The following is a 64,118-nucleotide window of genomic DNA, read 5'->3' on the forward strand; positions in this document are numbered from 1 at the left end:
CCACGAACCCTTGAGGCTGTTGAACATAAACCTCCTCCTTTAGATTCCCGTGAAGAAATGCAGTTTTCACGTCAAGATGGTGAACCTCCCACCTGTTTGATGCTGCCAAGGCAATGATGAGTCTTATGGTCTCTATCCTTGTGACAGGAGCAAACACTTCATCGTAATCAATCCCGTGTCTCTGTATGTACCCTTTGGCAACTAGTCTTGCCTTGTACTTGTTCACACTTCCGTCTGGGTTACGCTTAACTTTGAAAACCCATTTGAGTCCAATTGCCTTTGCCCCTGCAGGTAAGTCAACTAAGACCCAAGTCTGATTCTTTTCAATAGTAGCAATCATTTTCATGTTCTCGACACTTGGTATCAGAGCCTAGGATTGAGAACACGATGAGGGATCTGACGATTGCTACTATGCATAAGGATAACTCTCTTATTGCTTTTAGGTTAAACTCACTCAAAACCTCTCAATCTCGGTTACATCCATATCATCACTCGATGGGTTTATATATTAAGCTAAATAGAGAATCTAATCATAACAATAAAGATACTGCAAGTGTAGTAGATAACTCCTAAAACAACTCTGATATCTTTATCTTCAAACTCGGATATACTAGAATCTTCTTTAGCTTAAGTCGCAAGTCTTCACTCTTGAACTGTCTTCTTCAAGCTTAGTTCAACACCCAAAGCCTCTCTCCGACTTACACTGTCTTTTACCAAAGAGTTAACCCATGAAACATTTGGCTTGTTTCTATAATCTCTTTCTGCATTGTTATTATTGTTATGGATTCCAGAGGAAACACTTCTTCTCATCTTATTCAGCTTATTTATTCGCATTCTCCATTCCAGCTTCCCGCTCGGTTATCTCAAATCCAAAAGATTCAGTGTGGGAGGGGGGGGGGTGCTGCTTGAAAATCTGAACCTCCATTGTCGCAGTGTGAACAACACGAACTGAACCTTCTCCATGTCCTTAATCGTCCTCCATAAATCCTTCAAGAACCCTAGATTCTCTTTTACAATTGCATAAATCGATGTCGATGAACCCTAGACACTTAATTCAACTCCGTCAGTGGCGATGAGCCATAACCCCCAATTTTGTTTGACCCGAAAAAGAAGAGGCGATCTCGGGTTAAAAATATATCGGAGTATTTGAGTCGGGTTAAGCTTTAATTAGATTAGTTACTGGGCAATCAATTTTTTAATCGCGAATTTGAGTCACTAAACACTATTTGGATAATATGTTTAAAATTGTGAAAATTGATCAATTTATTTGTTTTTTTAATGTTTGGAATTAAAAATGATTTTATAAGACTGCGTCAAAATCGGCTAGTAATAAAAATTCAAAAAAACAACACCAGTAAGCATCATAGGGTAATCCCATACAAACATGGGAAAATACTAATCCAAAGATCAAGAGAGTCATGAGTTTGTGAGACACCAAACAAGAATAATGGAGTTGCTTGTCAACATCTCTTGTGATGAGTTTCACCTACGACTCAGACGGAAATAACTGTCTCAAACAAGTAGGCTCCTTGCTTGCTACATACGACTGATGAACATAGCAAACCAAGATACATCTTCCTACTCGCCAAATGATGAAAATCCACCTCTCTATCACCAAAACTCAGTGCTTCATAATCCGGCAAGCTAAGACCAGTTGATGATCTTCATAAAACTTCCGAATGCGGCGAAGTCGGACAACATGGGACACAACCAATTGACGCCTAGATAGAAAGCACCAAGAAACAGGGAACAAGGTCTAACCCCTCTGACAAGAACCAAACCGTGAGCAAACTGAACACAGATGACAAGTAGACCGGGAAGCGCCACCAGTGAATTGTGAACCAAACTTAAAAAACAAGAAACTGAAATAAACTACCATCAAAAAGGCCTAAACATTGATGAAGGACAACGAAGAAACTAAAGCCGGTTCGTAGAACAAGGTAATAAACTATCCCGTTGCCAAAGAAATTAAGCTACCCAACAAAAAACTGTAAATACCAACAAAACTCAACCATGTCACATATTAAGCCAATCCCATAAGAGGAGTTTGTGCGTTTGGGGGTTTTTTGTTTCATGAGACTGTGTTCTCTTTGGAACGTATAAGCAGTGGCGGAGGTAGGAAATAATTTTAGAGGGGTCAAATTCAAAATTAGCATATGTTATAGGGGTCATTTAGCTAAAGTTTACAAGATTTATCTAATTTTTAAAGAATTATACATGTAAAAAATATTTTTATAAAAAGTTCACATGGGTCAATTGACCCAGGTGCCAATAGTGTAGTTCCGCCACTGCGTATAAGTAGGGAACATATTTGTTTCATTAGACTGTGTTCTCTTTGGAACGTATTTGTTTAGGGAAACAATTGATGAAAAGTCTGGATGGAAAAATTGTTGGTTTAAGTAGTTCAGGGAGCCAATCGACGTCATATACACGACAATATATGTTGAAAATATATATTGACAAAAAAAGTAATACTAAAATTGCTCAGTCAATGTAAGTTTGGTATTTATTAGAATTAGTGAAGAGTTTGTATTTCTTTTGGCAAAAAATGAATAAGTTTGGTATTTAAATGACTGTTTACTCTAATTACTATTGAAATATTTAGTTTTTTTTTTCATTTATAGAAAATAATAACAAGAGAAGTTCTCCTAAGTTGATAATTCACTATACTAGCTGCATTGGACCAGGAACATAGTTCCCAACTTCTCATGCGACGTGAAGTTACATTAATTCATCTTCTGGTGGTGGCTTACTCACTATTTCAATTAGATCTCAAAAGAGTTCCTGAACTGATCAGTGAACCACCAAGTGGGCAGTTTATGTTGGTTCCTTCATACATGTCCAGTACCGGCTATGGGCAGAAAGCTAGGCATGGGCGTTCGGTCGGGTTTGGACCGGTTCTTTTAGGATCCGGATCTTTCGGATCCTACATATTTAGACCCAATAGGTACTTCTAAATTTTTGGTTCGGATTTGGGTCGGTTCTTCTCGGGTCCGGATTGGTTCGGGTCTATAACTAAACTACTTGTAAAATATCCATAATTTTTTGGGTTCATATCGGGTCCGGATCGGGTTCAGGTATTTAGGGTCTAAAAGATAAGAAATACACAAATTCCATCAAATTTAGTCAAAATAAGTCAAGTATATTTAAAATTTTACAAAATAACTTAAGAAATAAAACATTTTTAAATTCTGAATTTTATATTTAAACCTTCATATTACTTGAAAATATTACAAAAATAATAACAAAGATTATTAAGAAAAAAATATTCCAACTAAAACATGAAAAAAATATAGAAAATAGAACACAACAAAATATAATTTTGGATATTCATGTTTTTAAGCCGTATATGAATCTGTTCTTATCTGGTCGGATTTATCCGGATCAGTTTTTTTCGGGTCCAGATCTATTCAGACCGTTTATTTCCGGCTAGAAAAATTTTGGATCCAATATGTAATTATAAATTTTCAGATCAGTTCCGGTTCGGCTATTTTTGTGTCGGTTCCGTTTCGGATTTTTGAATCGAGGTTAAAATGTCCAAGCCTAGCTAGCAGAAGCAATGGAAGCATCCGGCCTCTTATAACATATACATAATTTTCGGCCGTTGTTTACACGTTCTAAGTAGTTCAAATGGTTAAACTAGCTGGTAAATTAACTAAAAGTAGTAGGTTCGAATCTTATTGCCAGTTCTTTTTTCTGTTGAGCTTCCTGCTCTTTTTTTTTGGGTTTTTCACGGCCGGGCCTATACATGTCTAGACCTATACATGTCCCTTGAATACCAGTTTTCTATATGCATCAACCGGAAGGCCAGTGCCGGTCCGTAGCGGAAGCTACCTAAGAGACCGATTGGGGCACAATGATGTATATATATTTTTTTCATTATACACTTAAATGGAATAATTTTTCTTACATGAAACATAACTTTTTTTTTTCATTTTGCCTTAGGGTCATTAATTTTTTTAACAATGTTTGGACCGGTGCTGCGGAGGGCTTTATAAGATCACAGATAAGCTACTACTTCATCACCCATCAACCATAAGGATGCTCTATAAAATCACAAACTAACCAAACTATATCTTGTTAATTCATTTTGAAAAAAATGAAATAAGCTTCCATAAACCCGGTTCAGAGGTAAGACAAATATGTCTTTTTCTGTCTGAGATGATCATTGTAGATTTGGGATTAGAGAGAGAGAGAGAGCGACTGAACATTATAAGTTGCAAGTATGTGCTCGTGTGTGTTTGTGCGCGTGTGTCACAACTACATACTAGCAATGAGTGGATCAAATTCAGTTCAGCAAATGCGATAGAAATTTTTGTTTCGTGGATGGTTTGAATTAGTCAAGTTTGACAGATTGGGACCCTTTACAAAATTAAATCAAACATCTCAAGTTGGTTCAATTCTTTCCCCCTAAATACTCGAAATTTTGAAATGGTTTGTAAGCAAAATGGGAGTTGACCCGAATTTAAATCAGACCAAACCGGAAAAGTCATGTTAAAGGAAAAGTGTACATGGAGAAAAGGACAAAATGAAATCTGTATTTTTCCTATTGGCTATATTTGTCTACGAACTGATTATTTTAGGTTAAAAATATTTCAAATAAAGTATAAATGGATTTGAGTGACCTTTGAAACGATGAGAAGCTAATAAAACTGGATATATAACTTTTTCATCAACGTTATTAGCTTCTGAAGCATAATTTATACTCAGTCTGTTTCAGGAAAAAATGTTATTTTCATATACATACAAATTTTAACAATTGTTAAAATACATTATTTCCTAATAAATTATACTTATTTAGTTAAAATTATTTAAAATAAATAAATTATTTATAAGATAAATATATATATATATATATACATCTTTATATGACAAAATTTTTAAATAACACTCTATAAAAAAAAAATATATATATATATATATATATATATATATATTTGTCTTTCAAAGCACACAAATATAGTTTGAAAATGTTTGCTATATTACTCTAAAGTATTTCATAAAATTATATTTGGGATATGTGTGTTTGAATCAAGATGATAGTTAAGAAGAAAAGTACTTTATTTTTTTTTAATACTAAATAAAAATTCAATGGAGTTATTGTTTATTAAGATTTAGAAATCTAAGATAAATTATGTACATTATTAGAATAATGATTTGACTTTTTATATTAACAAAATTTGATATGATTTTAGTTATATGAATTTATTGATGATTTCACAATAACTTAATAAATTTAGAAAAATCTAAAATATAAAGATATACATTGAAAAGAAATATAAGAATTTATAAAAAAGTAACTAAAATTCAATTGATATGTTATTAAACTTACAATTTTATATAAATTTCTAAATCATACTCTTATACTAGTAAGTAACAAGAATATTATTGAACAAAAAAAAGGATTATAAAGAGGGGAAATTTGGACTCATGTCCATTGTAGGATATAAACTAAAGAAATGCACATAGCAATCTAATGGCTATGATATAATACATATTATGATGAATTTAGACAAAAATGTCCTTTTCTGCGCGTGAAAGATGAACGATGTCTTTTCTTTTTTTTTTTCCCTTTTGTAACCAAAAATTATTTTCACTTCACTTCTTTTTGCATACGATGGAAACGAGAAATTTGGAGAAGAGAGGGCGATTGTGCGTCGGCGGTTGGAAAAGAAAAATGATACACTTCTTTAAAAAGATGAAGAAAAAGAAAAGTCAGGTTAACAGAGGCTCTTGCAATTTCTTTAAGAAGATGAAGAATAATTCGATGGATTGAATTAGGGAAGATGAACAGTATCATGCTTCATATGTTCCATACTATTTTACTTTACAGTATAGTATGATACATTTTTTTTTCTTTTTTTTTTTGCAATTTGTATCTCCTTCTTTACCTTCTAATTCTTCTTACTCACTAATTCATCAGTTACACTGTTTTGTCCTCCAACATCGCCGCAACTCATCATCTCTCTCTGTACATAAATTTTTTTTAGAGAATTTCATATATACAAAGTTTGTGGTGTGTCGAGTATTCCATACCATAATATGTATAGCATAGTCACGTAATAGATAAGAGTTTGGGTTTAGGGTATATGGTTTGGGTTTAGAGTTTGGGTTTATGGTATATGGTTTGGGTTTAGGGTATATGGTTTGGGTTTAGGGTATATTGTTTGGGTTTATGGTTCAAAATTTGGGTTTAGGGTTTGTGTTTAGGGTTTAGGGTATATTGTTTGGGTTTAGGGTTTGTGTTTAGGGTTTAGGGTATATGGTTTGGGTGGAAATTTTAGAGAATTTCATATATACAAAGTTTGTGGTGTGTCGAGTATTCCATACCATAATATATATAGCATAGTCACGTAATAGATAAGAGTTTGGGTTTAGGGTATATGGTTTGGGTTTAGAGTTTGGATTTAGGGTATATGGTTTGGGTTTAGGGTTTAGGGTATATGGTTTGGGTTTAGGGTATATGGTTTGGGTTTAGAGTTTGGGTTTAGGGTATATGCTTTGGGTTTAAGGTATATGGTTTGGGTTTATGGTTCAAAATTTGGGTTTAGGGTTTGTGTTTAGGGTTTAGGGTATATTGTTTAGGGTTTAGGGTATATTGTTTGGGTTTAGGGTTTGTGTTTGGGGTTTAGGGTATATGGTTTGGGTGGAAATTTTAGAGAATTTCATATATACAAAGTTTGTGGTGTGTCGAGTATTCCATACCATGTATAGCATAGTCACGTAATAGATAAGAGTTTGGGTTTAGGGTATATGGTTTGGGTTTAGAGTTTGGGTTTAGGGTATTTTGTTTGGGTTTAGGGCTTAGGGTATATGTTTTGGGTTTAGGCTTAGGGTATATGTTTTGGGTTTAGAGTTTGAGTTTAGGGTATATGGTTTGGGTTTATGGTTCAAAATTTGGGTTTAGGGTTTGTGTTTAGGGTTTAGGGTTCAAAATTAGGGTTTAGGGTTTGTGTTTAGGGTTTAGGGTATATGGTTTGGGTGGAAATTTTAGAGAATTTCATATATACAAAGTTTGTGGTGTGTCGAGTATTCTATACCATAATATGTATAGCATAGTCACGTAACAGGTAAGAGTTTGGGTTTTGGGTTTACAGTTTGGGTTTAGGGTATATGGTTTGGGTTTAGGGTTTAGGGTATATGGTTTGGGTTTAGAGTTTGGGTTTAGGGTATATGGTTTGGGTTTATGGTTCAAAATTTGGGTTTTGGGTTTGTGTCTAGGGTTTAAGGTATATTATTTGGGTTTAGGGTTTAAAATTTGGGTTTAGGGTTTAGGGTATATGGTTTATGGTTTAGGGTTTGGGTTTTAGATTTAGGGTTTAGGGTATATGGTTTTAATTAGGGTTTAGGGTATATAGTTTGGGTTTAAGGTTTAGTGTTTGGGTTTAAGATTTGAGATTTGGGGTAGGATATATGGATTTGTGTTTGTTTGTATTTGCCTCTCTCTCTCTCTCCCTCCCCCTCCCTCTCTCTCTCGTGCTCTCTCCCTCCCCCTCTCTTCCTCTCGTGCTATCTCCTTCGTGCTTGTTCTTTCTCTCTTTTTACAAACACTTAAACATTATATTTCTTGGCAAATGTTGAATGACTGTATAGGTAAGAACAACTATGATACTATAACTTTTATAATATAGTATAGCTTACTAATACTCCTCACAACATTTTGTTTATTGTCGGATCTCTTATAGCACTTTTCTCCATCCATTTCCAAATTGGATCCGCTTCTCTTTTGTTACAAAAACTACTATACACCACTTGAAACTTGTGCAATAAGAGATAGGGAATTTAAATATATTGTAATTAGAAACCATTTGTGACCATTCTACATTGAATATGGTATAGTCTACTGTTCACACAACACCTATGGAACTTTAACGATAAGTACATGGAAATGAGTTCATATTTTTCTTCTAATACCATACTACATATAATATAGTATAGTATAATGTTTACGTTAGAGTTATTCACACGCGCACGCGCCTAGAGGGAGAGAACGGGAAAAAATGAACTTTAATTGTTCCATCCGTTGTCATTTACTGTAGCATGGCCATATTTTCAATTCTTTGTCCACTTATGAATATTCAGCAAAATCACCCTATAAAGAGTTCCAAAATGGGCAAGTGGGACGCGTGCATCGTATCATTAAATGTCCTTTTCAAACTTCTCTCATCAAACCATCGCCATAGACACATAACATACACCTCTCTCTCTCTCTTTCTCTAATTAAAAGAATTAAATAAAAACAACATTGGAGAGAAAGAAAGAAGAGAGGAACAAAATCAAAGGAAGGAAGGAAGGAGAGGAAACCCAAAAGCTTCCTTTCTTCTTCATCATCATCTTAGATTCCAACTTCCATCCACCGATTGATTATTCATGGCTGAGTTGACTCAGGCGGAAGTTGTTTACTCTCGTCGGTCGCTTCAACTGTGGAAGACTCTGGTGAACTGCCTGGCCTTCTTCTACCAGATCTTCCTCCAGATCCTCCGCGCCGTCGGATACCATCCCCTCCTCTCTTCCTCCGCTTCCGATGGTTTCAAACCCTTACGGAACATCGAACTGCTCGAAACGGCGTCGGATTCTCCCACCTCCGTGGAAATCGAGTCCTCCTCAATCCAAGTCCAACACAGCCAGAGACTCAAGGTATGCTTTGAATTCTTCTTCTTCGTCGTTATCAATTGGTCAAACTCATCTCTACAGTTTGTTTGATTTATTGACATTAATAATAGAGTGGTATGTTGTCTTGGACTCTTTAACTGGAAATGAACGTTGGTGGTCTTTTGATTTGGGGTTCGGTTTAGATATTGGTTAAAGGAGTAACCAACAAAGAGTTGATCTAGTAGCTAAAACTCTGAGATTACCTAGTTGGGGGTTTAAGAGATCATATTCATAGTTTCAATTCCCGTTTCCAGATGTCTCATCTTCAAATAACTTTTCTGAGTCTCGTCCTAAAATAGTAGTTTGAGAAGTGAATATGTGTGTGTTTGTAGGTAGTTCTTGACTTGGACGAGACGTTAGTCTGTGCATATGAGACTTCTACTCTACCTCCTGCTTTGCGTAATCAAGCCATTGACGCTGGATTAAACTGGTTCGAGTTGGAGTGTTTCTCATCTGACAAGGTTCTTGCTTCCTTCCACCGACTTGTCTTCTTCTGGTTGACTTACCACCGTTTTATGACCCACTCTTTTTGTCTTGAAGGAAGTTAATGGGAAACCTAAGATCAATTACGTCACTGTCTTTGAACGTCCAGGACTGCACGAGTTCTTAGAGCAACTTAGCCACTTTGCAGATCTTGTTCTCTTTACCGCTGGTCTTGAAGGTCTCTTTTTTGATTTCAAATGCATGCATTACTCAATATATGAGTTGAACAATCATGTTTGTTTCTTGCAGGGTATGCGAGACCACTTGTGGACAGGATTGATACCAGGAAAGTACTCACCAACCGACTTTATCGACCTTCAACTGTCAGCACGTAAGTTAATACTGAACTAAGGTTTACTCTCTCTGTTTTTATGCTTTCGAGAACCGGTTTGTGGTTAGGTTATTTGAGGTTTTTGTATATTGTTTTTCGATTTCTAATCAGGCAATACCGAGATCATGTGAAGGATCTGTTAAGCACATCAAAGAACATGTCAAGGACAGTGATTGTTGACAACAATCCTTTCAGCTTTTTATTGCAACCATCAAATGGGATTCCATGTGTTGCGTTTTCCGCAGGGCAGCCAAATGACACTCAGGTCTTATATTAGTTTTTAATTCTCTCCTCTCATGCATCTATATAACCCTTTAGATTCATTCTCGAGACTAATCGGAAATTTATCAACACATGAAGCTTTTGGATGTTATACTTCCACTTCTCAAGCAACTTTCAGAGGAAGAAGATGTAAGACCGACACTTTATGATCGGTTCCACATGCCTGAATGGTTTGAGAAGCAAGGCATACCACCTTCGTGCTGGAACCCTTAGATACTAGTGGAAATATATATATATATCAGAAACTCTTTGGTCCACAAAAAAAGGCGAAGGACTGGGTTGGATCAGTAAACGTGAGGAGAAGGAAGACACAGAAGCTACCATTCCTATTATTGTTTATATTTTATGGTAGAGATTCCTTTTAAAAGATAAATATCTGTTACACATTCATGGTTTCATGTGATTTTCTGTAGCTTTCTTTGTACCATTGGTTAATAATCAAAGCATTTTTATTTTTTTTTCTTTCTTTTTTTGGTTGTTTTTTTTGCTGAAATTATGGTTGAAACCGACCTAGAAACTAGGTTTACCAAATGAACAATTTCAATTTATTAGGAGTCGAGGGCTACCAAATTAAGGAACTGTTAATGATCCCGTACAGAACAACAAACCACATGATTCATTGGAATAACTAATAGCTAAAATTAAAATCTTAGGAAACGAATCCAGTCAAATTCCATTGCACTTACCTTCCATTAATGATGTAGATACCATCTGCATCAGATTTTGGCCAAAGATTTAATTCTATGACCCTGACACCTTTCTTCAGTACTTCACTGCAGTCACTGCTCAGCTGATTACCAGTTAACTTTTTTTGCAAATTAATACTCCTTTCGTTTCTCAATAAGTGTCGTTTTGACATTTTTCACACAGATTAAAAAAGTTGTTGAAATATACGTAAGTTGTAATTAATTGTACCTCTTTGACCAATAGTATTTAAGATAAATAAAATTATTTATAAAATCAATGCAGTTTGTAATTAATTTTCAGCTGAAAGTTAGTATAATTTGCATTGGAATGGTAAAGTGACACTCTTTGTATAACAAGAAAATTGTGTAACAAGAAAATGAGCTTAGAATGACACTTATTATGAAACAGAGGGAGTACTTAGATAAGTTTGTTTGGCTCTTGCCTTTTGTTTTAATACTTACTGTAATTGATAAGAGAGTATAAGTTCGTTTCTTGCTCTAACAAGCTAGGAAATGGAATCCAATTTGATGGCTACAATGTAAATTGGAAAAGATATAAACAAGACTGAATTTGAAACATAAAAGATCATACATATAAAAATAAAAGATAAGCACCATATAAAAGAAATAACATAAAATTAAATTTACAAAGATAATTGCTTAATAATCCAGTAAACCACCTCCAGATTTATTCAGAAAAATCAAAGATAAAAAGCTCATTTTTTTTACTTTGAAATGCATTAGTTGACAATTTGTGGGGAAATTATACTAACTCTAATGAATAATTTAAGTTGATGTATTATTCTTTTTAACTATGTAATGTAATAATATTTTTTCTTTTTAAACCTTACCGAGTAATTTTATTTATATAATAAAACTTTAATTGTGGTTAATATTATATTTAATAGAATTGTTACAAACTGAAAATGGAGTGCTTTGCAAATAGTATAAATGAAAGGTGATATTACTAATTTTAAATTATACTAGATTATGACCCACTCTTAAAAAGGGGAGTTTCTTTTTTATTTATTTAGAAATTTAATTTTTATATTTGTATTGTTTAACCATATTTGTGTTTTTGTATTATATTTCTTTTAAATAATTAATAAGATGTTTTAATAATTGTATTAAAATAGTTGACCACACCTATATCAATAGGTTATATTCCTGTTTTAATAGTATTGATAAAACATAATATATTAGAAATATTCTATTTTGGAGTAGAAAATAGAATAATATATTGGAGTAAAACTTAACTCCATTTTGGAGTTATTTCATTTTAGAATTGAAGATATAGTAATACATTGGAGATGTTTTTACTTCAAGTAATATATTTTTATTTGTTAATGACTGCATTTTTTACTCTATTGTAAAACTCCATTTTTTCCTATAAAATAGAGTAAAAGTGATTATAGAGTAAAAATGCTCCAAACATACTTTATTTCTTACTCCATAATGGAGTAATAGAACAAACAAAAAATAGATTACTCAATTTATAAAATAAATTTCGTTATGGAATATAGAATATAGTGGAATTGGAGAATTTTTTACTTTATAATCACTTTTACTCAATTTTGAAGAAAAAAATAATAAGGGGTTGGAGATGCCCTAAAACACACACAAAAAAGTTACTCCTCAGGATAGGGCTGGTAGGTATGTTTAAGGTTCTATTGTGTAATGTCATCATGTTTCTGATAGATATTTTCTCGATGTAAATTCGTTAGGTCCAGTTTAAGGTCCTTGACTCTATATTACTGAGGGGACTGACGATGATGGAGGCTTGGACCAGATCTTCGAACCAACTAACTCTGTCTTTATCTTAAAACTATTTGTCCCGGTGAGTTTCATCCACTGGGTCGATTCTAGGTATATGTAAAAGTTTTAGTTCGGCCTAGTAAGCTCGGATGATAGTAATCTGTTTAACAAACGCATTACCTAGAAGTTGCGGATTTTAAAGTATATTTCTTAAATAAAGATCAGATAGATTTTTATTAGCAAATGAGATCATCTTCGACCGCAGTGTACCATATTTTAATTCGAAACTATATTATATACACTCAATAGAAATTAAATAAGTTACGTTTGGAACCGTTGGGCAACATAGTTTGATTTTTTTTGGAACACTTTTTTTAAAACACGGACAACATAGTTTGATAGATTGCATGTTTATCTAAGAAAAAGTCAAGCTCATAAACTCTTGGCCTAGTGGTAATGGAACTCCAGCTGGAGTGTCCGCTTTGGGTTCGAGTCGCCTTGGCCACCTTCCCGCCTATAACCGTACGTGCCCGGATGGAAGGCCTCGTAGGGATTAGTCTGGACTTACCGTCTGGGAACTCCCACGGTTATCAAAAAAAAAAAAAAAAAAAAAGTCAAGCTCATGAAAGGAAGTTCTGGTAGCCTTCCCCTGCTTGCGTTTGAACTGTTTTAGCAGAGATTATCTACAATACTTGAGTTTCTGGCTAAGAGGTGAAAATACATTTTTTATCAAGAAAAAAGCTCATGGAGTAAAAAACACTAATACACATTTTTAACAAGTTTTTGAATTTAACGATCACATACGTAAATGAAGCATTTTAATCGACAAACAAGTCCGCACTTTCAAAGAGTTAAGAGTGGATAGAAAGATCCATACAAACATATCAAATTTACAGACGTGTGTAAATATATTCTTTCCTTTTATTTTATAGTATAAGAGAACAAAGAGAAGTGGAAGAAAGATGCCTTCGGCTTCTTATTTCATTGATGAAAATATGGTTTATTACAAACAAAACAAAAAGACAAAAGTGTAATGGTGGATCATTCATTAAAGTAAGCGTAAACAAGACCTCCTACAATGATTCTCTTTCTGTGTGTGTGTCTACCTAATTTAAAATCTATAGTATAGTAAACAACTGCCAATTCATTGGAGCTGTCTTAGATAGTGTCACATGGAAAAGCATAGTGTTATATTAAGTCACATTCGTTATCTGTTCTTCCCTCCTTTACAGATTATCCTTTGGACCTTTCTGTAACCGAAACATACAATTAACAACATTATCAACACGCATATTCTCAAATTGGTTATACATCCACTATATATGTGACTCACAGACACCGAAAATGATAGAAACCAAAGCAACTTTAGTATTTAACGATCAAGTTATTAGTATATGCAAGTTGGTGGTCCGAATTATATGGAAACAATAGTATATAAAAACGATGAGGTGGGTTTTGTTACCTGATACTTGTGGGGAGAAAACAAAGCCCAGAAGATGTTGCATCTGATGCGCATATTTATATACATATATCTGTGTTGTAAGTACAAGTGTTGATAGTCTTCTAATATTAGCTATTTGGGTCTCTCTTGTAGAAGGATCTTCTGGTATCTGGGAAACACATTTTTACAAGCTGAAACCTGCCATTAGATTACCACAAACCCAAGAATTAAAACCTTAAATTATAGGAGTATTAATTAGTCACAGTTCATTAACCATGAGGCGTGTCTTAAGTTAGGTGTTAGTGACACTGTCATAGCCTAGTAGATTAGTAAAGCAATCCATCATTATTCACCTCACACGGTTCCCACTCGGAAACATATTCATTTAGAAAAATGTGATTTATTCTTTTGAGGGCCCTATTAATCCTACTTATTCGTCACTATCTATTTTTAAGTAAATTATTTTAAACGTAAAATGTTGTTAATCAAAATACAAATTTTTTTTTGGTTGGGAGTGAAAATTCAAACCTTCTAATTGACTAGTCATTTTCCAAACTATAAACGACATATAAACTTCAAACACCCTTAGTGCCCAAAAATGTATAAATTAATATCTAATTTCACATGCCATTTCTGACCAGTCTGAATTTTATAAGTGGTAGAAGAAGAGCATCTCAGATATTTTTTTAAACACAGTACAAAATTTATAACTTAAAACTACTAATGTTTCTGTAAGGGTAAAATTATTTAAATAAAATCGAATGATAAAAGAAAAATCAAAAGTTTAAAGAAACATACGGATTCGATGTCGATCTTGAAGACTAAAAGCTTTCTTCTCTCTCTACAACTCGTTCTATAGGCCACAACGATATGACCGATGGCTAAGACCCACGAACACACAAACAGAGCCGCTTCCTCTATTCTGAACCTTCCTCCGCCTCCGCCGTCTCTGATCACTGGCTCGGCAAACACAACAGCTGCCTTAAAAGACACGTAGAACAATGACAAAATCGAGCAGATCGTAGTTATTGTCAGATATGGACCCTTTGATAGCTTCGGTCCGTCGCAGAGCCCGTAAACACCTGTCATAAAAAAAACATATAAAACACACAAATATTAAGAACAGAGCTATGAATTTTTCATAAAAGAAGCTTGTGGGTTTACTTACAGAGTATTATGACAGATCTAATGATGGAGATGAGTGGAATATCGATGAGGGAGTATCTGAAATCGTAGTTGCTTATATGAGAAGAAACAGTCGCCGGAGAAAGACGAAGGAGAGATGAGAAGGAAGAGAGGATGATAGAGGGGAGGACGGCGTCTGCGACGGAGAGGAAGATAGGAGCAGAGAAGAGGATGAAAGAGAGGAACATAGTGAAGAGAACGAAGATGGTCTTGATGCATCTCCAAAGAGAAGATGAGTATCTTCTTGTTTTGCTGATCTCTTCTTTGCTAATCAGACCCATCTTTTTATTTTCTTCTCTTTTGTGTTTTTTGGTTATTTACAGAGGGTCTGTTTGATGCAAGTGTGATTTTTTCTTGGGAGAGGTTTTTGCAGAGAGGGTTTTTAAAAGGGTCGAAGAAAATAAAAAATTGACAATGCTGACGATAATGCTGATGTGTAATTTGTGTCTTAAATAAATACTTCTGACCATAATAATGACATTTTTGTTGAGACTAAACATATGATATGATATTGGTTTGGACGTCTTTCGCAAGGAGATACTAGATCATGACCCGCTCGACTGAGCGGGAGTCATTTTCTTTTATCTTTGTTTTTACTAAATGTTATACATGATCGCCAATGTGTATTAATATAAAATTTTGATAAATAACAATGTGTGTGTTTAATTACTAAATTTGATTTTTAAAATTTATGATAACGTAAAGTAGATTTTTTGGTATTATTTAAAATATATAGTGCTATATATTTTGTATTTTCAATATTTATCATACAAAATTTACATTGGGGTATTATTTCTATGAAAATATGTGTAACATAATATATTTATATATTATATAAACATATGCACACCCGCACGGGTTTTATTTTTAAAATGTATTCTATATTGTTTAGTTTTATGTAATATCGAGTTTGTATAATTCAATTTTGTGTTTAAAGAACAATATCAAAACTGTCTTTCGTATGTAAAAATAATATTTTGCAAGAGTGAGTTGTGTCTTTTTATTGTAACACAAAATTTTATATAAAACTTATGTTTTTTTGTACATTACGAAATTTAATTTTTTTAAATAATTATTACGTAATTTCAAAGTGAATTTTATCTCTGAGGTCTAATATATTTTGTGTGTAATGGTTCAAAGCATTTTCGATATATATTATATTTCAGTTTGGTTTGTTTTTAGTATTATTGTATAAGTATAATACTATACAATATTACTATATTCTATACAATATATGAAGCTATGTGTTATTTGTTTAGAAAGTAGATTATGCCAAACATAGTTATAAGAATAGTCATATCTTTATGTATGTGTCTATGACCTATCTACCTAATGTTATTCGTACTAATAAAATTAATATGGCCAATGAAAGTATACTGATCAATTTAAAATGAATTATATAGGGTAATTATAGAACGATTAATATTTTTACTATTCTTAGTATATATCTTATTTAAATCGACATGTAATAAATGTAAAAATCATATATGGAATATGGACAAAAAGAAGAACTGTATTTAAGGAAATACATCAATGTAAAGTTAGACTATGGTACGTATTATATATAAAGAATGAGACATTTAATTTAAATATATGAGATCCACCTTTAAAAATCCACCTAGAAGAAGTTGTAATGTTCATGTTTTAATAAGATAGATTATTCTCGAAGAAGATTTTATTTTAATGAAATTATATTAAAAATTACACCAAGATATAACAATCCGAAAACAAACTCTCACACAAAATTACACAATTTAACCTTTTCCTATTTAATTTCTTTCAATCCATATCTCGGGCGCATTTTTCGCTAAACGGAATCTAGTATCTCTGAGTATCAATTACCGTTTTCGACTTTTGACAGTAATCACGGGAAGAAGAGATTGACCTCGTTTCCTCGGATGCAAGGATCTTCCTGTACCATCTCCGGAGTAGCTAGTTCTTGATGAATTCATCTAAGTTTGTATCGTAACCATGCATCCTTGAAGCACAAACTAAAAGCGGAGAAAAGGTTCCGGACATCACCTAAGATCCAAGAACGCAAGCTGTACACAATCACCACCATCACAGTGCACAATACAGAAACGGGTTGAAACCATCGCCACTTCCGAACCTGAATCCTTGAAACCTGCACAATAATCCTAGCTACACCACCACACAAGCTGAACAAATGTGATGTTGGGATGTGAGCTTAGGACAAGCGAGACACCATGACAGTCAAAAACTAAACGAGAACCATCACAACGCTTGATGCCTTTGAGAACCAAAGAAACATAGACTGTGCTGTCAAAGAATGCCACATGTGTCAATGGAGGCAAAAACAATCTTAAACCGAGGAGAAACTCCGAAACAAAAGCCGCCACCTTGAACTCGGAGGAGCAGGTAAGGAAGCCGAGTAGTGAAAATTTGTACGAGAGGAGTCACCGCGAATGGCCTACCAAGAAGCCATAGACGACGCCAGTCGAACCAACTCGCTGCGACCACACGAATCGAGACTGAGCCAGTCACCATCACCGCCTATGTAACCAGCTCACGACTTGTCACCATGGTAGAGAGACCCACCGGAGCACTCGTGACTACAGAGCAGTAGAAGCCGGAACTTGACGACACTGCAAAACGCCAAGAGACTATTCACCATAGCCGCCTGAGCCATAAAAAGGACCCACAGACCACCGTTGACCCATAAGGGAGGTCCAAACCGTTGTTCCCACACACACTTACGATGAAATCCGGAAGAGACTAAGAGTTCAAAATCAATCTACTAACTGGGCCCAAAAGCCGACTGCCGCTGCGAACCACCATCCTACATTCTCACCATGAATCCAGAAAAAGAAGAGTCGCCGCCGTACAAAACTCCTCTCGAGCAGAGTCCTTCCCGGAATAAAATTTCTGACCCAGATCTGCAAGCATGTTGGAGAGACCAGGGATCGAAACACACGACAAGAGGAAAATGTTAAGCTAGATGGACTTCACACTTAAAACCAATTGGTGATAAGAGGAGTGGCCCATCCACCTTATATATTACTAAATCTCCCTTCCAACTACCGATGTGGGACAACTATGTGTCTAATACGCCCCCTCGAGATGATGGCTCTTTGAGCGTCAATCTCGGAATGCTCGGGCAAGGATCGATGGGCCAACTTTGGACCAGATCGATGTGGATCGGGTTGGATTGTTTGGATCGGGCTCTGATACCATGTTAAGCTAGATGGGCTTCACACTTAAAACCAATTGGTGATAAGAGGAGTGGCCCATCCACCTTATATTACTAAATATCCCTTCCAACTACCGATGTGGAACAACTATGTGTCTAATAGAAAAGACCAAAACGAAAAAATGGGAGTTATAATGATGATGTGCATCTTGAATTATTTAATCACCAAAACCAAACCGGTTTATATTTGGTTTTTAATTAAACTGGATTAGACCCGATTATTCCAGTGAGGGATGTCGCCAGGTTATTCCAGTGAGTGATGTCGCCATTTCGATGAAGCCGACGACCAACAACGAGAATATTACACAAAAGTCAGTCACAAGATCTTTTGATCCCACGATTAACAACCATTGGAAACACCAAATTTTAAACTCCCACGTCCCTGAAACGTCCCCATATCCAACCGTCACGTCCCCATAAAATATTTTCCGTCTCGTCAATGTTGGAAACGTTACCGGGATGTTTCCTAGCCGTCCCCATGAAGTCCCCGTTTCCGAGACGTCCCCGGTACGCGAGACGGCTGCTAAGTGGGCCCCTTGTAGTTGACTAGCCCCGTATCCGTGCAACCTAGCCTCGAGGGGTATCAAAAGTTCTTCTAAACTGGGCTTGCTCTCTTGAGCATCATCGTTTATCTCGATATCATCAACAGTAGATTTCTCTATGGTTATAGGGGCTGATCCAAACGATTCTCTCCCAAGGATCATTTAGACTGCCTTGACCATCTGAGCCCCTTGTAGTTGACTACAAGGTATTAAGTTATTAACAGGACGAAATAAATTAATCAAAATAATAGCCATTGTAGTACCCCTATTCGAGCAACTAAGTTCGTGCTGAAGTGCCTTCAGCTGGAATACACAGAACGCGACGAGAGAGTAACTAAGCAAGACTAACGTCTAACCTCAACGGCGGAGTAAAAAACCTAGAGACTCCCCGCGTCGCCTCTACTAGGATCGGTTTGAATTCGGGAGGGAAAATAAGAACGAGAGACGGTCAACGTTTCTATTAGATTGGTTGAGCAAATGCCACCGATTTGGTTCGCTTTAACCTCAACCGGTTCGGTTGTTTGCTTTTATTCAATTCCAGTTATTGTGGTTAATTAACCGATTCATATTTTTTGGTTCGGTTTAACCTCAGTCGGTTCGCTTTCTGTATTCAATTTCAATTAATGTGGTTTACTGATTCATGTTATTGATTACGCTTTCTGTATTCAATTTCAACACAATCGTCAGTAACTTACGTACGTGTATGTTCCAAGACTAGTCTCTCTTCCATGATAAGAGAAAGAGAGTTTGTTTTCATGTTTTAAGTTTAGTTTTGGACTCTGAGTCTTTTCTTTTTGTTGATCTTCTGCAATGTAAAGATGTTACTGAAATTTACATTAGCTTCCAATCTTGAGAGGGTTTATGACCACGGCGAAGCTAAGGAAGGGTGGACTGGGTGCACATGTAGACGTGGACATGGAGTGGATAGTACCGTAATTTTCGGTATTTGTGATTTGTTTTGTAGTTTATGGATTTTTTATTTGCTTTGAAAAATAAGAATGTCTGATTTTTTGGATATCCGAAAGTTTTACAAATATTTGCGAATATTTATGGATATTTACAAATATCTTGGACATTTTATTCAATACAAGTAAATTTAAAAAAATTGTATAAGTTTGTTTTCAAAAAATATCTTTCGCATAATATAAAATCAAAAATTAAAACTAGTGAAACTATATGTTTTATAAGTTTTCTTAAATTAATTAATTATAAAACATAATTTTATATTTCTTTCTTAATTTAATATTTTATACGTAATTTTATAAATAAAATTATATGTTGAAATAATCTATTCTATTAAAATAGAAACATGACATATTGATAAATGTTATGTCCAATGATGTTTTTTATAAAATTTTAATTATATTATGTCTAACTATGTATTCATTTATTTAAGAGATTATTATATCAAACTAAATTAATATTAAACATAAATATAATTACGAAACAACTCAAATATAAAAATTCAGAAAGATAAAATAAAAAATATATCCGCATTTTCAAAGGCAGACCAAAATTAGGGGTTTCAAAATGAACTATATCTCATGAGTTTTTGCTCAGCTCAGCTCAATGTTGCATAAGCTGGCTCAGCTCAGCTCAATGTTTCATAACACGATCTCTATTTTTAAGTTCATTTAATAAATAATTAATGATAGGATATAAATTAGATCACGAGTTATATGAGCGATCTTTAATGAGCATGAGCTAGCTAACTCATGAGTTTGTTCGTATTTATATTACACACACACACACACACACACACACATATATATATATATATATATATATATATATATATATATACACACACATATATGGATGACTTATATTTCTTATGTAAGAAAATATAGTGTATATATATATGTAAATGTAAAAAAAAAATATCAATATCAATTCTCATATCATATATCAATTAGAATTAAAATGTAAAAAAAAAATATCCCTAAGACTCTCATACGGAATATATCTTTATTATTTGAATAGACGAAAACTTTGAAGATAAATAATCTCAAGACTCTTATGTGGAATAGTTTTTGGATTATTGATTTAGCTTTGATTTAATTTATTATTAGGTATTAGTATTCAATATTAATTTTTGGAATTCTAATGTTTAAATTTTAAAGTATTTTATGAAAATATAAGCTTTTTTTTTTTTATTATTATTTTATAATTTTTTTTATATGTTTGATTGCGATTTAGCTCATTTAACTCATGATCTAGATGATCTAAGTTCGAGTTTATATATTAAATTTCATATAATAAATGAGCTGAGCTGAGGTAACTCATGAATAACTCGAGCTCGCATGAGCTGAACTGAATTGAGCGAGCTTGCTATGAGTTAATGACTTGAGACCAGGTTAATCATGGTATGTGAATAGCGGCTAAAAACCTTGAACTAAAATTTTTTCTTTGATTTGATTAACCAGAATCACCTGAAGATAAAATTTACACTAAAACACTAAAACCCCCAACCAACAAACACTAAAGTACAGTATTTCTCAATTTTATAAAAAAAAATTATCCTTGAATTTAAATTTATTTTATCTATAATAATAATTATTTTTCTTTATTTACATTTAAATTTCTGATTTTATATTAATTTTTGTGAATTTTCTGAATTTTTGGTATTTTATGATTTCTATTACGTTTTTATTATTTTATTATTATTATTATTTTATATTTTATTTATTTTATATTTTTTATGAATAAAATAATAATTTTGTGGTTTTCTTTGACTTTTTATGATTTATTTTGATTTTTTATGAATTTTTACATTTTTATATTTATTTATTAAAAATTTATTTTTTTTTTGGAAAAAACAAACCGATACGTCATCGTTTTTGAACAGTACCGGTTACCATTTTGACTTGATGTACAAGTAAGCCAGATTGAAAGTTTAATATGCCAAATTTGCCAACTTGAATGTTTAAAATGCTAGTGAAATAGTCTCAGAGTTTAAAGTGTAAATGGATGCTACTTTGAAGTTTTTTTATGCGATTTTCCCAAATTTTAAGTACCTTTCGTGTTTTTCTCCTTACATATGATTTAAAAGAATATATATTCAGTTAGCTAGTGTGAGTGATTATATATTATATATATATATATATATATATATATATATATATATATATATATTTATAAAGCTCAAAGAGAAAATTACAAGACAAGACCCATCGGCCCAATTCACATCATTACATCTCGGTTTTAAAATTAAGCCCAAAGTTAAGGATCTAATCTATTGATCCAATAACCACCTACGAGAACCACATACTGGAAACAGTTACCACGCGTCGAGATATGAAAGAATCCTCTGCCACGCGTCGCGCAATCCCTTTGCATAAATGTTTTGAGACGCGCCCAAACGCGCCACCACGTGAGATGTGAATTTGTTGACATGACGTCGCCGGCTTCGCCACTGGACCTGAGGATCTTCTCTTGCTGAAAAGACAGTTTCTCTTTTATCGCCTTTCCCTTTCCCTTCCGATCTTCTTCTTCCAACGGTGAGGAGCGTGCCGCCGTCTCCGGTAAGCTATGACACGAAGAGCTTGAGACCGCCCCACTTAGGATTGACGGTAAAAGCAAACACGATATTACTCCCACATCATCCAGAAGAGAAGTCAGGGTCGGGAATACACCGTAATTGCAAAAAAATGCCGACTAAGATCCGATCTGATGATCGGTTTATTATCTTCTACGGTCCGAGGAAGATAAGCTTGGAGATCATCTCGGGAGATATTGAAGAAACACATCAAAATCGCCTACGCAAACTTCAAAATCCGCAAACAGGAAAATTAAAATCGATCAGAGATGATCGAAAGTATATTACATACAAAAGAGTCGGTGAATTCTATCCCCCTTATGAATGATTAGAATCCGGTAAGAAGGGCTCGAGAGAAAATATTTCTCTCTCTAGAGTAGAGAGATGATTTTGATCATAAATAGTTAGTGGTATATGCTATAATCGTTGTTGTGTCAGTGTCTACCTTATTCAAAATTTTATACTGTATCTTGACAAAACAAACTATATAAACTTAGCCAGTGTGTGTGTGCTATACATATTATGTGGCTAATGCCACGGGCCGGGCGGGCCTGTACGTGTGTGCGTTTCCATTTAAAAAGATGATGTTAGAGTAGAGTATTAACTTATAACTTGTTTTAATGTTCACCGGAGTTAAGGCTGGCCAAAACGTTAACCGTCTCGAATCAAAAAATCTAAATATTCATAACTTTACGAGGCAAATATATAATAAGATGCATATCTGTAAGAAACGATTCAAACCACAAATACTAATATTTTTAGAGATATATTCGATCTGATCCGTTATCTTCATATATATACATATATTATTTATATAAATATTATATTGTATATATTTTTATAGTCTTTTATTTACTTAATTTGTTAAATTATTTATTAAAATATTTTTTTTGTATTTTGTAATAAAATATTATTATTTATATTATTTTGGAATTATTTATTTATTTTTATAATTTTATTTATTTTTACAGATCGAGTCGGATATCCGGTCAAAAATCTAAAAATTTAGATATTCGGATTACCGAATTCTGGGTAAGATCAAAATAAATCGGTTAATGAAGGGGTTAAAATTAATTATAAATGGAATGAAAATCTGTAAAAAACAATTAAAATAGAAAATATTATTTTTTTTCAATTTTAATAGAATAGATAGATAATTTAGGTTTTTTTTTAACGCTGGATATATTATGCTTATTACAAACTATGAGAAATATTACAGACGATTCTACAGCCGACAATTCTACCTGCCTGATGAGGATTCACGTCTGACTGCATCACCTGAGCCGCCTTATCGGATCCATACTAGCTGATACTCCTTGCGCCATGCTGCAGATCTCTTGTAAACCGTTTCTCCATTAATTCGCATAATTCCGCCTTCTCTAAAAATTGAAATCCAGACCTCCTGGTGTAGAAGCATTAATGAACCCTTGGTCAAACCACTGGACCAAAAAAGTTTCCACGATAGATAATTTAGGTTATCAAATAGTATTTATCAGTTAGAACGAATATAGGAAGTGGAATATAGGAAGTAAACGAACCTCAATCGAAGGAAAGAGCACAATATTAGGATAAAAATTAATTTTGACTAATATGTGATTTTGTGTATAAAAATATGATATTCTATAAAAGTAACATAAGTGTTTCTGAACTAAATTAACTCGTAAAAGTTGGTACTGGTTAAAGTAGCAATCACAAAGAAAAAAACAATTAAACTATGTGGATTAACGTTTAAGACTTAGCCGGTTAGATTAATGTATATTATTGATACGTATAAAGGTTATAAGCAGTGCAAAGTGAGTAATGATTATTTTGAGTGGGAGCAATGAAAACCGTCTTTTCTTCAATTTCGTGTATAGTATTAACTGAAATTTGATGTTTAGCTAGGTGGATGACCGCCATTTTACGGGTTTGAATGTTTTGTAACAATATATTTATTATAATTTGTTAAATTAAGATATTTTTATCATAAAAAATTGTACATGTATATACTATTAAATATTTTTAAAGAATAATTATTTTTGAAAAGATGATTATGACTATTTTAAATATCTGTTGATATTTTGTATTTAAATTGTTTACTAAAATTAGCTATATATACTATTCATAATTCAGTTTTTAATAAAAAAATGAGTTTTGAAGATATGTAGTATTGAAACGTTTGATTTTTAAATAATTTGTAGTAAAAGTCATATGTCATTATTAAGATTAAAAGATAAAATTATATGATTGTTATACATTCTCTACATATTCATATTCAACTACATAGGAATATAAAACTACTATATAAATTAGTTTTGAAATATATTATATAGTTTATAAATGCTTGAATAATAAAATGATTTTATGAGCATTACATATATTTTATATAAATAACATATTAAATTACCATAAATTATTTTATGAAACATATTTATATTTTTGGGATACTGATAAAATTTGGTTTTAGAAGTGATTTTCTTACTCATAAAATGAACAAAAAATAGAAACTCTATTAACGAATCAAATTATATTAGTTTTTCTAAAACTCAAAGACACCTAAGAAAAAATTAATTAAGTGAGTTCTCATTTAAAATAAAATAATTTTTCAAAATACATTTTATAAATTAATATATAAGCTTCTATAAATAACTTAGAACCTCCTACAATAATGTAAAACATCTGATAAGCCAATATAAATAATTTTATAAATATATTTATAATTTTATAAATGATTTATAAAGCATGCATGAAATTTATTAGACATTAATAGTTATTATGATACTTTATATACAAATATAAGGCTTTCTATATGAATATAAAATCATTATATCAATTCAAATAAACATTTTTGTTTATTATTTTATGTAATTTATAAATATATAAAAAATTGATCATATTATTACTCTTTCATAGTTTAAACAATTAGTTACCATAAATAATTATTTCTAATATTATGTAGATTATCTGGAAAGTGGTAATTGAATTATCCTTTCCTTTTAGATATAATTATAATAAATAAAATTAAAAATCATCGGCCAATCAAATTATAACAATTTGAAGAGTTAATTTATGATCGACATGTAATAAAAAATCACTTACGTGACTTCTCAATCAATATATAGTAGGATTTAGATTTTTATAAATAATTTATAGCATTTTATAAATTATTTTTAAATTCTGATAAATTATTCTATAAACAACGATAAATATTTTAAAAATCATATTAATAAACATGTTTGGATTTTTTAATATTTAAAATAGTTATTATATAATTATATTCGAATACAATTCATCAATTAAAGTATAACACTATTACAATTATCTTATATAAAAATCATTTCACTATATTTAATAGTTTATAAATATTAAAAGTATTAAATAAAACATTATTAATCTTTCTATAATTTCGAGAATTAGCTGCCATATTTTTATTTGTAATAATTCTTTAGATTATATGGCAAGTGATGTTAAATGATTTTAGACTTATCTTAAATTTTTAGATTTAATTTAAATAAAAGAAAATTAAAAATAATCAACCAATCAAATTATAACAATTTATTGAAACTTCACCTATGAGCGAATGTCAGAAATCACTAAAGTGACTTCTCATTTAATATATAGGGATATGTAATTATGTGGAATAATTTTTAGTTTAGTATCAACTTAAGGAACGATTTAATTAATTAGAAAAGACAATGAATGTGTTAAAAAAAAACAATGAGTGCTTAGATTTAGTGTTATTTATTATTTCTGTGGCATTGACTTGTAATTAAATAGTAATTTTTAGGATGAATTTGTATTTATATTTCTATTTGAATAAGATATATACAAGTTTTGAAAAACTCTAGAGCTGTGGGAGTTTACTAGCGACTGGTAATTTGAAAGAAGCTTCTTACCTATGGAACTCACAAGCACTAGTAGAAAAATGGTCTATAGCCACATTTTAGTCACGACAGGTAGTGACTTTTCTTGAATTTGTCATTGAATAGTCACCAATTGTCACGAATAAAGATAATAAGAAAAAATGTGACTATTCGTGTCTGTTATGTGACTTTTTTATCACGTTTTCTGTCATATTAAAAAGGTGACTAATTATAAACACGATTTTGCCACAAATAATCCTGACTAATTGTCGCAAAATGTAGACGTAGCTAAAACCGTGTCTATTCTATTATAAAATAATCTTAGTCACGGTTTAGCCACAAAATGTCCGTGTCTATGATACCCTAAAGTAAATCCTAAATAAACTTTTAAACCCTAAACTTTAAATATAAATTCTAAAACTCTAATCTTTTCATATTTTAACCTTAATTTAAATTTAAATTCAAAATTTAGTTTTCTCAAAACTTAAACTCAAATCTTAAATTCTAAACTCCAAACACTATACCCAACCCCTAAATTATAAACAATAAACCCTTCACTTTATATAAAACTTGAATTGCTGCAATATACCTAATAGAACTAATTTCCAATATATAAAAAAGTTTAATAGTTAAAATCATATTTTCAAAGGCTTAACTTCATATTTTAAATATATACTTCAAACAACCTCCCCCAAAAGTATAAACCCTATATGATAAATCTAGTCTCCAAATTTATTTATTTCCTTTTTCAACTCAAAATCTTAAATGTAACCTTTAAATCTGTTTCCAAACTTTAATTTCAGATTTTAAACTTAAACCCTAAAATCTATTTCATATACCTCACTATCAATAACAAAGATTAAAAATTTAAATTATAAATTTAGTTCTAAATCCAAAGATTAATTTTTTAAAAATTTAAATTGTGAAATCTAAATCTTAGTTTTTCTTGATTTTTGTTTTCAAAATTTTACCCTAAATATTCTATATATTAAATACACAAAAAGAATAGGAAAAATGGTGTTAAAAAAAAGAATAAGAAAACAATTACAATACAATCTAATTGGTCAACATAAACTAGCCAATCACGTTTAAGTGCGAGGATCACAAATCTTATTAATCACAGCCGTTGATAAAGTTAAATCCAATGGACGAAAATGCACAAAGATGAAAATCACACTTTTCTCTCTCTTACATTACTCTCTGCGAATCTTTCCATTTTTTCCTAGATCTACAAAAAAAATTCATTTCCCTTTCTCTTACGGTTCTTCTTATCTTTTGATTCTCTCTCAAATTTTCATAACAATTAATGTATACTCTCCATCTTATTGAATTATCTTCCTCCTTTTGTCGTGAGGAATTGAATCCTCTTCATTCTCTTATGTGTCTGAGATCTCTTGAATCATCAGGTTGTTGTTGATGATAATCTTCGTCGAGGGAGGGATTACGTCCAAGGGATCCGGTTTGGTTCATGTGATTAGGGTTTATTGTACCACCACCATTGTTGCCGTATGTATTCAGAAAAGAAATGAGAAATGAGAAGATTTGAAGGACTGAACGAGAACCAGAGGAGGACAGCGTAAAAGAAAGAGGAAGAAGAAAGAGGAAAAAGGAGAGAAGAAAGAGGAAGACGAAGAGAAAAAGAGTGAGCGGCATGACGGAGATGTAGCCCGGCGTTCCGGTGTACTGTTACGGCAACATCTCAATCGTATAGTCGCCGCTCCGGCTGTGGTGACCGTATACATAAATACATATATATGCGTAATATATATAAATTGTGTATTTGTATTTTATATAATTGATTAATAAAATATTTTTCAGTGTTTATTTTTTTTTTAATATTTTTTTTGGAATAGTCACGTTTTAACCACTAATAAAATCGTGACTAGACAGTTATTTTGTCACATTATTTTGTGGTTTCTATTCCATGACTAAATTATTCACGAAATTATACGTGACAAAACTGTGACAAATTTAGTCACGAAAAATCACGGTAAAAAATGGTCACGATCGTATACGCACGGTTTTTTTCGGTGACTTTTCGTGACTAAATCAGCATATAGTCACGAAATAATTGCATCAGACACGAAAATTTATGTGACTATAGAGCTAATTTCTACTAGTGAAGAGGCATATCTTATTGGTCTTCTATGGGTACTTCTTTTTTTTTTGAGAAATGATACATATTTGATAAAAACAATATATCAATCAGTTACAGATTTATTAAAAATATTATAAATCAATTAGCTGTCATTTTGCTGACAGATCTTGAAATAAAATGTTTATAATTTGATATTTTCAAACAAAAAATTGCATATTTTTGGTGTCTATTCTGGATTTTTGCTATATGAATTTTATTATTATTATATACATGTATGGTCTAGTACAAAATATGTGTTTACAACTTTAATTCTAATAATTCTTTTATAAGAATTTTTTTTTGGTAAAATCTCCTAAAAGAAAACTACACATTTTGACAAACCCAGCAGGTGACTTATATCAAATCCATATGTGATTTTCTCCTTTTTCAACATTAGATTCATGTTTGATAAGAAAAAAACGAAATGCCCAAGAAAAATGACTATACTGTAACTGAAAAAACTGTAAGCACAGGGTAAAAGAAAAGTTGGAGAGAAACAAGAAGGTAAAGCCATGTGTAAGCAGCCAGGGACAAGGGCGGCTTAATGATCCATCACATAACTTCGTGTCTTCTTGAGCTTCGTTTACCTTGCAGGAAGGAACTTTAGTTCATTCTAAAGACTCACCAACTCTTGGACAATTCATTTTCTGTATAAAATTATAACGCGATATATTTTGTTCGTATGCCATTAGTCCACTTGGATAAGTACTTGGAACGACCAAGTATCCTTTGGCGTTTATATCATGCCATATGGCAAAATTTTAGGACAACATTTCTGGTGAATATCAAACAACTATAAAACTACAAAGTACAAAGATTTCAGTATTTGAAAATTTTGCCAATGGCTTACCACGTATTTCATTTCATTATATAGATTTTCCCGTTAACGACTCTACTATTTTAAGCAGTAGGAAAAAATGTTTTATAGAAGTCCAGCATAGGCTTGCTTAAAATATTACAAAAGAGAAACCCATTAATTAGCAATCGGATCGAACCAAATTGTCGAGAGTGAACTAATATATATGATTATTTCTTTTTGGTCAGAGTGAACCAATATAACTGGTTAATATTTTTGTAATAAAAAAACTTAACTGAAGTGATTGTTATAAATACTAGGTCCGTTTATATTATGTTTTCAATTTATTATATATAACTTAACCAATATAACTTGTTAATATTATGTTTTTAATTTATTATATATTTAATATATTGTACTAATTTTTTAGTTCTCTTCTGTATTTAAAGGTTTATTTTTTTAAATCAAGAACTTTACCAAATTTTTATTTAATGTTTTGTAATTTTCTGTTTTGTTTATCTACTAATCAGGGAACATTATATTTACTGTAAATTAGGTTTTTATTTTTTAAAAATATTGTTAAAATTATGAAACAAAATAATACTAGTAGTACAATTTTGAGATAAAATTATTATCCGAGATCTGATCTAGTGCATCCAAAATTCTAGATATCCATGGAAGCGAAGAGTGAATCATGCTAGCAAAATTTTGGATATGCCAAAAATAAATTAATATATTGATTTTCGTGTCCAGAAATTCTTATCCAGATTGATTTTGTTTTTTGTAAAATATTCAAAAATAATTTTATTAAAATTATTATTAATATATTAATATTTATACATAAACTGTAGTTTTAAAAATTTAATCCAATTTTGTAACATTTATTTTATTTTTAAAAAAAAAATTATAAGATGATACTGTTTTTACTTTTAAAACTATCATGATTTTACTTTTAAAAATATTTTAATTTTAATTTTTGTTTTTATATTTTCATTGATCCAGTTCCAGCTATCCGCATATATTTTATTTTCTAAAAATATCCAAAACTTGATATCTAGAATACACATATCAAATATGTATAGTGAAAACTTGCATTCTTGTTATATCTTAACTTTTTACAGATATCCAGATTTGCTTCTCTTTTAATATAGTTAACATATCAAAAGAGAAGACAATAGTTTTTTTTTTGGCTGCTGGTTTAAATTCACTTACATCATATATAGACATCTAAAACAACTTGATTAATAGGATATAATGTGAGTATCTTATAATAAAATAATCAAAATAATAAAATGGAAAGAAAGATAAAGGGTATAAAATCTCACATTATAACTTTTTAAGAACTCCAATTTTTTTCATATTTAATAGTTTAACTTTTTAAAAAAGTGTTAAATTTAATTACCAAGATAAATTATCTTAAAATAATAGTTATTTCTTTATTACTCATAGGAGTTCCTACTGTTAAATTTTCTCTAGTAATTATCTTATATACTACTTGCGGATTGTATATCAATTTTCTCTATCATTTTTGCACCAAAAAGTCATAGAACGTTTAAGATAATATAACAAAATATGATAATTATAAGTTTTTTTGTAATTTTTTAAAAATTGATAAACTTATTTGTTATTATGTTTCATACTATGTAAAATTTTCAAGTGATTCCATGTGTTTATTATAGTTGAAACGACATTAATAGTATCTTAATAGTGTTTAATTTTTGGATCCAAAACAATTAGATATCTCTTTAAATTGAAATAACCTACATTTTGTTTTAGACTAAAACCTTTAACAATCTTAAAGCTGGTATATAAACTGTTTTTAAAATTAACTGTTTTATTTATTTTTCAAATAATTTCTTATCACCTGAAAAAATGAGTAAAAATAAATTGTTAGTTTTATGATATATTATTAGTTATCCTGTAGCTATCATATTACTATTTATGTTAACATTTTGAGATAAATTATTTGCATATGTTTTGAATATTTATTTAATTTCAAAAAATATTTTGATTTATAGGTTTTTTTGTGGAAAAACAAATTAACGGTTCTATTTAGTTTATTGATTATATTTGTATTACATAAATAATCATATGCCATACTTATTTGAAAGTGATTATTCTAAGACTTTTGCTTGGGTTTAATCATAAATTTTTTGAAAAGATACTTTTTATCATTTATGTCTTGTCTTCAACTTTTTTTTTTCGATATAAAGGGAACCATTCATTCACAATAATTTTGTTTCACAATGGACGCATAAACAAAATCAGCAATTTTTTTTCAAAACAAAAACAAAATCAACAGAACAATATATAACAATTGTATTATTTAAATGAGTTTGAAACAACTAAGAGGATTATTGTCAATTGTATCCTCGAGTTTGAATTTATTGGTTCTTTCGAAATTGTCTGTCTTACACACAGAAGTATTTTAATATAAAAAAACTATATTAAAATTGTTTTCTCCTTGTGGTTTTTAGTATTACTAGGTGATTTTCCCGTGCGCATGCACGGATATAAATATTTATAAAATGAATATATTAAATAGTTTACTATAATTTTTTTATTTTTAAATTACTATGTAATTTATATTGTAATCAGTATGCTATTTTTCAAATAATATTATTTTATTTTAATCATAGGTATAATTTTGGATATATAAGATAATATCTAATTTTCTGATTCAACCATAATTTGTTTATTCTATAGATTAAAATATTGATTAATTTTGTTGTTTACATTTAATTTGATATTGCCTTAGATTTGTAAATATATTTTAGAAATATTATGTATAATTTAATATAATTTTTTTAGAATTAAATAGTAAAAATAAATTAAAGTTTTAATTGACTCAAAGTTACTGATATTAATATAACAACGATAGTATTATGAACCCCCATGCATATATATAAATTATAGAAAAGAACTTAGTTGCAATAGTTGGTTAATATATATTCATAATATTAATTGAGATCTCATATTAGTTAATAGTATGTTACATTGTTCTATAGTTTATATTTATAAAAATATTAATATTAACAATAATTCATTATATTTAGTTAAGTGTTTGATTTTGTATTAAAAATTAGATTAGTCCAATTACTCATTTTGTGAATATATTGTGTTACATATATTCCTTCAAACTAAAATATATTATTTCTAGTTTAACTCAACCAAATTGAATTAATTGTATTCCCTTGGTTCTTCATCATAGATATGTAAGTATGTTACTATCTTTTATAATTTGGTATATGTTAATTTGCAAAAACAAAATTAGAAAGTAAAGTCATGATCGGTACGAAGTTGCATAAAAATAACTTATAAACTTATAAATTCAAGATTATTTTTCTGAACTTTCTCTTTTTTTTTATGAAATCACATCACATATAAAAATGTTTTCATTATAAATTTTCTAAATACTTTCTTTATTATATATTTGATTTGGAAAAATATAAAAGGATACTTAATTAGAAAATAAAAGATGCATTTTTATTCATTAAAATATCTTGTGTTATGTTACTTAATTTTTTTGTAATAAATTTGAGAAATAGATTAATTAAAATAAAATAATTATATTAAAATATATATTATGTTGTTTAAGATTATCTTTTAAAGGGATAATTATTTATTTACTCTAAAATCAAAATTATTTTGTTAAGTTTCCTTTTAATGAATCGCATTATATATAAAAGATATTTTTCGTTTTTAAAATTTACAATTTTTTTTCATTATATAGGTTATTTAGAGAAGGAAACCAAAATAAAAAGGAAATTTTTTTCTTTTAATAATGACAAATAGATATATTTGATTCATTAAGGGTACTATTATAATTAACAATCATAAGAATTAACGTGAGGACGACACATAGAAAACTGACTTCTCAAATAATATTATAAAGATTAAAACTAAACAATATTTTTAAAAATTTAGATATCTAAAAGAAACTAATGATATTACGATTAAAAATTTATTTACTTTTTTAAAAGATGTAGAAAAGTTTGAAAATTTTAGTAATAAAAATTTTATAATTATAAAAGTAAAATTAAATAAAATTTCGAAATTTATAATTCATATTTGAATATATTTATTTTAGGGATGATTTATGAGTTATTACCATATTTTAAAAAGTTTATCAAAAATATAAATTGACATTAAATGTAATGTATGAATTATTGTCATATTTTATAAAGTTTACCAAAAATATATATCAACAATAAATGTTATTGTCCATGTCATATTTAACTATAAGCCATGTCATCAATTTTAGTAACCATGTCATCATTTTTTTGTTAAATTGATTGTGAAGATGACATGTGGCAAAATCACTTCTCAAATATATACTAGGGGATTACAATTTTTTTAATATAATACTTTCAAACAGTTGTTCAAAAAAAAAACTTTCAAACAAAGCCGCTATAATGTAATCGGCAAACGTTTAGGTTATATTTTTTATATGGACACAACATAATATTTTGTCTTTTAACTAAGTAGTTTCATAATGCTCTCTCGTACATCTCAATAAAACGTATGCGTATCCTTCCTCACATAAACTCATGGGAATTGTAGGAGCAACCTTAATACAAAAGGACAAAGCCCACTATACTTCCAGGTACGCATGATTATTCCCATCAAAAGTAACTACTACTTCTTACTTTTTTTTAAAGAGTCGATGGAGCTTATGGTAGAGTTTGAAGTAGAGTAGAACAGTGAGAGCCTAAATAGTAAAAATAGTAGTTGCAAAACAGTAAGAAATGGAACTGTGTTGGTTTATAGGTAAATACTTACTGAGTTGAAACACCTGAGAACTTTCACTTGATTAGGCTCCTCCTGCTGCTACAGTCATATGCCACAAAATGAAGCATAATGTAAAACTTCAGTCTATTAAAAGTTGGTTTCTGCATATTGGTGAATGGAACGGAACTATTAAGATGTGAAGATTCTCAAGTCTGTTGGAACATATATATAGAGAGAAATGAAGCTAACCTTGTTCAAAGCTCGGTTTTCCAATATAAGGTCCTGGTCTTGTTCCATGAACATCTATGGAAATCTGTATGGCTCGGTTACACATTATGTGTTTTTCATACATGCCTTGATCCTTGAAAGAAAAAATATACATACATCATGACAAACTGGTATTTCATGAATCACACCATACATGTTTTCTTCCTGATAGAATTATAATACTTACAATATATGCTTCGAATCCATTTCCCCTCCAAGACCCCCATCATGAATTTAGGGGTTCTTTTGCAGACTCCATTTTCATTGCTTTGTGAAATAATTTGTGCTATTGGCTGGTACAGCTACTGGGAGTTATTCTCCGGCTTCTTGTCAGCTCCAAATGAAGGTTGACTTTGGTAAGGTTATTGAAGTATACATTTAGAGCCCTGAAAATGTAATACATTTTCTTATAGTCAGTCAGTCGAGTATCTAAAGCATACGTACAAACATTTACTACTATTCAGGATTCTTTTGTGAACATGTAAACCCACCACTAAAATTAATCTGCAGAGACAGGTTCACCTCTATGGTAGTGAGCCATTTCTCTCGATGCCTGTTAAAATAACATTCCAACTAAATAAGTGGTAAAAATCACCTAAGCGTCTAGTTCTAGGACTATAATGTGAGAACGAAGAGTACCTCTGTGTCTTCTGGAGACTGAAAAAGGCGCATGTGAATTTACTTATTAGAGGTCCATCACATGACATCGTCGCAATTGTGAATTATCTCCAAGTGAGGGCTTGTTCATCTCTGAGAGTTTCTCTCTAAATTTTATGGTATGAGTGCCTTATCCACAGATGGTTGCTTTTTGTTATGAATCTTGTCTATCACACACTTAATTCAACTCATCAGTAAGGATTTTCTTGTCATGCAGTTTTGTAACTCTGCTTGGGATTGAACATGAATTAAGTTTTGATCTCACTATTTAACTTCATGGTGACATATAAAAAACTCCGATTCAACACATACAAAACTAATCTGAGATAGAATTCAAAGCCAGCTAAAAACAAAACTCATGATGAGCATATTTAAAATAAATAGCAGAGAGGTCACTTGTAGTTACTTTTTCCGGGTATTGGTCCAAATTTAATCCTGGACACAGACACATCAAAGTACCCCAAAAAACCATGTACATCTTTATTAGGAAACTTGTACCGAAACTTAAACTCCAAAGTGAGAAAGACAGAATCAATATTATCTATCTATACTATTATTTGCGAAGTGATTTTTCGCAACGGAGCTCTCACATTAAAAGTTAGAACGGTTAATATTGATACTACCCTTAATGAATAAAATATATAAATTATACATAAAATAAAAACGAAATTTATTTTTTTATTAGATAAATTGTTAAAATTATTAATAATAATGATCCAAAACCTAGAAATATATATTAAAACAAAAGATATGTCTTATATATGATTGTATTGTTATCTGTAAAAGTGTTTTTAATAAAAGGGTAAAATTAAAAACACAAAACTAAATATTAGTAAAGGAAAAATTTAATTTTTTATAATTAAAAATAATATATTTTAAAACAAAAATATAACTTCTAAATTTATTGTAGTGTACAATAAATTTACAAAAAAAATTATAATACATAAAATATTTTAGATTAAGACATAAATAATAATTTAAATATATAAATTACTTACAAAAAAAAAAAAAATTATAAGCGATTAAATTAATAAAAATATGAATTGTCCAAAATATAAAATATATTTTAAAATAAAAAATAAATCTATCACTGTAAATTTTGTAGCGGTTAATATGTTTATACCCTTAATAAATAAAATATATAAATTACCAAATAAAACGAATATAAATTATGTTGATTAGATAAGTGAGTATATTGCTAATTATCAAATAAAAAATTAAATTATTTTGATTAGATAAGTAAGTATATTACTAATAATAAGAATTATCCAAAATCTTAAATTATAATAAAAACAAATTCCTATATATTGTGTTGTCATCTGGAAAATATCTTTTAATATAAAATTTCAAAAAATAAAACCAGAAAACATATAACTAAATATTAATAAATTAAAATTCTTGATTTTACATAATAGAAAAGAGAATATTGAATGATTTTTAAGATTTATCTATTAATAATGAATATAGTTAAATTTAATATTTTAATAAAAAGTTAAAAGGTAAAAAAAAAAAACACATAATTAAATTTCATCAAGTAAAATTCTTAATTTATATAATAAAAAATATAATATATATATATATAAGAAATATATGTAATATACAAAGAAATTTACAAACAATTATAAGACATAAGAATTTTTAGATGAAAACATAAATAATAACTTATATTATAGTTTTTATTTAGTAATGAATGTATTAATCAGTAGTTATAAAATACTTATGTCCGCATCGCGGGCCAAATTAAATGTATTTAACAATATATGTATATACTAGGTGAAACAATCTAAATATGTATATATTTAGATTGATGGTAAATGTATTATTTGTGAATTTATTATATAGTCAAAAACAAATTTATATTAATAGTATTAGTTATGTTTAAAATAAGATAATTTTATATATTGTGTTGTTATCTTAAAATAATTATTTTTATTATAAAAGTTAAAAAATCAAAATAAAAGACAATCTATCTATCTATCCTATATTTAAGAAGTGAATTTGCTTATTTGTCATACTCTCCATAGTTATATATTTAGTCATATTTTTGGTTAATTATTATATTAATTAAAAAATAATTTTATTGATTTCTACAATATAGTTTGAAAATAATTAAAATATGCTAAAGACAATATCATAGCCAAATTTATACACTATAACTTAGTAATATTAAAATATTACATATATGTTTTTATTATATTTTGGTTTAGTAATATTAAACCGACTCTATTTATATATACATCACATAAGATAGAATAATAATTTATCCTTTACGATAAATTTTTTAGGACAATCAAATCATTTATTGTGGTCATTTCTGAAATGTTGGCAGAACACTTCATTCTAAAGTTTTAAATTTATAGTATATATATATATATATATATATATATATATATATATATAAAACTATTAAGCCCGCAAGTGCGGGCAAAACACCTAGTAAAATATTAAACTGGCTGAAACAGAATCCATAAGACTAAGATATTTCCCGAAAGAAAGAAGCAGTACCTGAAGATCTTTTGAAGCTATATTGGATTTCAGAGGTTTTTGGGAGAGGTTTTGGTTTGTCGATTAGATCGTGAAAGAGAAGGTTTTGGAGCTTTTTAAAAGAGGACCATCAATATGAGAGGAGAGGCCATTACAATCATCGCTGATGAGTAATAGTAAACGTTAGCGGTTTTTTTTCTTCTATTGTTTCGAAGAGATAGAGAATTCCAAAAGTTTTAATCAACTTCTATTGGTTGAATATTTTATGCAGCACGGATTCGTTTCCTTTCGTTACGGTCGGGATAGTATTAGAATTAGGGTTGGGCCACTCCAGCCGAGAACATTTAAAAATGGGCTGGCTATCTTAATATTCCGAGGTTCAGTCCACGATGACATTGCAAAATGATTGGTGTGGAATATTTTTGCCTATGTGGCACATCTTAGAAACCTCAAAATTAGTCTTTTTTATATAGTAGATATTATAATGATGTCCATATAGACAAAATTCCCAGATATACTTATTTCCTAAACTTTACTTATTTTCCAAATTAGATTTTGTCTTCAAAGTATTATAATTCTATATAAATGATTAATTATGTAATGAATAATACAAACGAATTCTTCTATTTCTCTTTTTTACTTATAGCATGTTATCAACACAAAATTCTATCTGCCGAGTAAAAATGCAAAACCCTAATCATGATTGACACATCTTAATATTCTGATGATGCTCTCTTCTCGGTACATACCAATCGAGATAAGTTATATTTAGTTTTCATGTTAGTTCGATCTGATATTTTTCGTTTTACATATTCATCGCCACAATTATGATATCAATAATTGTATGTTAATGCTATATGAAAGCGTACTTTTATTCGTTGAAAATTTAGTCGACGTCATCACCAAATACATGTTAAGTATTATTTCATATTAAATTAATAGATATGATAGCTTTGTTATTGATTTCAACATTCTCTGAAAATATTAACATATAGTCATACTCATATCGCAAGTCTTTTACAAAACTGATAGGCTAAGTTGTTTTAGTTTGGTAATAAATCGAAGGTTATGTATGCTTTATTTGATGGGTTGAATTTATCTAGTAAAATTTTGTTGATTTAAATTTTTGATATAATTCTTGAATGATTTGTAGTTATCGATTCACGATATATAATTAATTGTTGATTGATAACATAATGACTTTAACTTAACCGGTAATTTCAGTTGGTCTGATAGTTGGTTCATCACTAATTTGCACCATTCGTTTAATGTTATGGATTTAAATCAAATCATTATTATTACAAAAGTCAAATGAAAAAATTATGGTTAAACCATTTATTTTCATGGGTTTTTAATCGATAATTTATATATTTACTATATTTGTTAGAATATGAAATTATCATTTTTGGTATATACTTTGATAAGAGAAACATTTACAATTTATGGACCTGAGACTTACTTGAAAGATAAGAAAAACATGTCTTGAGGTTTATTTTTGTTTGTTTAGTGAAAGTTAGAGTTATGATTAACGCTATTGTTTTGAGCTTTCTTGCTTTCATTCATGCTTAAATATATGTGTGTTAATACCATACTTTATATACTAATATACAATTTATAAAGGCTGCTTGTATAGTATTTCATCTATCTTTTTATAGACATGTGTTTTTGATTTAACTTGTTGGGTTTATACTACCATACTAAACTATTTACCTATATGTACATGTAAATTGTGCGACTAATTGTTGGTGAATTTGATGTCTAATGTTGATGCCATATTTCATGAGAAAAAACCAATATCTCAGGTTTATATACTACTGTTTATTAAAAACAAAAATTTGCATGATATTTTAAAGAGCTGAGAGAGCAAAAGTGTTCCTCCATGTTAGATCTAAAAACCCCCACTTCAGATCATCCTTATAAGTATTTTATTTTGTGTTTTATATTCAAGGTTGATTAAAACTAGATTACATAAAGTAATTTGCATAAAAGTTGGCACAAATGATATGAGATTCATCTAAAAAATATTTAGATGGGAATGTTTGGTGAGAAACCAAACATTCCATCTAAAAATTTTAAATGTGTAATACGCATTCATGTTGCTCCACCATATAGCTTTAAGATTGTATTCTAATGATTTGGGAATACATTTTGGATATGAATCCCATTCATGTTTAATAATTCTCGAACCATCCACAAATGATATAAATAAGATTCAATTTGAATGCTAAAATTGAATTAGTATTTCCAACATAAGGGAAAACAAAAATATGGAAAAAATAAGTTGAAATGAATTTTCTTTGATCGAGAAACTAAACAGAATGTGAAATATAAATCCAAAAGATAATTAAGTTATAGGACTTAGTAAAGCAGTTGTCAAACAAATTTATTAACCCAAATAAATAAAGTGATCAAGTTACAATACCAACTGTAATTATCCAATAAGAATTGATGTTTTAGAAGAATAATATCAAAATGCTAGGCATTGTAGTGTGGTATACAAATTGGTCCAAAAGATAAGAGTCCTCATAAATGAACATGGCATCTTTTGAAAATGGTCAAAACGAGAAAAAATAGTTTTGAATGATCTCCAGAATAAACACTAAACATGATTAAAATAAATTCTGGTACATGAGACAATGAAGAAAAAGATCGATAAGTTATGTTATGTAAAAAATAAAATGGAACTAATAAAAAATCGACGCCAATGATATTTTTGCATGCAAAGTAGTAGGTTATATGATAAAGGATAAATAGGATCATGAAAAAAATTCTATTCAAAAGTGTACACAAATAAATCATTGGGAAATTAGAAAGAAGCAATAGAGAAAGATAGAAACTTTTATGACAAAGAAGTATTTGGACTAGTTTTATATACTAAGAATTTTAAAACAAGTGGGATGTAAATGAGTTATTGCACCAAATAAAGATTAATTTTGAAATTGATTGCGAAGAGACATAGTGTCATGTGGTAGATGCAAATACCTTCAAGTTCCTAATCAGTCTGGTAATAAAGGAAGACTTGAATTATACGATTCATAGAAAAATGATAATTCCGAAAGATAAAATCCATGAAGGACATATTATATGAAAGTTATGTTCACGGGAATTGAAACAAAATATTTATGGGATATGTGAAATATTATAAGGTTAACTAATGTATCCATTTGTATTTATCAAAAGATTATGAATTAGTAAAATTCTGATTTGAATATAATCCAAACTCTTTAAGAGTTATAACAAAATGTTTATTTGGAATAAAGATCTTGAAAAGACTACATTGTTTTATATTCCAAACTGGACATCTAGAATAAGAGATGTAATTTTAGAAGATCCCTAAATATTTTAAGATAATCATATGTGATTGTTCCTGGAGTATCATACTTAAGAGTGTTATTTGAGCACATTACTAACCTCTTTCGTAATTGAAAGATGTAATTTCATATGAAAAAATTCGTAATAGTAGCTTTTATAGTTACGAACGAATAACTCGTATATAAGAGATAAATGTTTAGACGATTGTAGAATGTGGAACATAAGTCTATAGACCTTGAATACTCTAATGGAAGGAGTTTAATATGATATCCTAAATTTCAAAAGATATTTATTTGATTGGAATGCATATCCTAAAGATATTGTTTTCAAGGGAAGAAAAGTAAAGAAAATGAAAATTTATACCGCTGAATTTTTTCATAACAAAGTTTTAACGAGGTAATAAAGAACACACAAATGACAGAAACCCAACAGAAACCCAAGGAAAGTATTATAGTTTGAAAGTTGAAAGTCTATCGCTGATTTAAAGTCTTTGAAATCAAGAAAATTGAAGAAAATGATCAAGTCATATGAAGATTTATGCACTGCAGAAAACAGCAATGTTTGTATCCTACAAATTTATTCAAGTGACAATTTAACAATTTAGCTGATTTGTTCCGGAAGACATTACCCACTGATACTTCCAAGAAGCTGATTTGTTCCAGAAGACATTACCCACTGACATTATCGATTAGTTACTTCTTTTTTTCTTACATCTATCAATTAATTATTTTACGATAGAAAGTTAGTATGTTTCCAATAAAAGGAGGACAAATCATTGTATTTGAAGTCTCTTTACACTTACACAAAGCATCGAATAATTACAAGGAAACTTTGTACCAACTGTCACATATTTTCATCTAAAATTCATCAACCGTAGCCTTCTAATTACGCTAACATAATCATTAGTATTACTTTTCTTTTCTCTGTCCCATACTCAATTCAAGTTATTTTTGTGTTCCAAGTTGTATCAAACTATCAATGCAAAAAGCTGTGTTAGACAGTGAAAGTTGAAAAATAAAAGTTGAAAAAATAAGCAAAAAAAAATAATATATAGCTAGACAGTACATATATTGTTTCAAAGTTGTTTATTCGTAGACACTAAAAACAATTATATGATAAAATTCGATTTTCTATTAAAAACAAATCTCTAGTTAATTTTTTGTCTGAACATAAAAAAACAAGGAAGCCAATGACTATATAATTACCCAGTCACATTGGATTTCACCCATTTTCATGGTTAAAATTAATGTTAATACTCTGTAGTCTTACCAAACTTAATTTCGACAAAATGGTGTGAATTCAAGATGGATTGGATTCTAACTAGTGAAAATTCTAATTTACGGGTTCGAAGCAATTCTTGATCAAGATTCGAACTAATAAGTGTAACGAAAAGGATATTTTAGTTATTCTTGCTTTCAATAATTTGCTTTCAATAATTTAGTTTTCAAAAAATAATAATAATAATAATTTGTTCATAGGTAATACAAAAGTACCCTAAAAAATTATTATACAACACCAAATAAAAGTTTATGTCAGCAATTTCAATGCCACAAATCGCAGATAGTAAGACGTTTAGAAATCAAAGAAACAAAAAAAAAGAAAAAAAATTAGATTCTATCTATTGGCATGTATTCTAAATCTTTGAAACTTACTAGTAGGAATAAATTTTTATTACTTGTCCTAGATGACTGGCTCGACCCACTGGAGAATCTCCAGTGTTTAAACTCTCCGGTAATGAAACCCTTTGACCAAAGTGGAAGCTACCAAAGGATGAATCCGAAGAGATCGCATGATCCAAAAACGAAGCAAATTTTTGGAATTGTTTTCTATCTTTCGATGACAAAAATTAAAATAATAACTCAGTTTGATTAGGATCAATGCGATCCCTTTGGATCCTTTCTCTAGTTGCTGTAAAGAACTCTCACTATCTCTCTCTCTAAGTGGGAGCAAGGTTGTTTTTTTCTCCAAGGCCATTGATATAAAAGAAGGTCATGTTCTTCTTGTTAAATATATAGAGAATACGTTTTTATCTTTTTGATTCCACCTTCTCTTCTTTTAACTTTTTAATTATTACTATTTCCACTTAGGGTTCCTTTATATTTGACGTGAATGAGTAAAAGACGATTCTTATCATTTTTTTAGATTTTAATTAAGAAAAACTTAGAACCATCTCTTAAATAAGAGATATAAGAACCATCTCTTAACCGAAAAGTGTAAAAAAAAATAAAGAAAATGTTAAATCATAAGTTAAGAACCCCGACTAAAAGACCGGAGTTAATCATGTCCCGGCTTAGTTAAGCCGGAGTTAGCATGATTAATACTACTTAAGTCCCTTTACTCATTATTTTTACTACTGTTATTTTTTAGTCTTTCACCATTTTATAAAAATACACGCAACTTAAGACATCCAACATTTATTTCTGGTTTTTGACGGAAACATTTCTTTTTTTTTACGTAAAAACATTTAATTTTCTTTTACATACTAAATCGTGGCAAAAGTTATATATTACATGTTCTTTTTTTAAAAAGGGGGTTGCAAGAGATAACATGTTTGAGCATCCAAAATTGCATCCACATTCTATAAAACATTGTGTTCTTTAAAAATTTATATGGAAAAAATACTTACACCAATAAAATATTATTCAATTTCTAACTGTTTTCACATTTGATGATAGCTAACTAAATAATTATTATGTAATGATCTTTTTAAACCTATTAAAAGATTTTTCACCTTTCAATACTGGCAGCTGTGATAATATTGTAGCTTATTATTTTTATTTTTAAATGTTCTAGGGATATAATTACTTGAGTTCAAAATTGTTAATGATTTTTTTTTCTCAAATAACCCAGACAAACTATCCCATCTTAGTATTCCCCACAAGTTGGGTGGCACTATTAATTATATTTTTGTCGTTTATATTATCTTTTTATTGTTCTTAGCTTATTTTATTGGAAAGATTATTTTTTCGGTGTGGTCCATCCCATGTTCCCGTTCGTTTTGGCACCAAACATTTCCTATAGACTTCAAATATTTATTTAAATTTTAATAGAACCAATATTTCCCAATATTTTCTTTATCCTCAGAAAATTGTGAGGAGTAGTTAAAAGGATAAATCATTTTCGTCTAAATTGCCTTATGGATTGACACATTGGTAATCATAGGATCAGATTCAAGTCAAAGGTTTGGTCATATGATTGACAACTAATAAAGATATATTAAACTAATGGATCCGATGCTTCTCCATCGCCTTGCACATCTCATATAGATAATATATGTATAATTGTATTCATTATTCGTAATACTATCAAAGATGCTCACTTCACATCTCAATATAAAGTTGGCATTGGCTCATAGAGATCACATGTTATCCATATCTTTCATTCAAAAATATCACATGCAAAAGCAACACATACAGATTCTCTATTTCTAAAAATAACAATTTAGCGATTCATCAACCAAAATGCTAAGGATATCTACTAGTGGCGGGTGTGATAAGTCCATGTTGTTATGTGTTTCCAAATGACTCCATCCAGAGAGTGTTTTACTGTAACTATCATAGATAATAATTTCATAAATGTTATAGAACATTCAAAATTCCAAACTGTGAGCAATCTTTCAACATGCATCACTGCTTGGCTTGGTCCTACCAAAAAAAATCACTGCTTGGCTTGGTCAGGAGAAGAAAAAGGAGAGAAAAAGAGGTTGAGCATGTGGCCTCCTATCGATGTGTTTCCATCTAGTAAATTTTTTATTTTTAATTTTAAAATAATAAATTGTATATAACATATGTATATGTATAATATATAATATACAATAAATCAGTTCACATGGAGAGTCTGTTCTACATAAGGGAGGTATTCAATTTCATACCAGACAAGGAAAATCTTTGGCTTTTCCACTGTTTGAACATGACTCGAGTTACAGCATATCTATGTTCGTTTAACTTTGTATATTTATGAATAACAAAGGATTTTAATGTAATTTAATAGGCTTCAAACCAATAACAATGAATTTTGGTAAGATTTTAAAAATCCATAAACCAATAACATGGATTCTCAAAGTTTTATAATTCCTTTGTAATTCTTAAACCAATATAATAACCCCCTTAGTAAAAATATAAAAATAAGTGTTGGAAATCTTCTTTAAATAATTCAGACAATATTTATTTGAGAAACGTGAAAGGTGGAATAGAATGAGAATTTAATATTGTAACTAAAAGGATTATGGCAGTCTTCTCAATCACATGATTTATGTTTGTGCTTTTGTTATTACTAAGTAGATCCTACAAGGCCTGAAGCATTGTTTACAGATAATTAAATTGGTACTTCCTTCTGTCAGCGTGACTAGACGTAATCATCATCACGCCAAGTCGCCAACCCATACGGGTTAGGAAAACAAAACTTGTCAAGCATTTGATCATAGCGTGTAACTGAAACCAATTATGAGCATTCCATAAATGTTAGGTTCTGTTGTAAAACTAGGTTTGTTATGAACCAAGTGCTCGTAGCTTGGTGGTAAAGGAGGTACAGCTGTACTGTCCGCCACCCGGGTTCGAACCTTGGCCACAACGGATTTAACATCCCTTCCGTTGGGGCGCTAGACCCCATTCGGGGGATAGTTGGGAATGTGGCTGCCCAGATACCAGAGTTACCAAAAAAAAAAAAAACTAGGTTTGTTATGAAATTATGAAAATGACTAGACAAGATTTTTTGGGTTAACAATGGAAGTTTAGGGTTTGGGGGTCTATAAATTCTTTCAAGCCGAGAATCGGTCTTTAGAAATTCTGATTTAAAAAATAATAATAATTTGGCTTGTCATAAGTGGTTTGAATCTGGAACACAAGTAAACGATATTTATTTTCTAAACTCTAGCCTTTTTTTTCTTGTATGGAACATCACAAAATTTATGTTTCATTTTGTATATTTCTTTTTCAAAAATTTAATATTAAAGATGTTTTGATCAAATAGATTGTATGATACATGATCTTATTGGAGTTAAGGAGTTAATTATCAATATACATACGACGGTAAGAGTGGAAACGATACTAACGGGGATACATATAGCAAATATGTACAATTGAAAAAAGTTTTTTCAAAAAAAAAATGTACAAAGTTTTCAACAAAATAATGATTGGTTGTTGGAGAAGAGTGAGATCCCAAACAGAAACTGAATAACTAATTGCATAGAAGTGTACGATCCTTAAACCACCTCTCTTCTTTCGTTTAAAAATATATCCATATAATATGTATGGTGTAGCATGTATATATGAATAGCATACCATATGAAGTGTATGTATATGGAGAGTTGGAGACGCACGTATGGATGTAGAGCATATGGTAGGGTAAAATGGGGATGCATGGTTTGTAGACTTGTAGTTGTCGACGGATGAAATCATGAAAGTGAGATTAACAAATAAGACATCAAAACAAAAGTGGGTCACTTAGAAAAGCTCCCAACGTAGTAAACATAATATTAGATGTCTCTTCTTTGTTGGACACCAAACCCCAGTTCTGCACACCTCTTTGTCGTTGTTTTTTTCAAAAGCATTAGTACTAAAGTATTTTTGTTTTTTGATTTTAATACAACTGGAGAAGCAGGAAAATAAAATAAAAGGAAAAGAAAAGACAAATAGCCAAAAGCCTAGTGAACCAGGGTTGGTACAACTCTCGAATACAAAATAGATCTCAAAATGCCGAAAGAAACTCGCCGGAATGAACTGCCGGAGATGCCACCATGCAAAGAACCAAAAACCATGAGATGGAAAGAGAAGCGACTCCCACCAGAGAGCTCAGCTGAACCAGCTAAGCTAAAGGCAGCGCAAAAACAACCACCAAGAAGCCATAAGAAACAAACAACATGGAGTACCAGATCGGATTATAAGCAAAGAAGAAGATGAAGTGTGGACCAAGAGAGGAAAAACTGAACAGATCGGTTGTTCTGGTGGGGAATCCGCGTTTCGATCGATCAAAATCTCACTCTATGATGGACTCGCCTCCCCCATTACCAAGAAACCCTATTTGAGAGTTCGGCTTGCCTTCCTCAAAACAAGCTAAGAGCAGAGAAGAGAACCAGTGTGTAACATTCCGGTTAGTGGTATGTGTTGTAAGGTTTAAGAGAATTGATTTGACTATCTATATGATCAAAGTGCACTTACTTTTTTTGTCATACTTCTATTTAGAACTCTAAAGTTAAGAGTGTTTAAGCTGGAGTAGTGAAAGGATAGGTGACTTATCGATAAATAATTTCCGATATCGTACGAGTGATGCCAAAACATGAAAAAGATAATGTGGTGATTACATGGTTATTAGACAAGACATTCGAGTATACGGAAATTAACGCACCGCCTATCGCATGGTATGGGACCAACGGGCGAGTGAGTGGTCGTGGAAATCTCATTAGCCGTGTGCGGTCGAAGCATTATAAGTGGTATCAGAGCCGCCCTTAAAAGAGTGCGGAGTCCAGTGAGGGATCACACTAACATGGGTAATAATCCTGGGACGAAACAAAGGCGTTGTGTTCTTTGAGAGGAGGTAAATTGTAACATCCCGATATGTGTTATACGATGGAAGGCTTAAGAATTGATTTGACAACCTATAACATCAAAGTGCATTTACCTTTTCAGACATACAACCATTTAGAACTCCAGAGATAACCGTGTTTGGACTAGAGTTGTGAAATGATGGATGACCTTTCGGAAAGTGATTCGCGATATTGTGCGAGTGAGGTCAAAACACGGGGAAAAGTCATGTGATGATTGCTGGGTCAGTAAGAAAGTCTTTCGAGTTTCGAAAAATTAACGCATTTGCGTCGCACAGAATGTGGCCTATAGGCGAAGTGAGCGGGCATGGAAGATCCTTTACCTGTAGGCGGTTGGGGGGTTATATAGTGGTTCCATAATAGCAGCCAAACCTCGTCACCATGTCTTGCCTCCTCCCCAGAACGCAGCTGCCGCCGTGTCGCTAGAACTGAAGATCCCACCGTTGTGGTCCACACGTGCATCAAGTATCAAGCTTGGGGGAACGCGATCACGATCTACCTCCACAGATCTAGATCGTGAAGAAAAACCACTGTAACAGATAAGAGGACCATGACTTCACCACCACCTCATATTTAGTACCACTATCACTACATGGAGATAGCCGCACCAGAGAGCAGGATTACAAACTATAAGAATAATTACATAAACGATATTTCAACTGACAATTATATCTGCTTTATGAGAATTACGTCTTACTGCATTATATGAGCCACCCATGAGATGCACTTCTGACAGTATTCCTTGTTTCATGCTGAAAATTTAGTGTAAGCTTTTTTCAATATATTACATAATTTGTTTTCTAATTAAAATTCAGTTTTCATTGTATATTAATGAATCCCTAATCAAACCACTAAACTGATAAGATTTCTTCTTTTGCGAAAGCTTTTCCCTCTTTTTCTTTTTCGTTCTTTTCATTTACTTATCTCGTACTCACCATGTCACAGCTCATTATTTTTATATATTTCAACTTCAGTACATATATAGGTGTATCGATGTATATATGCTTGAAATTGTTTGTTGGCTGACAGAATTTGATTACTTCGAATTGCATTGTATCATTATATACCAAGAAACTTATGCTTTTTTTTATAATCCAAGTATCCGGACCTCTCACTTAGTCCGACTATCTCACCACGTCCAACCGAAACTAGCGAGGAAGGTCCTAGAGACCAAACGGAAACCATGTTAAATCCGCTATGGCCGGGGCTTGAATTCGTGATGGCGGACACCTCAGTCGAGGTTTCTTTACCACCAGCCCACGAGGCCCGGTTAAAAAACTTATAATTGTAGAGCTTTAACTAGAATTTCATACTAGTTTCTGGAATGTAGTTGTAAATTTTGAAACAGCTGAAAGTATAAGTTCGTCTTTCGATTGATCCACAACTTCTACCAACATGCTGAATAACTAGAAATCAAATGATTCCTATTCCGATTGAAATTGAATTGAATGATATACAGTTTAAGTATTTTTTTTGTCATCGACTTTTACAGACTCAAACGGACTCTGTAAACCAAATTGGTAGCTCTGCATCCATGTGCACAACAAAGGACGTTTGTTTCTTAGCACTGCGTGCTAAGCCATCGGCCATTCTGATTTTGTGTGCGAGGTACATGAATTATCTCCAAGCTGTGAAAGGACTCTTTCAAAGTCATTTATGTCTTCTAAGGTCTTTATGTCTTCTAAGTAACTAACATTAAAGGACTATACAGTTTAAGTAAATGGATAAATATTTTAATTTTTTTTTTTAATTTTGTCTATATGCAACTAAAATTAAAGTAAATAAAATAAAATATGAGCAATGCCAATGAGCACATCCAGTTGAAGAGTTTTGAGTAGAAAAACCAAATAAGGACAATCTGAATAAGAAGGCACCAGCTCTTATGAACCTACTTGTTTTGCATCAGTGATTCCACCCTTCATTTACCAGCTCTTGTTAATTTATAAGGTATATTGCACCTCACTCCATCCACACTTCATTTAGGGTTATGTTTTTATTAGCTTGGTAATACAAATAAGGGTTATATCCAGTTATGATATAATAAACTGACTAGCGGATGAATTAAATTTATAATTGGGTAAAATCGACGAAATTTGAATCATACATTAAAGGAACTACCATTAATATAAGCTGAGCATTGATGACGATCCTCATCGACAAAGATAAAATCTCTTACATTAATCGATGAACATTACAACCTTTGAATGTAGCCACGTATTATCACCACAGTAGTTTTCAGAATCCTTACAAAATACGTTATTCCATCTAAATATATACTATAAATTTCATTAAACTAATCATAAAATTAATTAAAAATGTATAATTATTATTTTTTCTTTATTTTCTTAAATGAAAGTTACGAAATTACCAAATATGACTAATATATATGACAATTAATAATTTTAATAAGAAATATTTGATAACAATTTGTGTCTTCTCCATTATTTTTATTTAGTTTTATATTATTAAAATATATTAAACAATCAAATTAATTATATAATTAAAATTTCGATTTTTTCATATATGTTATATTTTCAATTAAAAGAAACGACATTAAATTACTAAAATTGTAAAAAAAAATTATGTTAATTTTTTTTTATCAATGGTTTAACATTTTTATTTAACAAGATCCCTATGTTCTTAAAACCATATGAGTCAAAAGTCTCATTTAATAGATATTTTAAATAATATATTAACTATATACCATATAAGAATACATAAGTATTTTAATTTCAAAATTTTCAATGAATTTACGGAACATTTATTAATTATAAACTTATTAAAATTCCCACATTGAAAATTTGTTATCAATGATTTACAATTTTTATTAAAAAAAATACAAATGATCATAAAATCGTGATTATGAAGTCTCATTTAATAGATGTTCATATTAAAATATACTATATATCTATGTTAGTATCATTTAAATTTAATTATATACAAAATAAATAAAAATGATTATTTAGATTTACTTGGCATAAAATGATAGTAAATAAACAAGAGTGATTTTTCTGATTTTGTGTTTGCACAGTGTTGGGGTCAAAATCGGTTACGACGGAATCAATGTCTGAAAGTTCTTGGAAAACTTTTCTAAACAGAAAAATAAAAATAAAATACGAAAAAACCAAAGCATCATATTTCTATTTTTAGACAAACCAACAGACAATTCCCGAACTTTTAAACACACAAACCAGCATCATCCAACATACTGCACGACAATCAACCCGCCATTAGGAGACTTGGATGCACGGCATTTGACTCACACAACGGTGAGTTGGATCAGCCATGTCCAGTCCGTGTGCACTCTCAGAACTTCCACCTTCGGGTTTCGATCAAACTGCCTCTTGTTTGTCTCGATTGGAGTTACCGTTGTAACTTTATGACAAAGACCGCGAAGACTTGTTTTCTCGTAAGTTAAAAAAAATCGTATAAAACGGCGATGGTTAACTTAATGCCCGAAAATCCTAGACCATACAATCAGTTTGGGCCATTTTTTATAAAAATCGACATTGTACCAAGAGTTTTATTCTTAAAATTGTAAAAACGTTTAAATCACAAGACGGCCAGGGAAGGTCTAAAATGCAGTATTAAACTCACTTACGATTTTTATACGAAGCCGAGTCCAAAAGTGACTATGATGGTCTTTTTGTTGTATGCATGAGATGATAAATGTCAAGTTTGAGGATAAATGTCAAGTTTCGAAGGATAATTATATAGATCGGGGAAAATTGAATATTTCGGCAATGCAATAAACTCGATCCGAGAGCAGAAGAGGAAAGGTTAAACCGCCTCAAATGAGTATATAAGAGATGCCAAGGATAGAGACAGAAGAGAACTTTTTACACACATCAAACATAGCATTTAGAGCGATTAGAGCAGATTCAAGCTCATCATGTCGAGGGTCAGCAGAATAAGCGACAAAGTAGCCATCGACGCACTCAAGAAAACGCTCTGGTACAAGTCTAAATTCAGAAAGTGGATAACCCTCGACAAACCCCGCACGATCCAGGACGCGCTTCATAAGGCAACAGACTTCATCATGATAAAAGAAGAGACCAAAGTCTTGTTGCAGAAACATAAGCCGACAAAGACATCCTCGAAAGATGCTACGTCCGATCCAGTCTAAAAAGAATAACACTCGCAACGACAAGTATGCCCATCACGAAGGGGAGGAACTCCAGGGGGCGCAAGTTTAGCCACAAAGCTAGTAGGAGAACATTCCGAAGTGACATGCGTGAAAGATCTCATCCGCGAGTCTTACCGTCCTCCAAAAACTGACAAAAGTACACCTCCAGAGAACTCTTCGCAGGAAAACCAGTCGGGCAAAAAACGCGGAAGGAGATATGACGAAAAGAGTAACGAAAACAAATGTCGCAGAGTAAGCATGATCATCCGAGGATCACAATACTGCCATCACACCGTTTCGTCCATCAAAGCCTACCAGCGAAAAGCCGAGTCTGGCGTAAACTGGCCAAACTGATCTCCCCCACGTGACGCCCAGAGTAACGCAATCACCTTCGGAGAAGAAGAAGCTGGCGGGATCGATCAGCCCCACTGCGACCCACTCGTCATCGACCTCATAATCAGAGACCTCGAAGTCGCTAGAATCCTCGTCGATACTGGAAGCACAGTCAACATCATTTTCCGTGATACTCTCAGAAGGATGAACGTCAAACTGGGAGAAGTCGTACCGACGCCAAAACCGTTGACCATTTTTTCTGCATAACTTTGATAACCGTCAGTTCGATCAAACTCCTGGTCATGTCTAAGGAAGTCATGAAAATCGTTGACTTCGCGGTAGTTGATCACCCAGCAATCTACAACGTAATCAGTGGGACGCCTTGGCTAAACGCCATGAAGGCAGTCCTGTCAACATATCATCTACGCATAAAGTTTCCGACTCCAAACGGGATTGCCGCAATCTGGGGCTGCCAGAAACAGTTGCGACTTTGCTTCCTCACTGAACATAAGCTGAGACAGGTCACAACGACTGCGATGGTAAAACCAAAACGCGCGAAGAAAAATCAGCCATCAGCTGAAAAAAATTTGGAGGAAGGAGATCCACTATCATCTAGTCAAGTAACAGACATGGACACTGAAAACCATAGTGTTTTTGATCCCAGTGCCTCAACCCAAACATAGGAGAAAAACCCGGAAGAAGCCGTCAATCTAGCTACAGTCACTGCAACTGAGGCGAATATTGAAGCCGCAGCAAACGAGTAGAAACACTCGCGGCAACCAACTGAACTACGAGATGGCTTGATCCTCGAATGTGGTACGCAGGCAGCTCGTCAAAAGACGAGTCAGCTATCCCCCTCTCTAAAAAGGGGAGGGGGAGTGGGCACGTATAGGTATACTCGTATACTCCCACAAAGTTTAAAACATCTGTCTTTGTACTCGATATTTTTAAAATATTTTTTGATAATAAGAAAACGCAGCAGGATTTTATAAATCTCGCAAACTTCTTTATCACAAATATATCCAATCTTGCAAATCGCTTCACAAGAAAAATTTGAGTTTCATTCCAAAAAAACACTCGAGTACGAATGAAACACCCATCATAACACCAAGAAACGGGAATCTTACGAAAAATCAGTTTACAAACGAAAGTCCGAGTGCTTCCCAGTACAGCCATCAGATAAGCCTTTTAGAATATCGGCTAAAACATCTCTAAAACCCGCAAGAAACTCCGCACAGGAAATCGGTATATTAACACCTTCTGGTCACATGATCAAACGCAGTTCCTGACCAGAAACGCGAAATACTCGCGATCTTCAAAAATCGAAAAATCTATTTAGGAAAAAAATTTCGGAAAGAGCGAGACATCGCTAAAACCTCGATCTGATTGTCCAAAGCATCTAAAACCAGTCCAACCGCAACTATAAATCACAAAGCACTTATTCTTACAATCACATTCATCGACTGGCCCCGACGAATACATTAGCCGTCTTAAACAAATGCATCCGACCTTTTCTTTCGAAGAATTGTCCTCATACATTCGACTAGGATAATAGCTAGGATATAGCGCGCTATAAAAGAAATACAAAATTTTGGTCATCACTTCCAGGCGACTTAAAATTTGTCTCTGGAGAGATGCTCGCTTCTTACCACACAAGTCATATAAGCCGAGAACTTACTTTAAATCGGTACGAATCAGGTTAAAATCACAAACAAGTAATCCAAAAACCGATTAGTCATCGTAAAACTTTAAAACTGAGAGTAAACCTAGTACACTGGTCTCTGACATCTGAAGGCATGATATCTAGTAGATACGAGATCCCAAAACTTTTAATTTTTCAATCACTCTCGTCTTAAACGAACAACGGATGGAACGACACACAAGATATTTACATGAGATGTGACAACTCATGTTCCTTCCTCAAACATTTAACGGAAAGAAAAACTTCTCGAAAAATCTCTTAAAAGCGCTAACTTAGATTCATCATTCATTACAGATAAAGCCTCATAACGCCAGGGATTCAAAGCCACAAGTGGCCAGTCATGATGATAAGGCCACATTCGGCCAAAGACAAATATAAACGGCCATACTCGGCAAGAAAGCAAGCAGAAATCATAAACATAAGATAAATCCCTTCTTCAAGATATAGGTTGAGAACAAATGTCTTTAAAACATTCAGGGCTCAAAGGGGACCAGGATGAAGTCATCATCTTCCGCATCCGGTCGTGGGTTAGTCTCGCCAGGGAGGTCGACCTGTGGTAGCCCAAACTTCACCTCCTCACGAACTCTCTCTAGGGAAAATTGACTCCAGAAAACTAAGCCGCGACGAAGGATGTCTCTAACTGCAAATATATCCTCCGGAAAGCGAGGGATCAACAAAGTTAGGATCGCAAGGGAAATTAAAAAAAAGCCTTACATATCCTTCCCCATGACCATTTGAAAGGATGTAAGCATTCTTCTGCAACGGACATCTTGTCCAGGCGAAAGAAAAAAGAAGTACTCCCTCAAAAGAGAATTTTCGTTGGGAATTTCTTTTATTATCTCCATGAAACGTTGCGGCTTGAAAGCGTAAAAGTGATCAGTTGATGTTCTGTATAAACCCAAAAAAACCACTAAGTGGTCGGCGCTGAGGCTCACCCCTTTTTGAAAGCCCAGAACCCTTATCCCAGAAGGCATTTCAAACCGCGAGGAGAGATATGACTTATTGAAACGTCAAAATGATTCAAGACCTCGACCACAATTGCTGGGATAGGGAACCATAGACGGCTGCGCAGAAGCTGGTTCTCGTACATAGTGGACCACCCCTCGGGAGGGGCGTCAGCCCTTTCCCCATCACGAGTGAGACAAATCACCACATCCTCCGGGACCCTACAGAAGCTGCGAACGGTGTTGAGAAACGGGTAAGTGCTTCTGCTCGGCCCAACAACCACCTGTCCATCACGAGGTTTAACAAGGATCCATTGTTCAGGTGGATAAACTTTCATACCACACATATCAAGCCAGTACGACTCAGCCTCCTCACAGATGACGCGAAGTGGTTTGACATTGATTGCTGGAAAAGTTCCGCGATCTCCATCAGAAGCGTTCCCAGGACCAAAAACCGAAGGGAAGCCATTCCCAGCCATTTGTGCTCCTAAAAAAGATAGTAGAGAGAAAAAGAAAGTTTCTCTACCTAGAAAGAGTTTCTTGTGGAGTGAGCAAGTATAGAATTTTGAAAACTTACTCCACATACTTATAGGAAAGAAATATTTACTATTCATGCTCGGAATTTCGGTCATAAATTCCGCCTAACTTGCCTAACCTCTCGCTAGAACCTCACGGTAGACGCTTATGGTCCTAGCAAGCTGGGGGCTAACTGTTGGGGCCAAAATTGGTTACGATAGAACCATTGTCCCAAAGTTCTCGGAAAACTCTTCTGAATAGAAAAATAAAAATAAAATACGAAAAAGCCAAAGCATCATATTTATATTTTTAGACAAGACATCAAACGGACAATTCCGGAAATTTTAAACAAACAAACCAGCATCATCCGACATACTGAACGAAAGGATGGACGCACGACGATCAACCCGCCACTGGGCGAGTTGAATGAACAACATCCAACTCGCCCAGTGGCGAGTTGGATTGACCTATCCAACTCGCCATTGCGCGATTTGGATGCACATCATTTGACTAGCCCAATGGCGAGTTGGATCAGCCTTGTCCAGTCCGTGTTCACTCTCGGAACTTCCACCTTTGGATTTCGATCAATCTGCCTATTGTTTCGTCTCGATTGGAGTTACCGTTGGAACTTTACGATAAAAACCACGGAGACTTTTTTCTCGTAAGTTCAAACGAAATCGTATAAAACGGCGACGATTAACTTAATGCCCTAAAAGCCTAGACTATATGATAAGTTTGGGCGATTTTTAGAAAAACTGACATCATATCATGGGTTTTCTTCTTAAAATTTGTAAAAACGTTTATATCGCAAGACGGCCGAGGAATGTCTAAATTTCGGTATTAAGCCCAATTACGATTTTTATACGAAGCCGAGCCTAAAAGTGACTATGACGGTCTGTTTATTGTATGCATGAGAAGATAAATCTCAAGTTTGAAGATAAATGTCAAGTTTGGAAGGATAATTATGAAGATCGAGGAAAAATAGAATATTTCGGCAAAGCGATAAAGTCGACCCGAGAACAGAAGAGGAAAGGTTAAACCGCCTCAAATGAGTATATAAGGGATGCCAAGTATAGAGACAGAATAGGACTTTTTACACAGTAAACTTAGCATTTATAGCGATTAGGCATTTTTATGTTTTCTATTTTCGAGCTACGACTCAATTAGGGTTCACAGTCTTAGGTTGCTAAAACTAGGGATCTCGGCGGCAGCTCTTGTGGCCAAGGTTTTTACCTTGTTGTAACACTTATTCATGGATTCGTAATAAGACACTTTTTGTTCGATTCGTAATATTTTCTTTTATTTATTTTTGTGTCCTGATTGTTTGGCGTGTGGTTTAGCTGATATCCGGAACTTCTAGAAAATTAGGGTTTTCCTAACTTTTTTAATTCGACGGAAATCGACAGTGCGAATTTCGATTCCTACACCCATTTAATTATATATTTAATAATTAATGTTTCTCAATTATTCAATATATTTGTTATTACATAATGTAAAAGAACAGAAAACAAGTAAATATATATAGAATAATTTGTATATACAGCATTTATCCTGCATAATATCCAGAGTGTATATATTTGTTAATTATTTTTATAAATTCATTCCACACATGGTGGTGCGTGCAGGTTACTAATTTTACATGCGAATATATATATGCAGCTATATGTGTACCTAAATGTGTGTTTGTTAGAGAGAAATGAGTGAAAAACTTTGGTCAGAAACGGAATGACGATATTAAATGCGTCATTCAAAACCTAGCTAAGAAGTTGGAAGGGGGACCATTTCTTGATTTACTTTTCTAACAAATATATAAACTTTAAATGTTCAAATATATATAGTATACAAACTTCATTTTAGCTTCTAAAATGTAATATATGACGACGAGTCTACAAATTTGGTAACACGTACGTATCGATAGGTCAAGGTTCAAATTCGTGTTTTCGAGATACATGGATATGCAGAGTTTTATTAAATGATCAGTCTCTTTGGTTGTGAAGTTTAGCGTGTGATATATCGAGACTTGAGTAAGCATTTACTTACCAAAAAAAGCATTTACTCTACGATTACTAAAAAAAAAAATTATCACTATTCTCTTGCAAAATGATTCAAACCTAAATGCAAATAATAAGAGTTGCTAATTAGGTATTATTCATATATAGCACATGTCAACATTAACTTTGTGTCCAGTAAAAGTAAGACAATGTCGTTGTCTTCCCCAGTTCGGTTGTGCTAATTTTAGAGAAAGAGTATGTATTGTGTCCTTTTCTCCCCAATCTAATTTCCAACCATACGTTACATAACTTCCCCAGTTATCTATTTGTTTCTATGCTATCTCCTTTATCTTCTTTCTCGTATTAGCAAAGTTGTAAGTTGATACGATGGCAAAGAATACCTTCAAGATATTTTCTCGGATGTTGTAACTTAACATTTTAATTGTAATAAAATTGTTGACCGGATGTTGTAACTTAACATTTTAATTGTAATAACTAAAAACATAAATATAAAAACTAAATTTCCAAAAAATGTAAACCATAAAATATACCCTCCTTTTAAGGACGGGTCGTAATCTAATTGAATATTATTTTTAAACATTTTTAAATTTTTAGTTTTTAAAAAATTAACAAAGTATAATTGCAATTTTATTAAGATATTAAATAGTAATTAAATATTTGTAGTAATATGTTTTGCAATAAATTTCATCATTTGGTTTTATATATTATGAATTATAAAATGTTATCACATATAATATAATATATGCTAAAAATGAAAGGGCAGGTAACATATAGTGAAAGGGGAAATAACATACTTTTGCATATTTATTTAATTCATGTTTAATGTTTGATTAGTTAAAAAAAATATATGCAGTTGTTATTGTGGCCGCCGATTGTTTTTTTTTTGACATCAAAAGGCTATTTTATTACTCAAACTTGAGGTGGTCTGTGTAACCAGATCGGAATAGAATAACCAAAATAGCAAAGCGATCTATGAAAGGTACGAGCGGTCCTAGCTAATAAATCAGCTATCACATTATCATTTCTTGGCACATAGCAGATTTTGAAGTAAGAGTAGCACATCTTGATTGTTTTAATCAAAGCGATCTATGAAAGGTACGAGCGGTCCTAGCTAATGAATCAGTTATTATTGTGGCCGCCGATTGTTAAGGGTGTAATGCGGTAGTTACCCAGAAAATAATATGGTATGCAGTTAGGATATAAATGTTAAGCATCGTAGTTACAGTTAGAATATAAAAAGTGCATTTAGTTAAAATAATTAATTGGACATTACAGTTAGAATATAAAAAAGTAAATTTAGTTGAAATAATTAATTGGACATAACTTTTTTTAATTGGACATGATGTTGTTTTTAAGTGCGAGTATATTTTTTGTTGGAAAATTATTTACGTAATAAAAATTATGATTTTTGATAAATTATATATTTTAACTTTTTATGAAATTTATCTTAGACTTATTTTTGTTATTTTCAATATGACTAAATTTTAGAAGACTCTAAATAATTCTAACCCTGTAATATGATTTTAATTATTTAAGCCGAAGTTAAACTTATTTTTACACTGATTTTTTTAATTTAAATAAAATATTTTATATCTTCAACACTATTGTATTAAAAATCATTTGTGCGTTTCAAAACATTTTTCTATAATTTTATTTAATTTAGTTTATGTGATTTAGTTTTTATTTTAAATGAAACTATCTTTAAGAAGTTGAGATAATTTAGACCCGTATTATGATTTTGTTGATTTAATCATTTGTTATTTCAACTTGATTTTATTTTGAGGTTTCATTTAATAAATGCTTTTAAATAATTAATAATAGAAATATTTTTTGGAAAGATATGGTGCAAACATTTAAGAAACAAAATTTTTAAAAAGACTAAGAACTGAATTATATTAAATACTATTTAATCTAATTGTAAAATAATGACTTTTGATTGGTTGCAAATAATGGTGGGAAAAAAGTACAGACAATTTTTGTAATTACTTAAAAATTTTAAAGGCATATTCATAAACAGACATATGCTTTAAAAGTATAGATGAAATTTCATCAACGTTTATGTATTATGAAATTAACTTCATTATCGTCTATAAATTTTATTAAAGCTTCATTAGTGTTTCTACACACGAAAAATATGAAGTTTAAGTTCTAAAAATGATTAATAAAAAATAAAAATGAATGATAAAGTATTTCTATGATATTTTTGATGAGAGTTAAACGTAGAAGGATAAAAAATGTAGAATTATTAGATGTCAATCTTATAAAACATTTATAATTTATAAATCACGGTCAATATTTTTGATAAAGAGGTGTATCTAATATTTTTCCTTTTTTGATCATTAAACTTAAAATAATGAAAACTAACAAAACATTGACAAAAGTCACAACAAAATATTAATACATAATTAAATTTATAATTTTAAAATAAATAATACAGAGATAAATTACTATCATGCTCTAGACCAAAGATTAATTTTTTCATCAAGATTAAAATAATCTTCTACAGATAAATGTAATTTTTTTCTAAATGGTTACGACATAAATTACACATAATTTAATAATAATATGAAAGAAAGAAGTATATATTTTTCACCGAACTAAGAATGTAATACAAAACATGACAAATAAAATATAAGCGCATAAATAAAACATATGCACTAAAATGAGACAAATCAAATGATCTACACCACGTACCATAAAATATAACATAGTCTTACTAAACAAAGTTCACTAATTAAATTATGAAAATAGTCGATAAAAAGAGATAATTTCATAAACTGGGTCTTTCAACTCAGATTTCGTGAAAATAGAGATATTTTTTTTATCCAGATAACAGAAGTGATAAGAGAAGAGCCGAAGAGGTGACCTATATTAATATACACTAGATTTTAATCCTTGCGACCGCGCAAATATTTCATTTTTGTTCGTATTTAATGACATATTTGTAAATGTAGTCGAAATTTGTTAATGTAAATATTATATTTGTATTTAATTTTATATTTTACCATTTAGTGTAAAATGTATCACCTATATTGGGTATTATATAAAAGTGTTAAAATTTATATAATAAGATTCATGTCTAGGATATATATCAACAAATGTTTTAAATGAAAAAATAGAAAATAGACAATTATGAATTAACATGCTATATGTAAATGATATATTAGCTATAATGTTTGTAAAAAAATAAAATAACTGTTAAACTTCTATCAAATTCGGAACATATAAAAATTTAAATTTAAATTTCTAAGAAAATAAAATGAAAATACAAATTTGATATAACTGATAAGAAATTATAAATGGGCTTAAGTTTGTTTACATTTAAACCATGCCCTTGCGGATGTTTGTTTTTATTTTTTTAAATAAATATTTATCTTTTCTAGGTAATAATATATATTTTGAAAATTAACCTCTGTTAAATAATTATTTAATAACATTATAAGTATAATAATTTTATAGGTTATATTATTTAATTTTATTTTGTCTTGTAAACCGTCAGTTGTATTACCACCATTTTTAGAATATGATCTGCGTCCATACAATTTCTTAGGTTGATCAAATTTTATGATAATGTCTAATAAATTATTTCATATACATGGTAAATTGGTAAATAATTATAATAGTGCACGTAATATATTTATATTGTTAAAGAAGAAGAATTTGTTAAAAAATGAAGAAGAGTAATGTAAGTCGTGGGGGAGAATGAGACAAAATGTAACTTATATTGTTACATAAATATTTTCTGTATATATTGATTTCATTTTGTTCGTATTTAATGATATATTTGTAAATGTAGTCGAATTTGTTAATGTAAATGATATATTTGTACTTAATTTTATATTTTAGTATTTTAGTGTAAAATGTATCACCAATGTTGGGTATATATAAAAGAAATGTAACATTTATATAATAAGATCCATGTCTAAGATATATAGCAAACAATTTTGTTTAAATGAAAAATAGGGAAATAGACAATTATGAATTAGCATGCTATTTATAAATGATACATTAGCTATAACATTTGTAAGAAAATAAAAATAATTGTTAAACTTCTATCAAATTTGGAACATAAAAAATTAATATTTAAATTTCTATGAAAATGAAATGAAAATATAAATTTGATATAACTGATAAGAAATTATAAATGGTATTAAGTTTGTTTACATTTAAACAACACCCTTGCGGATATTTATATTTTATTTTTGTAAATAAATATTTACTTAATAATATATATTTTAAAAATTAACCTGTGTTAAATAATTATTTAATAACATTATAAGTATAATAATTTTACATTTTATATTGTTTAATTTCATTTTATCTTGTAAACCGTCAATTGTATTACCACTTTTTTAGAATATGACCCGTGCATCCATACTATTTTTTATGTTGATCAAAATTTTATTATAATGTCCGTCAATTGTATTACCAAATCACGTGATGTCCTGTTTTCTATCCCGAAAACAATTATAAGGAAGCTTACAAGTGCAGTTGCTCGATTTTGGTGGAGCCCCTCGAGTAATACGAAGGGATTACACTGGCAATCATTGGACAAAGTGTGTAGTCCTAAAGAGGATGGTGGCCTGGGTTTTAAGGAACTTATGGATTTTAACACGGCTATGTTGGGGAAACAATTATGGAGGTTAATAGAGAAACCAAATTCTTTATTCTCTCGAGTTTTCAAGGGACGGTACTTTAGGAATGCATCGCCCCTTGAACCAATTAGATCGTACTCGGCGTCTTACGGATGGCGTAGTATTGTCTCTGCTAGATCTCTTGTTAGCAAAGGACTAATCAAAAGGATGGGAACATGATCTTCTATTTCGGTATGGAACGATCCCTAACTTCCATCCACTCGCCCGAGACCAGCAAATAAAAATAATCATACTCTTTTTCCAGATCTCACGGTGGATGCTCTTATTGATGCAACATCGAGAACCTGGAATATTCAGGCTATAAGGACACTTGTGGATCCACTTGATGCAAAAATTATTGAGAGTTTGCCATTGGGCAGATCAAGGTTGGATGATAGGGATGGTTGGTATTTTACGACAAATGGAAAGTATATGGTTAAATCTGGTTATCAGGTAGAGAGAGTTTATCCGGACGGAGATCGAACACTACCAGTCTATGGTCCCTCGATCTGTTCCTTAAAGGCATTCTGCTGGAAAATAAAGTGCCCACCTGATACACTAAAAATGAATCCTTGCTACTGCCAAGTTAACAGTTGCAATTGTAGTACTTGAGATTCAAATCCAGAGGACCAATCTACACTCTAGTTCTATGAGTTTCAGAATCAAGCTAAGAAGAAGATATGATTTGGTTGAAATAGGCGATAGCTAACAAGCAAAATAAACACGAGATTGATTCAATTAAACAAGAGCTAGCCTAGGGTATTTCATTGGGTGTTGAATTGGAGCCAAACAATTATTCAAGCGCGATGAAGTGCTTTCTAGAACTCGGATCACTCAGCTGGAACACTCCACTGTCGTGGTAGTGATCGCTTTGCAGATCGATCTCACCACCTAACTGTCGTTGGGATGAGGATCGACTGCAAGCTTTAGAGAACAGGTCTGATCAGTTCACTTACCACCCTAATATCTACTTTCGCTGATTAGGGATACTAAGCTCATTCAATACATGTCAAGTTATCATCCTAAGCGGTTAACTAGGTGATGAGCTAGTGATCTAACATCAAGTGATCAGTTTAATGAAAGCAGTAAGAACAGTATGAATGAAGAACAGTTATGGATCGCTTATCTATGTTTAGCTCATGTCTCAACACCCTAAAAACCCTAGGCGAGCAAGGTCACTACTCGATCATGATGCACATAAACAAAGACATAAATCCTGAATAAAATTGCATAAGAACAGAGTGTGAAACAATAGGGTTCAGATGATCTTCTCTATGAGAGGATGGATTCTTCTCCCTTACAAGTTGCAGATCGCAATTACTCTGTGTTCTCTTGTAAAAACTAGCGTAAGAAAAATAGAAAATAGATAGATGGCGTTTTATATGGAGGCGCCAATCAGAAGAAAAGAGATTATGGCAACAGGGCTTCAATTCCCGAAATAGGAGTTTCCATATTTGTCTGGAACAATCTCCAGATCACTCCGTCTGCTTGTTCCGCTTGAGAGAGAACAGTCTCGGGACTGTTCTCTTGAGTGTTCTCCGCATGGATGCTCCAAAAGGACTTCTTTTCATCAGGCACCTTCTCTTCTTTCTTCTGCTAACTCCAGACCTGTAAAAGGTCAAAAAGGACTAGACTGACACGAATTAGTGACTTGAAACAAATGAAAATATATATACAATGATGTGAAAAACACCATATATCAATTCCCCCAGACTTAGATCCTTGTTTGTCCTCGAACAAGGCAAGTACCAAGAACAGGGAGAAAGGTTTGAAAGCGTGGGAACTCGCTTATTCTCAGCAACCATACTCTTACCACAAATCTCTGAACCATACAAGCTGTAGATTAGGACCACACACACTTACTGAGAACCCCCTGATCACTGTTCGAAGATCGGCTCCTTACTCTACATCTCAAACCTGAAAAGGCAACACTTTCGAGACAAAATTCCTTATGTTCAATTAAGATCAGCGTGAGCTTCTTGTCACAGGCTCTACTCAGAGAGAACGGGCTAGGTATAGAACATGCTAACTTTTATGGTGGAGTTCAAGAGTGTTTAGGGTTTACCAAGAGCGGGTGCAGGATATCGCACAAAATGGTCGTGAGAGGACGGCTCCATTGAGGTCCACAGTCCTTACTCATCTCTGCTAATCGGACTGCTCTCCGATAGATCGATCATAAGACTGCTCTGCGCGATTCAACTTCCCCTTCAGAACACTTCACTGAAACCACCATTACTTTCTCAACTTCCCCAGCGGCATGCATCATAGATTCTTCCCCTTCTCGTCACCAGTAAATCAAAGCAAAAGCATAAATAATTTTTTTTTTTTTTTTTTATATATGTACTGAATTACAAAATGCTGGGGTGACGAGCAAGGAGGTAACAAGTGATGTACATGATGCCACTGGTGATTCATTCTGGTCTGTTCTAGCCACTTACTTCTCGTTGTTCTCCATGGTATCGGAACAGGCACCTCGGTTGTTCCCTTTCGTGTCGGAACAAGCACTCCAGTTGTTCTGCCTGCTTCCACTGTGTGAGCATTGATGAGTAAGAACTGCGTCGATCCTTTCCTCTCCGACCTTTTTGCACATATCTGCACATAAAGTACTAGAAAAGCAAATGCATGAGGGTGGAACTAAAGGTCAGGGTTCAAGGTGGGAACTAGCTAAAGATGAGCTAGCCACTCAGGAACAGCAAGAGGGATAAAAATCGGATAAGAAGTCCTGAGTGTAGTTCTCATTCTACCCTGATCTAGTGCCCATGACAAGAAGAATTAAAGTCCAGATTAGGTTCAGATAAAGTGGAGTTAAGTCTGCCCAGTGTAACCTGATCGGTATAGAACTTCTGGAGTGTCAAATGAGATAAGTCAGGGTGTTCCAGGTCCATGTGTGGGTCTTTCATCACTGCTAAGGTCACTGAATAAGAAGGTTAAAGCACGAGGTGGTTAAAGAGCATCACAAAATAAGGTCCTGATTCCCACAA

At 31.6% G+C, this 64,118-nt stretch overlaps 2 protein-coding genes and 1 long non-coding RNA gene across 4 annotated transcripts; 1 reads left to right on the forward strand and 2 right to left on the reverse strand.

Annotated features, from left to right (window-relative positions):
- The first annotated feature begins 8,162 nt into the window (after positions 1–8,162).
- LOC108814450 (uncharacterized) lies at positions 8,163–10,209 on the forward strand. The gene is made up of 6 exons (XM_018587022.2): positions 8,163–8,637; positions 8,985–9,113; positions 9,193–9,313; positions 9,385–9,466; positions 9,578–9,731; positions 9,827–10,209. Exons 1-6 carry the CDS (start codon positions 8,371–8,373, stop codon positions 9,959–9,961), a joined length of 888 nt encoding a protein of 295 aa, XP_018442524.1. The 5' UTR covers positions 8,163–8,370; the 3' UTR covers positions 9,962–10,209.
- Positions 10,210–13,141: 2,932 nt separating this feature from the next.
- Positions 13,142–15,215, reverse strand: LOC108814595 (uncharacterized). 2 transcript variants are annotated; one of them, XR_001943672.2, is made up of 4 exons: positions 14,799–15,214; positions 14,429–14,712; positions 13,652–13,828; positions 13,142–13,439 (listed from the first exon to the last, which is right to left on the reverse strand). XR_001943672.2 is itself a non-coding variant. In XM_018587195.2 (3 exons), the coding sequence occupies exons 1-3, from the start codon at positions 15,094–15,096 to the stop codon at positions 13,763–13,765; spliced, it is 648 nt and encodes a 215-aa protein (XP_018442697.1). In that variant the 5' UTR covers positions 15,097–15,215; the 3' UTR covers positions 13,142–13,762. The 2 variants fall into 2 exon arrangements, 1 of the variants encoding a protein (XP_018442697.1); XM_018587195.2 differs by having other exon boundaries at positions 13,142–13,828; positions 14,799–15,215.
- An 18,020-nt stretch (positions 15,216–33,235) lies between these two features.
- Positions 33,236–35,132, reverse strand: LOC108816862 (uncharacterized). Its single transcript, XR_008936545.1, has 5 exons — positions 34,519–35,132; positions 34,371–34,432; positions 34,067–34,265; positions 33,862–33,973; positions 33,236–33,708 (listed from the first exon to the last, which is right to left on the reverse strand). It is a non-coding gene; the product is annotated as an uncharacterized LOC108816862 (long non-coding RNA).
- Between the last annotated feature and the right edge of the window lie 28,986 nt (positions 35,133–64,118).

This window comes from Raphanus sativus, chromosome 7, assembly GCF_000801105.2.
Source record: "Raphanus sativus cultivar WK10039 chromosome 7, ASM80110v3, whole genome shotgun sequence".
Taxonomy (NCBI): domain Eukaryota; kingdom Viridiplantae; phylum Streptophyta; class Magnoliopsida; order Brassicales; family Brassicaceae; genus Raphanus; species Raphanus sativus.

Excerpts from the sequence above, each read along its gene's own strand:
- LOC108814450 (XM_018587022.2), top strand. The coding sequence starts at position 8,371 with ATGGCTGAGTTGACTCAGGCGGAAGTTGTTTACTCTCGTCGGTCGCTT. Across the intron at positions 9,314-9,384 it reads CTTTACCGCTGGTCTTGAAG|GGTATGCGAGACCACTTGTG; the intron begins GTCTCTTTTTTG and ends TGTTTCTTGCAG. Across the intron at positions 9,467-9,577 it reads CGACCTTCAACTGTCAGCAC|GCAATACCGAGATCATGTGA; the intron begins GTAAGTTAATAC and ends ATTTCTAATCAG.
- LOC108814595 (XM_018587195.2), bottom strand. The coding sequence starts at position 15,096 with ATGGGTCTGATTAGCAAAGAAGAGATCAGCAAAACAAGAAGATACTCA. Across the intron at positions 14,713-14,798 it reads TAGATCTGTCATAATACTCT|GTGTTTACGGGCTCTGCGAC; the intron begins GTAAGTAAACCC and ends TTTTTATGACAG. Across the intron at positions 13,829-14,428 it reads TCAAGATCGACATCGAATCC|GTTTCAGCTTGTAAAAATGT; the intron begins GTATGTTTCTTT and ends ATCTAATGGCAG.